Here is a 72089-nt window from a genome sequence, read left to right as displayed (position 1 = left end):
CTCTTTGACCAGCTTCAGGGAGCGTCTTGGTTTTCCAAGATCAATTTGCGTTCGGGATACCATCAGATGAGGGTCAGGGAGGAGGATACGCAGAAGACCGTGTTTCGGATGCGCTATGGACATTATGAGTTCGTGGTGATGTCGTTTGGGCTCACCAATGCTCCTGCCGTGTTCATGGACCTCATGAACCGCGTATGCAGACCGATGTTGGATCGGTCTGTGATAGTCTTTATCGATGACATCTTGGTTTATTCCAAGACTCTGGAGGAGCATGAGGAACATCTGAGGGAGGTGTTGGAGACCCTGAGGAGGGAGAGCTTGTATGCCAAGTTCTCCAAGTGTGAGTTCTGGTTGCGCGAGGTGCAATTTCTTGGACACCTCGTCAACCAGAACGGGATTTTGGTCGATCCGACCAAGGTCGAGGCCGTGATGAGATGGGAGGTTCCGAAGTCTCCATCTGAGATTCGGAGTTTCCTGGGATTAGCAGGCTACTATCGGAGATTTATTCAGGATTTTTCCAAGATAGTCGTACCCCTGACGCAGCTGACGAAGAAAGTCGTGGTCTTTCGGTGGGGACCCGAGCAGCAGGCTGCATTTGAGACACTGAGACGGAGATTGTGCGAGGTGTCGATCTTAGCCTTGCCATAGGACGTAGAGGATTTTGTGGTTTATTATGACGCGTCCATTTTAGGGTTGGGCGCGGTATTGATGCAGAGGGGGCATGTCATTGCCTACGCCTCGAGGCAGCTCAAGCCTCACGAGGCTAACTACCCGACGCATGATTTGGAGTTGGGGGCGGTGGTTTTTGCCCTCAAGATTTGGCGACATTACCTCTACGAGGTTCGATGTACCATTTACACGGACCACAAGAGTTTGAGGTACCTCATGGATCAGCCGAATCTGAACATGAGGCAGCGTCGGTGGTTGGACGTGGTGAAGGATTATGATTGCGAGATCCTCTACCACCCGGGGAAGGCCAACGTGGTGGCCGACGCGCTTAGCCGCAAGGCGGCACCGATCAGGGATATGTGCATGAGGATGACCGTAGTGACTCCCTTGTTGGAGCAGATTCGGGAGGCCCAACAGGAGGCTATCAAGGAGGAACATCAGAAGAGTGAGCGTGTGGTGGGTCAGGTTTCCTCCTTTGATTATGATAGCCGAGGACTATTGACACTACACCGTAGGGTGTGGGTGCCATATCACAGAGGCGTGCGCCAGATTTTGATGGAGGAGGCGCACAAGTCCCGATTCTCTATTCATCCAGGGGCGACGAAGATGTATAGGGATCTTCGTCTAGACTATTGGTGGCCCTGCATGAAGCGGTATGTGGCTTGGTACGTCGAGCGGTGCTTGACCTGCAGGAAGGTCAAGGCCGAACATCAGAGACCGCATGGCAAGATGCAGCCGTTGGACATCCCGTTGTGGAAATGGGAAGATATCACGATGGATTTTATCACGAAGCTTCCCAAGACCGCGCATGGAGTGGATTCGATTTGGGTCATCGTGGATCGATTGACCAATAGTGCTCACTTTATCCCGATTCAGAAGAGCATATCGGCCGAGAAATTGGCCGACATCTATATTAGGGAGATCGTGGCGCCGCACGGGGTGCCAGTTTCGGTTATCTCAGACAGGGATGTGCGTTTTACTTCCAGGTTTTGGAAGAGATTTCATGACGAGTTGGGCACTCTTTTGCATTTTAGCACCGCCTTTCACCCGCAGACGGATGGTCAAAGCGAGCGGACCATCCAGACTTTGGAGGATATGTTGCGGGCATGCGTGTTGGATTTCGGTGGTAGATGGGATACTTATCTTCCCCTGGCCGAGTTCTCATACAACAACAACTACCACGCGAGTATTGACCGTCCCCCATTTGAGATGTTGTACGGTCGGAGGTGTAGGAACCCGATATGTTGGGGTGAGGTTGGCCAGAGAGTCATGGGGAGCACCGAAATGGTGCTCAAGACGACCGAGAGGGTCCAGCAGGTCCGGAGCAGGCTTCAGTCTGCTCAGAGTCGGCAGAAAAGTTATGTCGACAAGCGTCGATCCGACTTGGAATTCCAAGTCGGGGATATGGTTCTCCTGAAGGTGTCGCCTTGGAAAGACGTCATTCGATTCAGGAAGCGAGGCAAGTTGGGCCCGAGATTCATCGGACCGTTCAGGGTTGTAGCCCGGGTGGGCAAGGTGGCGTATAGACTGGATCTGCCAGTCGAGCTCAGCCAAATCCACAGCACTTTCCATGTTTCCCAGCTGCGGAAATGCCTAGTGGACGATTCAGCAGTAATGCCTTTGGAGGATATTCAGGTTGATGACAGCCTGAATTACATTGAGCGTCCAGTCGCAATCCTTAACAGGAAGTCGAAGGATTTGAGGAACAAGAGGGTGGAGCTAGTGAAGGTGCAATGGCAGCACCGCAAGGTTTCGGAATGGACTTGGGAGCCGGTGGACGAGATGTTGGAGCATTATCCCGAGCTGTTTCAGGATCGCACAGCAGACTTCGAGGACGAAGTCTAAAATAAGTGGGGGAGATTTGTAGCACCTGGTTCCTGGTATGTAAATCTTATTGAGAATTTTCCTTCTTTTTAGCCTTGGACTCGGCGAGTCATAGGTCCAACTCGCCGAGTAAGGACGGGACCCGGGACATGTTTAAGTTGGCGACTCGGCGAGTCCATATTCCGGACTCGGCGAGTCACCGCTGTTGGATGAAACCCTAATTTTCAGGGGTTGCACCCTATTTAAACGACGTTTTGTGGCTCATATCAGCCCCCATTGCGTCCAGAACACTCCCTCTCGAAGCTCTAACCCCTCTTTTAGTAATTTGGGTGATTTTGGTGCATTTCTTTGAAGTTTTGGAGAGAAGAAGAAGGTAGATCAAGAGGAGAGGAAGAAGATCCAGAATCTTTGTGCCATTTCAGAACTTCTAGAGGTATTGGACTCGAAACCCTCTCTGTCCCTTCATTATTATCTTGTTGAGAGCTTGTGATAGCCATTTCAAGGCTTCTTCTAGTCTTGACCTTTGTATTAGGAGCTTATAGTGTTGAGAGACTTCGGATCTAGGCATGTTTGGGCTCTAAGGACTCGGATCTGTAGCCTTTATGGACCCTCATTGCTTGAAGTCCTTGGATCTACCATTTTAAGTACATTTTGAACCCTAAAATCCGTATGGGTGAATATCTACACGTAAAGTTGGAAACTTTACGTGTGATTCGTGTTCTAGGAGTCCAGATCTGTGAATGGCATGGACTGGAATCGAACAAATCTGTGTATTTAGTGGGTGCATGGCAAAGACTCGGCGAGTCGTTCATGTGACTCGGCGAGTCTGTTCGCGAGTCTCCGAGTTTGTCCCCTTTTCGTAGTGTCGAGTGAGCAGTGAGTCACGGGGTGTGACTCAGTGAGTCGGAAGCTGAACTCATCTATGGAGGAACTCGGCGAGTCCATGCCCTGACTCGGCGAGTTCAAGCCAATCTCCTTAGATCAAGAACAGACTCGGCGAGTTGTTCATACAACTCGGCGAGTCACAGCATAAAGTGTTCTTCGGATGAAGATGGACTCGGCGAGTTGTTCATACAACTCGACGAGTAGGATGAAGGACTTGAACCTCAGCTAAGAAGAAGAACTCGTTGAGGCAACGCCTAACTCGACGAGTTGGGTCGGGATCCAGGACAGTCGTTTGGTTAGGGACTCGGCGAGTTGGAGAGCCAACTCGGCGAGTCGGGTCAACTGAAAGTTGACTCTGACTTTGACTTATGACATGATCAGATGGTCATTTTACCCAATGGACAGTTAGCAGTGATTGACTGAGTATGTTGTGGGATTTGCAGTCGGAGGATTTCCGGAGCAGCAGTAGGCAGTCAGTTCTCGACCAGATTAGCAGCTATTTCGAGGTGAGTTTCCTTTTCAGTAGAAACGAGTCTAAGGCACCAAGGCCGACCCGTGTAGACGAGATGTTAGTACGAGAGTGTGGGTCGAGCCCGTATCTCTGGGTTTAGTTGAGTATGATATATGTGTCAATATGATAGAGTTGCTTGTACTTGTTGTCTGTGTGATACTTGTATATTATGGGTTAGCGGTTGAGTGTGGGCAGGGCCCATATCTCTCCGAGGTTGGAGTGTGGGCTAGGCCTGTATCTCCCAGATAGTAGAGTGTGGGCGAGGCCCGTATCTCCCGGCTAGCGAAGTGTGGGCAGGGCCCGTATCTTCACAAGTGTGGGCGAGGCCCGTATCTCCCGGCTAGCGAAGTGTGGGCAGGGCCCGTATCTTCACAAGTGTGGGCGAGGCCCGTATCTCCCGGCTAGCGAAGTGTGGGCAGGGCCCATATCTTCCCGAGTGTGGGCGAGGCCCGTAACCCCTACCTCAACGTTGTTTGTTATATGCTTGCATGGTATGAGGTATTATGCGGGGGGGGGGGGGGGGACTCACTAAGCTTCGTGCTTACGGTTTTCAGTTTTGGTTTCAGGTACCTCCTCAGCTAGGGGAAAGGAGCCGGCGCGGTAGCAGCATGTCACACACACTCTCTTGGTTCCGCAGTTGCGAGTTTATTCTGGGATTGATACTCTGATATTTTGATCGATCGAATGTTGTGGTTTTTAATTTGGTTTTCGATGTGAAGTGGTTCAACTAAACAATGTTTTAATTGTTAACGTTTTCTATGTAATGTTTTATAAATGAAATTTTTGGACGTGAAATTTTGGGTCATTACACATTGGTTGGTCAAATTGGCACTAGTGTGGTTACACTAAGAGGGCTAGCCGATTTCACTAGATAGAACCAAGTATCCATATTATCTAAAGTCTTCCAAGGTGTTTTGGTGATTTGTGATTCCACTTGAGGCTTCCACACTATTGGGGCTAAGCTCTTAAAGCTTGAAGACATCAAGCTACATCAAAAGGTATGTCATCTAACTAGTACTTTGTAATATAAGAAGTTCATATCATGCTAGTTAGGATTTAAGCCTTGGAAAGTTCTTATTTGCATGTATAATAGAGAAAACATAGATCCAAGGTTTATAGGGTTGCATGTACACCATAGGAGTGTTAGAATGCTCAAAACCCAATAGTGGTATCAGAGCACAGACTTGTTTTCATGTTATACTCGCAAAAGTAGCTGAAAATCGAGTTTTGATGCTGTATGCCCAGCAGACTCGCCGAGTCCAAGGTAAAATGCATCCAACTCGCCGAGTTGGTTCGTGCACTCGACGAGTTGGAGCCCCATACAGCATATATTCGACTTTTTTGGTTGGAATTGGACTAGGAACATTACCCTAAGATGTTTTTGGACTTATAAACTTGTTTTTGATGTTGTAATGTTCATGCTAATCCAATTTTAAAGATAATTGTCAATAGATTAATGTTTTGTATTAGTTTAAGGGTTAGGCTAATTACATGAAAAAGTTTGATTTGAATTATCTTGTTCTTATGAGTTGCTTAGATTAATAGAAAGTTATGAGAAATTATTGTTTTCAATCCAAATTAATCTAAGAGTTGATTCTAAAATGTGTTTTTGTAACTTGTCCTCAAGTTATATGAAAAATCACATTTAAGTTTCATAAAACTCATAAAAGTTGGCAAAGGTTACAAAAATGAAGAGTCTTGTCCTCAAGTTATGGATGTTCAAGAGTCACTTTATTAAGTAATAAAATATGTAACCTTAATTAATTCCATAAGTTACAAAATAAAGAAAAGTTACATTCTTTAATAATTTAAAGTTTTCCATAACTTGTCTTCAAGTTATGGAACTTGAAGAGTTTTTGGATTAAAACTACTTTAAACACATAAGTTATGGAATTAATTAGTTTTGAATAGTTTCAAAACTTGCCCTCAAGTTTTGGAATTTGAAAAGTTTTCACTTATGAATACTTTAATTCCAAGTTAGCCCTTAGAATTTTAAAAGTTAAAATTCAACCCTTATACTTTATAATATTATAAGTTAATAATATTTATATATATATATGTATAAGAGTAAAGTCAGTCTTACCGTTAGTAGGCCTCATTCACGAAGCCGGTCTATAAGGGGGTATAAGCTTACTGCCTATAAAATGGCAGTTTAATGGGTGTCCACTCTCACCCACCGCTTCCCTGACTGGTGGAGGGTCGTTAGCCGAACGGGTTTGATAGGACTGTAATTCTCCCTTCATTAAAAGTATTAATGATAAATACTAAGTAACTAAACTCTTAATAATACCCAATCTTAGTTACTTAGGAAAATGTGAATAAGGTGTTAATCCATGAAATTACACTTTGCACTTTGTTTAAGTCGGTTAGTGGAGCGTGTGTGGTTAACCGGCACACTAACTCATATTTAACAAGGTAGGCAAAGGGTAATTTAATGTTTATTATAGTATCGATGGAGTATGTGTGGTTAACCGGCACATCGATTGAGGGGTAAACACTTAAGGGTACCAAGTAATTTGCATGGTTACTTCACACCTTGTTTTGTGATCCTCGACATCCCAGTCACAAAACCTGAAGGGCACACTCGAGATTGAAACATGTCATTGAATAGTTCAATGAATCTCAAAGATCTAGGAGTTTCAAAACCAATTAAAAGCTAATAATACATTTCGTTTATCTTGGTGGAAATTGGTGAATCGTCATTCACCTACCTCCAAATATTTTATATCTTGGATTACGGCATCCCTCTTCTAAGTTATAAAATAGTTTGTTGGGTCCTAGCCTTAATATTTCATATTGGGTGTTATATTAAGGACTTTAGATCAACTATCTTGAATATCTCCCAAAAGATGTCTGGTTTAGACATATATGATCTTCCCAAATCTCTTGAAACAAGCTTTGCTAAATGAAGATGATGTCCCATGGAAATCATACTTCTTTCACCTCCTCCAATTATTCTCCCTAACCCACAAGTTCTTGAAAAGTTTAAGGTCACTCAAGCCCTATTGGCAAGGCAATGTTTAGGTGTGATCACATCGTGGAGATGTAGTCACATATTGACAAGCCGGGAGAGTTGGGTGTCAAAGTCTTGAGAAAGTTAGTGGCTCAACTACTTTCTAAGTCACATAGTGAGTTTCTTTGGAACTCCTATGAAATAGACTATGACAAGACCCTTAATGATCTTATCTATTTGCTAAGATCAACTTCCTAAAACTTTATGGACATTGACAATGATGACATTAGATATCCAGTAAAGCTCTCTCTTCCCAATGGAAAAGGGATCGGCCATAGTCAACTCGGTTGACTAAATGGTAAAGTGAAAATCTAAGTCTGTGATAGTCCTGTGTACCATTACCAAAGGGTCCATATTTTTATATTGCCAAAGGAAGGGGCATTGGTGGCGAAGCTGCCAATTTACCTAAGGGTGTTAAAGTCCACTATCTAATTCTGCTAAGTTTCTATTCTGAGATTCTTGATACATGATGTGACTGGGTCACATGTTGATATTTTAAGAATCAAAGAAAAGTAAAGAAACTTAAAGAAAGAATATGCTGAATCTGATCGCGTAGATGGATTTCTATCGCATAGTTTGAAGATTGGATTCTTGAGCTACTTCTTAGGAGTTATGAGATATTTCTTAGGAATAGATAACAACAAGTTTTCATATGGATTGTAAGGATAAGTTTTTCCGCAAAGTTTTAAAATAAAAGGAAATTTTTGATTTTATTTATTTTATGTATCCTTACAATGGCATTTGTGAAAATCTGTGTTGCTTATAAGATTCCCTTAATAGCAAGAGTGGAAATATGAAATTGATTCTTTCATTTGTGGTAATGTCTAAATTTACCAAATAAGGAAAGATTCTCATCACCCAAGTTTCAATTGGACCGGAACTTGGAATCATGCAAGTTTTATAGCATGATGAATGAGAACTTTCAAGTATTGGAAAATTAAGACTAATTACTTATTCACATGGATGTGTGAGTCATGTAAAGGACTAAGGGATCGAGTACACATTCTTGTGCACTGGCTAAGTCCACCACAAAATATAGATAAGATTATTCGTAATAATTTACTAAAGCTTAGTAAATATGATTATACGTACAAGCTTAAGTGTAATTCTGAGACATTGAAAAAGGTTCCAATGTAAAGCAGATCGAATAAGAAGAATCAAATTAGGCAGAAAGATAAAAGTTTCTCAAATATGAAAAGATGGGAGAGTACTTTAGTATCAGTTTTGTGATCATCTTAATGATTAAGAAACCATATCACAATTAGTTCTCCAAGGAAGAGGAATCTTGAATGGTTGAAATGGTTAAATCAAGAAGATGAGTCATACTTCGTTCCAATACAAGTCTTAGAGTCCTACTCCAAGATTGTAACTTGAGTGACATGTCTTAAAGAAGGTTTAAAACACTTTTCAAATGTAAGAGTAAAATTTTTCTACTCTTGTACATTTGAAATTGGTAAGTTGTGATGTTTTGGATAAAACAAAGACCAACTAAGGCCAATTGTGTGAAGTGTTTGTCTTGATTAGAATCTACACTATCTCTTGGATGTTTGACAAGGGAGTCTTATAGGTCAAGAGGACAGTGGGAGTCTTAAAAGTCTTGAAAGTCTCAAGAACTAATCAAGGATAAAACCTAAAGTTCTTCACTAGCACACGACTTGAGGTTTATAACCTATCGTGTTGACATATTCTGTGCCCATTCCAATTAAAGTACGTTGGCTTTGCATATGAGTTCTTAGAGTTCTCAATTGGTTGCACAACAACTTGGAAGCAATGGCAGGCCCTTGAGCTGCCAGGTGGCAAGAAATTAAGATTGAGTTCAGTCCATATGAGTTTGGATTTGTCATTATCCTTGTCTTGTGACTATGGTTTTGACAATTCACATGGATAAGAACACATACACCATTAAATCTAAGTGTCATAAGTTTTCTCTTCGATTCTTGAAAATGATGGTGAGGAAACACTTTCACTAAGTAGATTTTAGCTAGATAGCAATTGTGATATTTGCATTCTCAATGTCATTAGTGGAGCGTGTGTGGTTAACCGACACACTAACATGGACTTGTGAGAAGTGGCAAAGGTCTAAACAATCAAGACTATGATTACGGCATCCCGTTTCATAGTTCTTAAAATTGTTTAGACACACCTGTGAGCTATCTAAGATAAGGTGTATGATTATGATAAAGTTTTATCAAAGCAATCTAGTATCAGAAATCTGAACTTTGGTAAGAAAGTCAATAAAGTATTGATTTCTAGAAGTCCAGATGATTTCTGAGTACATGTCAAAGCTAGTGGGAGCATAAGTGTTATGCTAATAATCATCATGTTAGTGGGATCATGATAATTATGATAAGTATTGCAAGTTAGCAATGCTAATTATAGAAAACAAAAAGTTTCAATTGGGAAAGAGTTGTTTTGCTATAATTAAGGGAGAGGAAATTATACTTCATCTCAAATCTAAAAGCTTAGATTGAGGTTTTAATCGTATTTAGTCAAGGATATATATATATATATATATATATATATATATATATATATATATATATATATATATGAATTTCATGTTGGAATGACTCAACATAAGGAAATTCTGTATATGGGTCCATTATTTGCGTTCTAAAATTCGATTATGATTACGGCATCCCTTTTCATAATCTGATTTATGAGAACTTGGCAAATTGAAATGGAAATACTATAGCAAAAGACTGGTTTAGTCTTTATGTGAGACATCATGAATCGTGTTCCATATGCTTCGGATATAGGATCGATTACATGTGCTATATTCATCCTTTCTAAAATTTTCCAAATGCCTAGGGCATTAAGAAGGGAAAAGGTCTAGAATTGGATGTGACTAAAAGGATTAAACAATTGTCGAGGACAATCTAAGGTTTACCAAAGATTGGTTGCTCAAGGACAGTTGGAAGTATAGTGATAATTCTGGAAGGACATATTGACATAATCTGTAAGGAGGCAACTCTTGTTCAGAAGTGATAGTCAAAATGAATCTGGAAATGTTTCAAAGTTAGAATTTTGTAACACCCCGTTTATAAAATAAATAAATAAATGTATAGAAGCCCTAAAATGAATAATAATTGAGCGAGGTGATAGTTTTGAGGAGTTAAAAGTCATAATTACAGAAGTCAGGATGCGTTTGGTAATTAATGGACTTAAATTGAAAAGATTTGAAGGCTTAAGGGTTTATTGGTGATTTATGGATCTGTTATGAAAGAAATTTATGGGTTCAGGGTTTAAAAGGTAAGTTTTGGATGCAATCTGTAAAGATTTCTGTGGGCAAGGTCTATTTGGTATGTTTTGGACTTTGATTGAAAACAAACTAGGGTGGAGGGGCTGAAGTTGAATAATATGATCATATGTTTGAAATGAGATACGGGATATACCCGTATCCCTTCCCCACGTCATTTCCTTCAACCCTAAAACTAAGAGACCATGCGATTTTCCTCCAGCCGCCACCGCCGATCTCGGGTCCGATTGCCATCCCTCCACCTGCAACCCTACCGTTGGACGCCACCCAACAGCCCATGGTGCCGATGTCATTGTGTGCAACTGTAAGAGTCGACGAAAACCAAAGATGGAGGCCGAGAACGTCGTCGAATGGTCCAGGAGCGATTTGGAACTTCTCGGTATGCCAACAACACTTGATTTCTTCATTCTCCTCTTCGATTTCGATGTCGAGATCATTGTTGTCGCCGACAACGACTTTTGGTCGCTACCCCCTGCTTGTTTTAGCGTCGCTAGCCGCTTAGTCGGTGGTGGGAGCGGTGGTCTCGTGTCACGCAAAGATACATGTTGCTGTCGAACCAGGAAGTGTTGTGAGATTGTTGCTAGCCGGAAATCGAGGAAAAGAACCACCATGGCCGCCTGTCATGGTGGTCGTCGCTACTGCCGCCTCCCGGTGATGCTGCCGCCGCCGTGAGCCACCAAGCAGGTGACTGGGGTGCACATCACAAATCAGAAGCTTGTATGTGTGGGTTTATTCAATAGAGAAGTGTGTGAAAGTTTATTTGGCCGGAAAAGCCATCACCACCACCGTGAGGTGGTGGCTGCCGCCACGAGCCGCCGCCGGCCACCATGGTGTGGCTGTGTGTGTATGATAGTTAGCTAGTGGTGTGTGTTCATTTTGATTAAAGCATTGTAACTATAATTGCCAAAAGAATAATGAAAAGAAATGTAAAACCACCACCGTAAGGTGGTGGCCGCCGCCGTGAGCCGCCATGGACCACCACTACCAGAGGTGGTAGTGGGTGGTGTCCCACAAGCAAAACCCTAATGGGCTTAGAGATTTATTTTGGGCCTATTGGGCCACGTTTGGATGAGGAACCCTAATTAGGGTTTAGAAAACCCTAATTATGAGTGTTTGGGCCTTAGACTTATTGGACCTACTTTTGGGCCATTGAGATGGGATTATGTATTAAGCCCAATCACTCCATCTCATTTATCCAGTAGAGTAAAGGACTTAATGGACTAAGTCCTTAATGGGCTAATTGAGAAGATACTAATATTTGAGAGATTATCACCACACACACGAGAATTATTTAATAAGTGAATATTAAATAATAATCATTGGCAGAAATTAATCTAAGCAATAATGGACTTAATGGATTAAGTCCCTAGTGTGTTAAGTCCTTAGTGGGTTAAGTAAGAAACACTTAACCCTAGTTATCATTTGATGTGAAACCCTAATTTCACTTGAGCTTTGTGTTGGGCCATCCGAGAATAATCAAATGGACTAGAGTAATTAGTTGGGCTTTAGGGTAAGGCCCATATGAAGGATTGGGCCCAATTTGGAAAATTGGGCCATAGTTGGGGCCTTGATGGTTGTATGATATTGGGCCCTAGAATGATACATGTTGGACTAGACTGATCAATTGGGCCTTAAGGGAAGTCCATGTAGAGGTTTGGGCCCAATTTGGAAAATTGGGCCATATGTTGGGCTTTGATCCCTAGTTGACTTTGGGCCTATGGATTGGGCCTTGGGCTTGGGTAAGCCAAGCTAGGGGTAATGTAGTAATTATCCAAAGCATTTATTTTTAGTTATGTGTTAGAACCCAATTATTAATTGGGTGTTATTTGGTGTTGACAGTTCGGGAACCTGTCAGCTAGCAGCTGGGGTGGAGTCTGCGGGACTTCAGCAGTGTGGGATTGTGTCTACGGGACTTCAGCAGTGTGAGGTGAGTTTCCTTCCAGTAGGAACGGGTCTACGGCCACAATGCTGGCCCGTTTGGTTAGCAGTTAGTAGTAGTTCCGAACTTCAGTCCGATGCAGTAGTTCAGTATGCTTGGTGTCTTTGTGATACAGACATAGTATGAGTTATGTGTTCCGGACTATGGTCCGATGCAGTATGCAGTATATGTGTTTATATTATATGCTATGATTATATTATGCTATGTTCAGTTAGTTCCGGACCTCGGTCCGATGCAGTAGTTAGAGTGCTTGGTGTCTTTGTGATTCAAGCATGTTTGTGTTATGTGTTCCAGACTCTGTTCCGATGCAGTATGCAGTATATGTATTCATGCGAGTTGATATGTTTATGCTATGTTATGTTCAGTCAGTTCCGGACTTCGGTCCGATGCAGGGGACAAGGTCCCAATCAGTTCTGGACTTCGGTCCGATGCAGTTAGTTCCGGACTTCGGTCCGATGCAGAGGGCAAGGCCCTGGTTAGTTCCGGACTCCGGTCCGATGCAGAGGGCAAGGCCCTGGTTAGTTTCTGGACTTCGGTCTGATGTAGTGGGCAAGGCCCAGTAGATGCTTTATATGTTATTGTATGGTATGTGGTAGTTTGGAGGAGCTCACTAAGCTTCGTGTTTACGGTTTTCAGTTTTGGTTTCAGGTACTCAGTTTTCAAAAGAGGAGTTCGGGAAGATTGCAGTGCACACACCATTTGTTTAGCCTGGGATGTTTATACTATGATATATTTGACAGTTGTTAAGATATTATGAGATACATTCTCTATGATTCTTATATGACGATTGATGAATATGGTTTTATTACTAATTTAAAACGAAATTTTCAGACTGTATTTTTGGGATGTTACAAATTTTCAATCTGTGTAAGATTAAGGAAACTTAATGCAAGAAGGAGGTTTCCAAGGAGTTGATCTCCTTTAGAATACTTTGTAATGTTTGTTGTCAAGTCCTTGTGACTTTGTGCATAATCATTACAAGAGGATCAATGCATATAAGTTTAGAATCTAACAGATTTTAGTAAATCGCATGAATTTGGAATTCTTGCATTTGTAGTAAGGATTTGGGACTGTGAAAAGAGGATCATTGGAGTTATGTTCAGTTGATCTATTTCACAAAGTAAAGATCATAGACAAACATAGTATGCATACTTGGTGTATGGCATGACTAGTGTTTAGAAATCATAGTGTACATGCTTGGAGCATGGGACAACTATTGTTTTAAATTCAAGAATAAAGTTGATAGCTGAAACAGTATACAATGAATAATGTGTAATCATATGGTGATAAATAAAAGGTGTTTTATTTATGTTCATAGGTTTTGATACCAAATTGGATTCAATTATTATTGTGTTTCACTTTGCATGTTTTGACTTCCCGAATAAACTAGGTTATTCTTCCGGAATGACTAAGTTATTCAAACCATCCACAGTCGGTCATATGTTGGAAGTAGATATGAATTAAGACTGTCATAGGTTGGCTTGTAGAGGTCTAAGGTGTTGGACAAAGGGCTACAACACTCATGAGTGCTCATAAGTTCTGAGTATTGGATTCAACCCGTGCTCATTGGAATCACTTCATGGATTTTATCACGAGTGATCATGAGACGATAATATATTATATTCTTCAAACCTAGAGATATGAGTTGTTACTATGAGTTGGTTGTACATTGATTGCACGAAAACGCATTCGACAACTCGGTGTTATAAAACGTGCCTTTGTGTATGATTCAATGAGTAGTAGAACAAGCCATATGAGTCAAAGTTTATCCATTCCTTTTACCTTCGGGATAAAAGCGATATCTGTGGGCCCGTCGATGATTTGATGATGACAAATGGAAGTGCTCAGTCGGGCCAGGACTGATTTGATTTGTTCAATTAGTCAGTCGTCATAAATAGGAAATCGGGAAACAACAAATGGACAGAGAGAATGATTATAATCCATGTCTCAGTCCATATGATATCTAGAATGGAGGAATATATGATCCCTTATCTAATGGACAAGTTCGTTGACAAAGATCAAGAGTTCGACAGCGGCTTTAAGAGCTACGATTGCCAGTTAGGTTTTGAAGTCATACTCAATAATAGTTTTAGACTTATCCAAGTGGGAGACTGTTGGATTAATGTCTAAGTCCATAACTATATTTGGTATGTACTTGACCCGACCCGACATGGTCCATTTGGGTTGCACTTCACCGACACAATTTATATGGATAGTCTTTTGAGAATAGTATATCTATGGTTTATATTAATATATTATAAGTTCTAATATATTAATATATAATCATATTATTTAATTAGTATTGATCAAGACCTAATTTAGAATTAATTATGTGATCAAAATGAACTAATTAAATATGGACTCTTATATATATGGAATGGGCCAAGTTCATTTAGGTTGGGCTAAACTTTCATGGATAGTCCATGGAGTGTTTAACCCATGGATCATATGAAATGAAAGGTCATGGGTTTAACCCTAGTCTCCATACTGTATAAAGATGTCATTGGTTGGTCAAATTGGCACTAGTGTGGTTACACTAAGAGGGCTAGCCGATTTCACTAGATAGAACCAAGTATCCATATTCTCTAAAGTCTTCCAAGGTGTTTTGGTGATTTGTGATTCCACTTGAGGCTTCCACACTATTGGGGCTAAGCTCTTAAAGCTTGAAGACATCAAAATACATCAAAAGGTATGTCATCTAACTAGTACTTTGTAATATAAGAACTTCATATTATGCTAGTTAGTATTTAAGCCTTGGAAAGTTCTTATTTGCATGTATAATAGAGAAAACAAAGATCCAAGGTTTATAGGGTTGCATGTACACCATAGGAGTGTTAGAATGCTCAAAACCCAACAATGTCTGCGTTCTAAAGTCAGACTGCCAGAGAAACCGAGCCTTCGATATTATAAAATGTTCCACTAGAACTTGTTACTCGGAACAATTCTATGGTAATGAAGTCTCAATTCAAGGTACACTCCTTGGACACGTCTCGTGCATTAAGGTTTCCAACTCACATGTAGATTTTACAACCATCTCCCATAATGGAAACATTTCCATATTTTCATATGACCATCAATTTTGACCAAGAATCATCTCAATCTTAAACATATCACTGTGATCCCTCTTAGATGATATCATACTTCCAACTGTCCACAAGCAACCAATATTTGGTAAAACCTTAGAATGTTCTTGGCAGTCGTTTAACAATTTTAGTCACATAAAATTCTAATCTTTTTCATACAATGCTCAAGGCTATTGAAAAATTAGAATAAGTGAATTTAATAGCATATATGATCGATCCTATATCTTAACCATATGAGACTCGACTCATTATGTCTTATTCAAAGATTCAATATATGTTGATTTTTTTGCTTTAATATTTCCATATAGAATCTCCTATGTTGAAACATTTCAACATGTTATTCATATATGTTTTTACTAAGTTCTATTAAACTATACGATCTAAACCCTTATATTTGAAGTGAAGTGTGAGTGCCCTCTCCCCAAAGTCTACCATAGCGAAACATTTCCCAAGCTTTGCATGTAACGTTCCGAAAATCACAAGGTAAAAAATTTCATTTTCAATACTGTAAACTAGAAAATAGATTTAGGGTGAAAATAACCTTGTTAATTGTGCACTTATTACAAGAAGATGTCAGAGTATATAAAGAGGCAGGATCCCTAGACATATGAAACCCTACGGGCCCATGGGCTAAAACTAGGTTAATGCATATGTACAATATTTACATTCCAATACTCCCCCTCAAGCTGGATCATAAATGTTATACATTCCCAGCTTGTTACAAATTGCAGATATCCGCAAACCAGGAAAAGCATTGGTAAAGATATCAGCTAGTTGGCTTCCTGTTCGAACATGAGGAGTAGAGATGGTTCCATCTTCTAGCTTTTCACGAGTGAAATGACAATCTACTTCGATATGTTTAGTCCTTTCGTGAAACACGGGATTGTTTGCAATATGGATAGCCGCCTCATTATCACAATACAGGTTCATTGGTTTTGATTGAGCAAACCTAATTTCACCTAACAAATTATGTACCCATATCAGCTCACATGTAGTCTGAGCCATAGCCCTATATTCAGATTCGGCACTTGATCGTGAAACGACATTTTGCTTTTTACTTTTCCACGAAACTAGGTTCCCTCCGACAAATACACAATAACCTGTGGTAGACCGTCTGTTTGTAGGATCTCCATTGTAATCAGCATCTGTGAACCCTTCAATGACATGATGACCATGATTTTGATATAGGATGCCATGACCAGGATCACCCTTTAGGTACTTTAGAATATGAGTAACCACATCCCAATGAGAAGTTCGAGGTGACGACATAAACTGACTTACAACACTCACTGGAAAAGCAATGTCTGGACGTGTAATCGTCAAATAGTTAAGTTTTCCCACAACTCTTCTGTATTTCTCTGGGTTCTCAAGTGAATCTCCATCATCTGCTTTCAATTTCATATTCGGAACCATTGATGACTCACAAGGCTTTGTTTCAATCATCCTAGAATCTCTTAGAATATCCAAGCAATATTTCCGTCGAGACAAATAGATCCCTTTTCGAGTACGAGAGACCTCAATTCCCAAAAAATATTTTAAAGGACCTAGGTCCTTGGTTTGAAATCGAGATGCAAGAAAATCTTTCAGTTTCTTGATTCCAGTTCCATCACTCCCAGTAATCACAATATCATCAACATACACCACTAGCAGAATGCATCCAGAAGAAGATGAAGCAAAGAACACAGAATGATCATAAGAGCTTCTTCGTAAGCCAAACTCTGTTACCACAACATTAAACTGTCCAAACCAAGCCCGAGGGGATTGCTTTAAACCATACAATGATTTACACAACTTACAAACCCTGCTATACTCCCCCTGAGCAACAAACCCAGGTGGTTGCTCCATATAAACTTCCTCATGTAAATCACCATGTAGGAAGGCATTCTTCACATCTAGTTGGTGAAGGGCCCAGTCATAAGTAGCAACTAATGAAATGAACAAGCGGATGGAAGATACCTTAGCCACAGGAGAGAAAGTCTCTGAGTAGTCAACCCCATAAGTTTGAGCATATCCTTTAGCAACCAACCGTGCCTTCAGACGAGCCACAGATCCATCCGGGTTGACTTTCACCGTGAATACCCATTTACAACCGATCGCCTTTTTACCTGCAGGTAATTCTACCAACTCCCATGTATTATTATGATCAAGAGCATTGATCTCATCAATCATAGCATCCCGCCATCTAGAATGGTTCAAGGCTTCACCAATCGTTTTAGGAACATGTATAGTATCAAGTGTAGAGATCATAGAGCGTGAAGCTGCAGACAGTTTACCATAGGATACAGAAGAGGCTATAGGGTATGTACATGAACGCTTACCTTTCCTTAGGGCAATAGGAACATCAAGATCAGGTTCCAGTGTATCGGAAGATGATGAATCGCTCATAGCAGGAGTCTCATCGGTACTTGGATCTGCAGAAGAAGATGGTATTCGATCGGGATTTGATGTAGGTCGTTGGCGTCTATATACGTGAATAATTGGTGGCTTAGTATGCTCTTCACGTTGTGTAGAGTTACATGGGCTAGGAGACTCTGGAGCAGGTATGGTATATACCAACAGATCATCAGACACTCCTGGGTTGGAACAATTGGTCATAGGAAAGAAGGGTATATTTTCATGAAATGTAACATCTCGAGATACAATGTACCGACTGAGTGTAGGAGAGAAACACTTGTAGCCTTTCTGAAGTCTAGAGTAACCAAGAAAGACACATTTCAAGGACTTCAGATCCAACTTGGTTAGGTGTGGTCGGGTATCACGAACAAAACACATACTACCGAAGATCTTTGGTTCGACAGGAAACAATCACTTTGTAGGAAATAGAACCGAGAGTGGACTCATACCATCCAAGATAACAGAAGGCATTCTATTAATGAGAAAACAAGCAGTAGAAAGTGCATCGGCCCAATAAGTTTTAGGAACAGACATGTGAAATAGAAGAGCCCGAGCCACCTCTAAAAGATGACGATTTTTTCGTTCTGCGACCCCATTTTGGGCTAGTGTGTCAACACAGGAAGACTCATGAAGAATACCATTTTGAAGCATGTAAGACTGAAATGTTTGAGAAAAATATTCTTTTGCGTTATCACTACGAAGGGTTTGGATGGTGGTTTTAAATTGTGTTTTAATCTCAACATAGAATGAACAAAAATGTGTAAACACTTCAGATCGATTTTTCATAAAATAAAGCCAGGTAGTACGTGAATAATCATCAACAAACGTAACAAAATATTTAAACCCAGGTTTTGAAGTAGCAGGGCATGGTCCCCAAACATCAGAATGGACTAACTCAAATGGGGATGACACCCGCTTATTGACTCTTGGACTTAAATGAATACGTTGGTGTTTAGCAAACTGACAAGACTCACACTGTAAAGACGTTAAATAAGAAAACTCAAGACACAACTTCTTTAGATTCTGCATAGACGGATGGCCTAATCGACAATGAAATTCAAAAGGGGATGAAGTGGATGACGCCAAAGAGTAAGGTGTTGGATGTTCGAATATGTATAGGCCATCAGATTCCCGTCCTCTACCAATAATCTTCTTCGTCGACAGATCCTGAAAGACACAATAATCAGGAAAGAATGAGACACAACACTTTAAGGCACGGGTAATTTTGCTGACTGATAACAAATTGAACGAGAAATTTGGTAGACTCAATACAGAGGATAAGGAAACAGATGGCGTAAGTTCAATAGTGCCAGAACCAAGAACATGTGGGGTAGACCCATCAGCGATCGTGACATGAGATGAAGATGTGTGTTTATCAAGACTAGAGAAGAGGGTAGGATTACATGTCATGTGATCTGAGGCACCTGAATCAATTACCCATTTTGAGGCAGGAGATAATAGGCATGTATTAGGGTTACCTTTTTCAGCAAATGCAGCAGTTGGACCAGTGGAGTTCTCAGTCTTTAAAAGGCGTGCATATTCTTCTGCGGGTATGGTAATAGTGTTGTCTGATGCAGAAGCAACATGTGCTGATGAGCTTTTCTGATTTCTAGACAAGAGCTTCTTACAAGTGCGTTTGGTGTGAACCAAATCATGACAATAATAACACTCAACGTCATCAGAAGTGGAGATAGCAACCCGTGATTCTGTAGTTCGGTCACTATGACCACCTCTAGAACCCCCTCTGTGACCCCCACGAGATCCTCCTCGGGAGCCACCATGAAATCCTACTCGACTAACCAAAGCACTATTATGATCAGAAAGTTGTGGAGACTGAATATTCTCATTTCGAAGAACACGAGCAAATGTTTCTTGAAGGGAAGGAATGGCGGATTCATTCAAAAACTGAGATCTGATAGAGTCGAATTCTGGTCGCAAACCAGTCAAGAAACTGGTTACAGCCACTTGTTCTCTCCGAGTCTGCATAGCTTGGACATCAACACTCAAGGGAAGAAGAGAGTTGACCTCCTCATATACTTTCTTAAATTCCATGACATAAGTGGTGAGTGGTCGATCTTGTTGTTCCCCTCGATGAAAGGACTTACAAACACTATAGATTCGTGAGATGTTGCGATGTTGCTTTGTCCAGAATATAAGAAGTTAAGATAGTCCATAAGTTCTTTCACATATTCACAGTGGCTAACCAGAGAAGAGAAAAAAGGCTCGATAGTATTGACAATCTGCAAATACAAACGAGCATCACTTTGTAGCCACAAATCAGAATCATCGCCTTTGGGGGGATCATATGTCAGATGAGAAACCATTCCCATGCTTCGGAGGTAGATCCGAATAGTTTTGTTCCACTCAAAGAAATTGGAGCCATTAAGTTTGTTGTCGGTGAGTCTAGCAATTAACGGAAGCAACTCAGGTACTCGTGGACCACTACTACTAGATGATTTGTCTCCTCCGGACATCTTTACGAACTAGAAACAAATAAGAAAAGAGAACGACACTCACCGGATGCCCTAATCAGAAAACGGTGCACTCACAAGGTGCTGGAACACTAAAGAACAGTACCGATGAACAGTACCGGAATAGTGCTCGATGAACAGTACTCTCAATGCAAAAAACCCTCCAACCCTAAACCTCGCTCTGATACCATGTAAACTAGAAAATAGATTTAAGGTGAAAATAACCTTGTTAATTGTGCACTAATTACAATAAGATGTCAGAGTATATAAAGAGGCAGGATCCCTAGACATATGAAACCCTACGGGCCCATGGGCTAAAACTAGGTTAATGCATATGTACAATATTTACATTCCAATAAATACAATCAAAACACCCATTTATCTTTTACTCAAGCATTTATAAGTAGTTTATAATAAAATAGTTATCAGAGTACAACCCCAAAATCATAAAGTTGCAGAAAAACATGGGTGTATGCGCTGCGATCAAGCCGAGCCCTTCCCTTTTGAACCGAAAGTACCTGAAACCATAAACAAACTTAAAGCACAATCTTAGTGAGTTCCCCTAAATACCACATACCATACATACAATTGCCATGGGCTACCCCTGTGGTCTTTTCCCTAAAATGCCATGGGATACCCCCATGGTCTGATATTAGGGGTGGCAAATCAAGCAATCGGGTTGTGTTTTTTTCTGACACGATACGACACAACACAACAAGGTTTTATGCAACACGAACACGACACGACACGGTGTCATGTTTTTTCTAACTAACACGAAAACGAACCAATTAAAAAATGATAAACACGACATGACACGACAAAAATAACATAATATAATAATTAGTTTATTTAATTAATATTTAATCATACATAACACGACAAATAAATGCCAAATCGTGTCAATTTCGTGTCGAATTTTGAACACGAACACGACACGAGCATGAATCCGGATTTCAGTTTCGTCCTAATTTCGTTTCGTGTCGTGTATTTTTGTCGTGTCATGTCAACAATTTCCACCCCTATCTGATATCCAAGTGTCATGGGCTACATCCATGGTCTTCTATGCAATTGCCATGGGCTACCCCCATGGTCTTCCATGCAAGTGTTGCGGGCTACCTCTGAGGTCTTTTAGACAAGCAACACATAGACAACTATCCTTCCACATGACAAGTAATGGGTCGGCATTGGTGCCTTCGACCCATGGATATAGTGAGAAGACTCACATCTGAATCCGAGCGATAGTTGAGTAGGTCCCGACTCCAAATATCAGCTCAACCTGCCAACTACTCATCAAACAGTGACCAATCCTTAGATACAACTCAAAATACCTCAAATACCCCTTAGTTCAAACTTGGTCAAAGTAAAAAGTCCATGTTGACTCCAACACGTCGTATCTCACCTTGGCCACGACGTGCTCCTCCTGCATCCAAACAGTCGGGAAAATCCCAACTAGCACGCCGTGTTGACTTAGAAACACGCTGTATTTGCCGAAGTTCCAACAACTTAATACATTAAGTTGTTTTCTTTGATTCCAAGAGCTCCAAAGTTCGGATCTCGTCCAAAATGTGATCCAGAAGGTTAAAGTTTTCAACTTTATCCATTAGGACTACCCTAAAAGGTCCAAAACCCAATCCATAAACCTTATTAAGGCAAGGGTTTAACCAATAAGCACTTAATCCTTAAAGTCCGAAGTTTATCCTTTCCAGAAGTGATTCTAACACCAAAACCATCCCAAAGGTTGGTGCTTTATAAACATACATGTCCAATCCATGTCTTGTACCCATATTATGTCAAAATGAGGATTTGTGACATAATCTCTATGCATGACATCAAGACTTGATTATAATCCAGATCCATGACACTACTAGATCACCTTGACCTGGAGATTCATAAAGTTGTAAACTTTATGGGGTCTAACCATTCCAACATTCAAGGAAAATAAACTAAAGGGACAAAACTTAAGATCTAACAACTTGGAATGATAAAAATCGAGTCTTGGACACTTACAACGGTCCAAAAGAGTGCCAAACTGAAAAATGGGGGCTTGCTTGCTTGATCTTTGCTTCCTTCCTCCACCTTCTTCCGTCTTTAGCTTCAAAAAGCACCAAACTGGCTCAAAAATGGGGGAAAGATGATTAGGGTTGCACGGAACGATTTGGGGGAATGGAGGCTGATCAAGAGGCTAGCTCGTGGGAGTTAAGGAGCTTATATAGGGTGCAACACCCTAAAAATTAGGGTTTTCTCCACCAGTCGCCACCACGTCGTGGTGGTCCATTAAACTTCGCGACCTAAAGGCTTATCTCCACGCCGTGGTGAGGCTTCACCGCACAGTGGCCAAAAGGAATCATGCACAATTTGGAATTAATTGCATTGCAATTTGCATCCTTGAGACATAGTTTCCTATGAAAATATTGTCACCATACAATATCAACAAAATCATGCTCCCACTAGCTTTGACATGTAACTGGACTTCCATAAGTCATGACTCTTTGACTTTCTTATATTTTAAACTATTTTTTTCAACTAAAATCAATTTTTAAATTAAATAATTGTATTTTTTTCATTTATTCTGATTTTGTAATTTTAGCATATTTACCGGTAATTTTTTCAGTTGTAAACAATATTTTCTCCAGAAAAATCCTTAAATTTTGACATTTTTTCCAAAAAAAAACCTTCAATTTTTTGTCAGATTTTTCTCAAATGTGAAGGTTTTTTTTGGCTTTTCCAAAAAAAATTAATTATTTTTTGAAAAAAATATTTAAAATTAAAAGGTAAATATGTCAAATGGGTCAAAAGAGTTGTGTTTTTCTGTTGTAATCTTTCGTCACCGGATATCAGAAACTCGTCGCATCATTGCGTACATATTTTCATTTGACGAATTAAGAGGGTGTTTGGCTTAGCTTTTTAAACCCCAAAAGTTATTTTTGGAAAAGTTACAAAAAGTCAGGATTTCCTGACTTTTCAAAAAAGTTCTTTTTGCTTATGTAAAAACTTCAAAAGAAACCATTTTGCCAAACATCTTTTGCTTTTTTTTTTCTTTTTCAAAAAGTACTTTTGGCTTTGAAAAGCCAAGCCAAACACCCCCTAATTCCCCCCTCTAAATCGGTATGTCGTCGGAGATCAAGGTCGAAGACAATACAGATAATGCTGCTGCCGGAAAGGCACTCGATTAGCTGGAAAAAACGCTCTTATTTCCATTTTATGTGATTCATTGTCTGCTGTGCAGAAGCTTCCTTCCTGCACCTGCATGCGTGCTTCCCCAGAAGGAGGCACACATTGTAACAATTCATCGCGATAGCTGCCTTTGGCTCTACTCGTACCTCCTTTAGATAAAGCCCCCCTACTCCTAATGTAGAGCTAGAACTACTACTATCGTGGAATCCGCGGTCACACATAAGTATCTCGCCTTCCAAAAAAAGCGGCTGCTAATTAGCACTAATGCTAATGGGGACCAGCCCCCAACAAAGGGAGAGGGCAATCCTTCCCAAGTAATGCATAAGCAAGACAGTCGACTGCTCCCTGAGATGACTCTCTGCCGAGGCAACATTGGAACCTTCAGGCTGGGGCATAGGTGTAAAGACCCTATATTTGTGTTTTTTGAAGAGCAGAGAAAGCGAACTTCTTTTGAATCTGAGAGAGCTGCTCTTCCGACTGCTCGTATTCATCCCTTCCCCATGAGGGCAATCAGCCCCTTGCTTTCATTTGAATATTGGCCCTCGCGCATCACGGCTAGATTTGAGTCAGTCATAGCTAGGGCTTTCTATTTCCTCAGGACGGCTTCTCCTCTACTGAGCTCATCGCCCCTTTCTATCAGCTTCCGCTACCTGTCTGATTAGGTTTTACGGAGGCTCCTTTGACCGGTCTGAGGCTTTACTTCACCCTATCTCGCTTACTCGTTGTGGTTTACCACAGAATAAACCTGCTTTTCATCGTAAGATGATGAGGGGTCGCTCCTGGAGTTGCTAGTGAGTCCGAGTGAAAGAGTCAACTGCTTGCCCCTCGCGCTTTACCGGTTTGGAATGAGAGCCTTCATGTCAGCCTTCTCACCCATGGAATCCCTCTTATCTTATAGTTCTCTATCTTTCGAGACTGTAACTCTCTCTCCTGCGCTAGTTAATCATATGTCATCTTTAGAGTGCAGCAGGGACACCTTCATGGACTGAGACCGTGGAAGCTCCGTTAGCACCTTAAGGCTGTCTTTATCTTGAGAACCCTCAGGAATATTCAGAGACTCGGCTAAGAAAAAGAAAAGATAAAACTAAAGTCATTTTGAAACACAAAACATATGCCCTAGCACTAATGAATCTCTTTGGAAAGAAAGGAATGCAGGGAACAAGTCTTTCCTTTCCACTGGTTCTTGAAAGCTCTCAATCCCCACGATTGTTGCTAGAATGAATAGCCAAATCAAGGGAATGAATCAAAGTTTTTTCCCAGCATACCAAAATGAACCACAATGGAATTGGCTATTGAACAGCCAAACAACGCCCTTACGAGGTAGTGATGAGTTTCACGCGCTCTAAGCCCGGCCCGCGTGTGGTTAGGAAGATTGGTCGCAATCTGAGCGGTACCACCCACCCTACCCTACCACCTATAGGCGTCCGTCCATCCTACAGCCGCCCGAAAAGGAACTCCCTTTTCAGGGATCTCTTGCCGGTGGGTAGAACCAAGACTCATTTTAGCCAGGAGCTTACTTTCACTACTTACCAATATCAAGCTACTTTCCTTTAGTAGATCTGTCATCCCCCTCATTATAGTCCTCCAAGTGATTTTCTATTCTCGGAACATGGGTGAAGGTGATCTCCTTAAAGCGCTTGATCAGGTCAATGGCGCGCTCCTGTCCCTTTCCCGAGAGGATGGCTCCCCCCTTGGGCTAACTCAATGACCCCACCCACCAGAAACATCCGTTTGCCTACTTCTACTCTGGCCGGGGGTAACAGTCTTTTTGAGAACCAAGTGGCCCTTGAGGAAGACCTTCAGAAAGTCTCAGTCCCAATTCGTTCTCGAGAGTCCCTGAAGCAAGGAAGCGTTATTTGAAGATAAAATTTCCACAAGATTGAGATAGATATGTTTGAATTTCAATAAAAAAAGTAATGAAATAAGACCTCGTCATGTTCATCCTTACTAGCATCCCATAAAAAAAGATTTTATTTTTTGTATTTTTATGGTCTGGATTTTTTTAATCCACCTTTCTCAAGGTTGAGCTTGTTTAATTGAAGCTAATGTTATGTTGCCCTTCCCTTGTTCAAGAGAAAGCGAGGACTTTCTTTTAGCTACCGGCCCAAACAAAAGAGATTAGCCTCTTGATCGATCGATTGATTGGATCGAAGTACGAAGGGCTTGATTGAAGTGTGAGATCAGCCCAAGACTAAGGCCGAACAACTAGCTGTTGCAGGATTGGACGTCTATCTATCTCACCATGCTCCCCTACTCCTATAAAGGCCGGCAGAAGGAAAGCTCGTTACCGCAGCGCTCGTTCACCCCTTCGGCTTCTTCCATTCAGGTAGTTTTTTTCTTATTGGCAAATAGCATCTTGAAGTGAAACGAAGGCATTATTGAAGGAAAGAGATGGCGGGTCGGTCAAGTGCTTTCGCTATTCGATTCCATCCTCGATCCCACCAAATTTAGATTCAAAAGTTTGTATCTCTTCTTTACTTTTAAGTGAGAAGGGGTGACTTCTCTATGTCACCGTCTCATCAATGAGCGTAGATTGATAGAGATGGCTTTTGTGCCGGTCAATCTGTATCCCATTCTTCAGTTATAGTTTTCTTTGATCACAGATCGACAGTCCTTTCTCCCCCTTTCATCATAAAGCATGGTCTGACTCTGAACCATTCCTGTGTTTAGGTCCCTACTAAGCATAATAAACTATGCAATGGTTATTTGAAAACTTTTTAAAAAGTTTCTCGCAAAGCAAAAAAAATTGAAAACGACCTTACAAGGTAATGCTGAGTTAAACTACTCGTGTTAGCATGGAAGTCAGCCCGCTGATTCCATTCTGCTACTAGGGTTCCAAACCTTCCCCTTAGCTCTATAAAGACCTTTCCAACTCAAGAGATGCTAAAGCTATTGTTAGTTGGTCTTTCTAAGTCGGAAAGAGGGCTTTGGGCAAAGAGCAACTCGAAAGTACTTGACTTCAGTCCCAATACTGAAAGACGTGACTTTAGGAGTGGATTTCGGAAGGAAAGACTTCGTTTACTTCCTGCAAATTGCTTATGTAAGAACTAGTAGAAAGAAAGTAACTTTGAACTAAATAAGGCAGCATTGATAGACCGTTGAATGAGAATGCTTGAGTGGGAATCGTCTTAGCAACTGGCTATAGACATGACTAAAAGCCGCCGGGAGAGGAGAGACAATCTTTCATGAAAGAGGGACGAGCGAGTGAGAGATTGGGAAAAAAAGAGGAAGGGATTTGATAAGAAAGAGTTTGGGGTGTCCCGCTTAGTTAACAAACATCGAGTTTAAATTAAAGTCGAGGCAGCATGGATACGAGACTCTTTAAGTGAAGTTTGGAAAGCCCATACCCATTCTTCTGGATCTACATTAGTCCTATTCCGGGTGCAAAGCCTCTTCAATAAATACCTCTTTCTTTCTTCTCGAGCCTACAACAATAGCTTATGCTTACCAAGCCTCAAAATAGGGCTACAGCAAGCAAAGCAAGCTTTCCCCTTCGTTTGTTGTGGGTCGCGCCTCACCGCAGGCACTGAATGAATGAAATGAGTGGAGATCTTCCTTCCCCCTTGCTAATTACCAAGAACTTTATTGCCACTAGTGGCGAAGAATAATTTCACCATAAAAAAAAAAGAACTCGGAGCCTAAAGTAAGTCTACAAGAAGCTGGCAGAGCTTTAGCCATTGGACCACATCGATCTATCCTACCTAAACAGTAAGCCTTTTCTTGTTCATTCTTCGAATGAGGCTAGTGGGGACTAATTCCTTCCAGCTAATGAAGAGACCACTCCAGTCTTCCCATTCATTCCCATCCTTCTTCTCCCTAAGAATTGAACGAACCAAGTTCACCTATTCGAGAGTGAGGAAGAAAAACCAACAAGAAACTTCCCACTTTTTATGTCCTGCGATTCTGCTAGTTTAGAAACTAAGGAGAAGGACAGGGGGCGCTAGGTCAGAAAAGCGAGAACTCTAAATTCTCCCCAAGTAGGATTTGAACCTACGACCAGTCAGTTAACAGCCGACCGCTCTACCACTAAGCTACTGAGGAACAACGGACTTAAGGAAGCCGACTCTCGTTCTTTGGACCAACCTATGACCGAACATAAAGGAGTTCGTCACACTCACATACACCGGGAAAAAGGTTACGATAGCAAGCCCCTCCCCGGCCGGAGAGCCTCCAGGACAAGGAGGCGGCGATCAACCATCCACTCTCGAGATTCGTATGGATCAATCGATCTTCGCGTCCTGCCAGTTCACTAAGTAGACTCACTCTACTCAGGGGCAGCAAAGGCTGAAACTCTTCCTGCCAAAAACAAGGGACCCACTTCTCATCCTAGGAGTTAGCAGGTATGAAATAGTCCCATCTCCGTCTCTCCGAGTTTCTACTACTAAGTAGCACTTCTGCTATTCAATCATAAAATTGATTCCTGAAAAAGCCCTATCTTATTACTAAAGCACTATCTATAGGCATTCTTGCTCGTTAGCGCTTTAGTTTGATTGCAGCTAGCGCGCCCCTTTTCTTTCCACTTTCTCTTAGTCAAGCTTTGAAGCCCCTACTGGGATGGGATCCTTGAAGAAGCGCAGGTTTGGAACCCTATATACAAGGGGCTGGTCTCGATCCCGCTTGGTGGTGCCCCTCTGGATTATTGTTGACTCAACATTGATTTCGTGCTTGAGTTGGAGGGCTCTACCTCCATCCATCGAGTCAAGTAATTCGCTATCGGAAATTCTTCCGCCGCCTATCTCATGCTTTTTCTTTCTCCGAATCGGTTCCTAGTGTCAATCAATCAAGATTCGCCATCAAGGGGGGGGGGGGGGGGAGGACCCACTTTAGGTTAGGCCGGTCTCGTCCTTCCTTATAGTAGGAATTTCTCTCTCGAACCCTAGAACCTTTGGGCTAGGAACCCGAGAAAAGCGAATGTTCAAAGCTTTCAGCGGGCTAGATTCGTCTTCTTGCTGTTGTTGAATATGAAGTTGTGATCAGCTTAGCAGTAAAGAGTTCTTGTTTAGCGAGAGTCGTATTCGGATTCTGCTTGAGCGGCCTTCTCTCTCTGAGTTACGGCAAAGGTAGTTCGGTAAGCCTCGTCATCTAGTATGACCAAAGCATTAGCCATGTCTCTATCCTTGGGCTAAGGGCGCACAGACTGGACTTAGTGAGGTGAGGTAGCTTAGGATGATGAAACCGTACCTTCTCACTTTCGGACTTTCTTGCTGGCTTGACTTCTTGACTTAGAGCTTTCACGTGGCAATCATTGATGGAAAAAAGAGTGATCAAAATCTAAAATAAAGAGGTAGTTGACAGAGGTAGAATCGGCATCTGTCTCGCCTGCTGGAAAGCTTGACTTGGCTATTGAAATCAGCAACAACAAATCAACTTAATTAAGATTAAGAAGAATTCGTTCTTGGAAGAAGTCCTCACTTACCTTATAGTAAAATATCTGACAACAGATGCGGATTATGTAGCAAATGTTGCTAATGCGTAACACATTGAGTTGGGCAGCTTTCCTTGAGCAGATAGGACACTGCGCCATCAACAGACATACTCGCGAAGAAAGAACCTACCCTGGTGGAACTTAACTGCCTCGATCCTCATCTCGTTCACTCACAGAAGACCTTGCCTAGCTCTACTTTCTTTCTTATACCGGGAAGCCTTTCGCTTGTCCCTTCGCACGTGAATCTTGATATCCCGGCTAGAGAGCTTTGATTTCTTCTTTCCTTGGGGTTCCTTCCCTCACTTGTTACTAGCAGCTCTTCCTTTACACCTGAGAACAACCTATTTTTTTCACAGCGAAAGAGTCCAAACGAACACCGCAGAAAGCATAGTCAAAAGCCGCATCGGCAGTTCGTGTTGACGACGTTAACAGAATCGGAGAATAAGAGCTTAACGCAGCTCGACCCTAGGGAACAGATTCATAGGAGACTCTTGCTTCTGTCTTCCTCTTTCTGGAATCTGGTGGAAAGGAATTCAATCGTATATGGTATTGTACAAATACAGTATGGTAGGATTGACTAGCGGGATGGTTTCAAAAGAAGGATTTCTTGCGGTATCGGTACTCAATAGGGAACTTAAGGGATATGAATGTACTTTGAGATCTCAATTCTATTGCATTAGAAAGTAGGGAATTCAATCGGTATGGTCGAAGGCAATCAACTGCCTGACTTCTGTAGATTCGTAGTGAGATTGACTGAATTCAGTTTGACTGAGAGTGAGCAAAAGCATCTTGTCAATTGAAACTGCGATTAGTAAATTGATTTCCAGAATCTAGTTGGACTTAGAGTCCGATGCCTATCTTGTAAGTCTTTACAGAATGGACTTTGACTTTTCTCATAGAATTCCTCGTGCATCAAAAAACTTCTAGTAAAGTGAAGGAGACCCTCCTCGCCCCATTCAATAGAAAGTTGACTTACACGCCTTACTTGATAGGAGGCTTCAGGGAAAGAGATCCGAGAGTTTTGACAGTAGTGGGAAGAGTTTGAAGACTTTCCGCTCATCTCCCGCCTTCGACTTGAAAGCGAGAGGCTTTTCGCTCCTCTCCTGCTAAACTAGAGCTCTCTTCAACCTGCTCATGGCTAGATCGATCGGTTTCGGGTCAAACAGGAAGAACTAGAAGATTCCACCTCTGGAAAGCGCCTACACTGTTCAATAGTTCACTTCAATTTTGATTAGGGGATTTCACCGGTTACTAATCCAGTATCGGTATAGTAGGCCTCCTTGGCCACTCCACTAGTGGCTCGGCTTCGTCCTAGAAGCTACTACTTCCGCCTCTCTAGGCTTCGCTATCGCTCATGACTGGTATATGGATCTCTCTATGTAGTGGTCGGCCTTCTAGAAGCTTCGCCAGAAGCGACTAGTCGCTTCCCGAATGCCCCTTTCCTTGCCGCCAAACCACTAGGAGAGTCAGCAAGCTAGCTTGCTCGCATTCTAGAAACGGTAGCTTTCGTACCCTTCCTGCCTACTGAAATGGATGTGAATGATCGTGACAGCTCTTAAAATCCTATTCAGTCTGATTAGATATGTCACTGAAAGAAAGTGATTATGTTCCCTCTTTTTTTTTTTTAGGATTCCGAGAATGGGCCGGCCTATCCTAACATCATTTATGAGGAGCCGGATGACGAAGCCTCCTCCTCAGATAAAGATGTCTCCGACGCAACTCTCCCGACAATCAAAACTTTATCTATTTATTTGTTTTTTGGAGGGTTCGGTCAGGAGGGACAAAAGAGAGATTCTATCAGTCAAAACCAGATACCGCCCCCCCATGCTCCTACGGTCCGCTTACCGAGGAACAGAAAGGAAGGACCCGGGGCCAGAGCAAGTTGGGTTGGGGTATAGAGCCGTAAGCGCTATGTTCGGATCTGACAATACCATACCATAATCAAAAGGTACAACGGCCCGAGCGACCAGACTTAACATAAATGTAGCCACTGGAGCCATTCTAAAAAGGGAGAAATTTGAAGAAGGGAGGGGATTCTCGAACGCGGTCTCTGGGTTTACATACAACTACGTTGATCTTAGTAAAAGGTGCATTAGATGCGCGTGGTTCCAAGTTAATGCCAGATAAAAAGGATTTCGGTTATAGTTTTCCATGCGATGGCCCAGGACGAGGCGGTACTTGTGATATTTCGGCTTGGGACGCATTTTATTTGGCAGTTTTTTGGATGTTAAATACCATTGGATGGGTTACTTTTTATTGGCATTGGAAGCACATTACATTATGGCAGGGTAATGTTTCGCAGTTTAATGAATCTTCCACTTATTTGATGGGCTGGTTAAGAGATTATTTATGGTTAAACTCTTCACAACTTATTAATGGATATAACCCTTTTGGTATGAATAGTTTATCAGTCTGGGCATGGATGTTTTTATTTGGACATCTGGTTTGGGCTACTGGATTTATGTTTTTAATTTCCTGGCGTGGATATTGGCAGGAATTGATTGAAACTTTAGCATGGGCTCATGAACGCACACCTTTGGCCAATTTGATTTGTTGGAGAGATAAACCGGTGGCACTTTCCATTGTACAAGCAAGATTGAAACTTTGATATTGATATTGAAGGATTTGGAAAATTTGGTTGTTTTGGTGAAAATTTCTTTTTGGCTTGAGTTGAGTTCTTCAAACTTGATGAAACATTCGTGAATTTGCCAACATTTTGAAACTTTTGATTATTTGCAGATTTTTGCGAATTCTCAAATTTTCGATTGTTGTCATATTTGCGAATATATGGAACATTGTCAACAGAGTTTATTTGTTTATGAAAACTTGATGATGTTTTTGAAATTTGTTTTTTTTCATCTCTTGATTTTTCATTAGACACAATTTGCCAGAATATTGCTTTTCTTGCTTTTCTTTTTGAAACATTATTTTCTGTTGAATAGTTTCCAACCATCAATTTGAATTTATGAGAATTTAATTTCACTTCAACCTTTGGATTTTCATCTTTTTCAAAAATTTTGTTTGATTTTTCACCTTTAACCACCCATTTTTGTGCTGATTTTTGTTTTTGAAACACATAAGAATTTTGGGTTAAATTGTTTTCTTCTGTGCTTTGATTTGCGAAAAAACCTTCAGTTGTGGACTTTTGGTTATCTTTTTCAATCATTTTATTAAACTCAGGATGAACTTTCTCAGCATTTCCAATAGTGACAAAAATTTGATTTGGAAAAATGATTTTATCAGTACATACAAAATTTGGAAATACCACAGTGTTAGTTTCCGAATAATGTGCGCCTTTATCATTTAAAATTTTGTCAAATTCTTTTGTATCTTCAAACACTTGATCAACCACAACCCTTTGAGGTGTTTCTGTTGAAATTTTCTTTTCTTCTTTATTTACATCTGTGTCATCAGATTTCCAGCTTTCAACTTCCACATTATCAAACTTACAATGTTGCGAAGTTGAAGGTTTATCAATTTCATCCTCTATTATTGAATCAACTATTATTTCTTTACCTTTGATCTTAGATGTGATATTAATGATTGACAATTGAGAACAATCAACCTCTTCTTCCTCTTCTATCTCACTGATTTCACTTATATTATCAGAATTTTCATCAATATCAGCATAATTCAACTGTGAGGAAAGAGTTGAATTTTCAGTCTTCTTTATGATTTTCACTTGTTCACTCTTTGTCAAACTTTCATTGACAATGTTAACCAACTCATCAGCATTCATAAATTCATCAATTTTGACAATACCATAAGTATATCTATCATCAGGTATTTTGTCAAATTGAGCAATTGTGCTTTCGCAATCATAAGAAACAACATCAACTTTTTCACATTCATACTCAAGAAAAGGCAAAAGTTTCCTATGTTGTTCTTGCTAATATCAGAAGAATGATGTAAAGCTGTTAATTTTGCATACAGTCTTTTTGCAGAATTACAATATATGTTTCTTTGTGCTAGTAATAACCTAACATCGTTAGTAAGATTATTCCTATCACAATCTATATTTTTGACTTGCAATTCCAATTTCTCAACTCTGCTCTTCTTTATTTCGAAATCTCTTCGTGTCTCACTAAGTTGCACATTTAATTTCTAAGCTTCATTACTAGCAGACACAATAACAGAATCAAAATAAGCCACAGTATCATCAAATGAAACAATTTCAGCATCATAAGCAGATAAAGGAATATTAAAAGATTCAAGAATTGTGCGTACCTTGGTTGTCATGGGTGACTTGTCAGTAGATTTAGACACAAAACATCTCCCTGAAATGTTTTCTTCGCAATCCTCAAAACTTGCGAACATTGCTCCATGTGTGGGATGCCTCATTTCCTCATCATCAGATCCTGAAGACCAGATCTGATAAGTTCCAGTTTCTTCTTCAGCAATTTCTCCCTTCGCAACCAATGACACTCCTTTGGTCTTAGCACGTAACTCTTCAATCTTCTCGGAGTAGTATGCTTCATCTTTAACTTTTTCTTTCTTCTCCTCTTTCTTTCGCAACATGCAATCAGCTGTGAAATGATTCGCACCATTGCAATAATGACAATAAATTCCTGAATCACCTTTCAACTTTTTCTCTTCATTCGCATTTTTCTGTTTTTCATCAATTTTCTCCATTTTCTTCCTTTCTTCTCCTCCAGTCTTTGTGACAACATTTTTCGCATCATTCATCTTTCCTTTTGGATTAAACGGCTTTTTGAAAAACTTTTTAACTCTGTTGTTTGAATAGAATGCTACAGCTTCATCATCGGAGTTCATCAAAAATCCTTCTTCATCTGAACCATATTTTTCATCAGTTTCTGATACCTTTGAAACAAGATCCAAAGGACCACCAATCGCTAGTTTTGATTCTTCATACATTTCTGAGACCTCACATTCATGTGTTTTCAGTTGATTGTAGAGATCATTCAATGTAGTTGTCTCAAAACTTTGTTGATTCTTAATCATCATGCTCACACTTCGCCATTCCTTGCGAAGACCCATAATGAAAGTTAAATTGAATTCCATGAGAGATCTAGTGATACCATACCTATTACAGCGAAACATAAGCTCATTCAGACGATCATAGTAACTTTCGAGAGTTTCTGCATCCTTTTGTCTGAATTCCTTCAGTTCAACCAGACATTGCTTCACAGAATTGATCTTCGTCTTTTCGCTACCTTGATACTTTTCTTTTAGAGTATTCCAGATGTCTTTTGCTGTTTTACAACTACGAATGTAATTTTAAAACACAGGAGGTAGAGCACCTCTTAGTTCCCCCATGCACCTCTTCTCATTATTCTTCAGTCGTTTTCGTTGTTCTTCAACATCAGGAGATGCAGTGGATGATCCAAGTTGTTGAACATTAGCAGGAGTTTGTACTGTTCCATCGATACAATTCCAAAGTTCTTCATCAATTCCATTTAAGTAATCTTCCATTCTATCAGCCCACTGATCATAGTATTCTGGAATCAACATCGGAATTTTAGTTGAGGAACCAAGCAAGTGAGAGAAAGAAGTCATTGTATTCATGTTGAAGTTCGCCATTGATGAACACAGAAAATATCTGAAGACTTTGAAAACTTGATGAATTTCAGAATTCGATCAAATGAATTGATCAAAAATCACTAATCGATTACTCGACTTAACAATTCAAATACAGAATCGATTCAAATCTGAAGATCAAAAATGATTTTCAAAATCAAAAATGCGCGGAAAATTTTGAGTTAATTTTGCAACTCAAAAAGCAAATGATTCTTATACGAAAATCAGATCTAAGCAGTTTGAATCCTGCTCTGATACCAATTGAAGAGAATTGTTATCGAGAATTAAGAAAAGAAACAATAGATTTTAATGATGAAAGATGATGAACAAACGAAGTAAATATTAATCAGATCTCGTTTTATTATGACTGATTACAAAGTAAGCTGAAGAGAAATATTGTGTTTCGATATAGTTACTCTACTTCAAGCCTAAGTCCCTATTTATAGGGAACATACAAAAAGTATACTAAGTCTAAACATTTACGCTTCGCATTCTACACTTCGCATACAAAATTGACTTAGTAAAATAACATATAAATGCGAATCATTACAATACAAACTATTCGACTTTTACAACATACATCTACATTAGCCCACTTTTCTGTGGGTTATATATTTACTTATGCGGTTTGTCTTGCCTCTATCTTCCCGGGACTCCTGCGGGCTAGAGAGATGGAACTACTGAAGCAGCTCCCTCTGCTTCTGGAACTGTAAAAGGGTTGGGGGCAATCACTTTTTAGATCATGGCTTGTAATCCCGGAGCCTTTCCCTTAACTTTTAGCTTACCTAAGGTAATTTATTAAGATAAAAAGTCTAGGATTGAGATCCGAGCAGTCATTTTTCCCCGGCTACGTTTTAGGGTGGTAATTGGTTGCTTGGTCGAGCAGCTGCCCTTGGCAAGGAAGGAAAGGTTTTCCACAGCATCTATGGTTTTTACCTGTTCAGGTTACTACAATTAGCGTAGTTATTTGAAGGACTTCGGAGAGTACCGCTGCTCTTGTTTGAGTAGAATCTTGGTATCTTTCTATAATCGTCTTTGTGGCTCCTGTTGCTGCAGAGCCTCTGTGATGTTGGTTTGACCCTGCCGGGTAACTGAATATTCTCATGTTCCGATTGTCAACAAAAAACCATAATGATAGTAGGGTCGGCGGAGCAGTCCCCACCGGAAGCTTCTCCAGATCCGCGATCGAAGCAGTTGATGGATTCAGAGACCGTGTGACTAGATGGAATAAGGAAGTGTTTGGAAATATGAAATAGAAGAAGGAAATTTTGTACCGAAGATTGGATGGCATTAACCAAAAGCTTGCAGCTGGCGCTTACTACCCTGAAATTGACAGACTGAGAAATGATCTCTGGCTTTAATTGGAGGGATTGCTGGCTCAGGAAGAAGTAATGTGGGTTTATAATTCTCGTTGCAATTGGTATAAACATGGAGATCGTAATACCCGATATTTCCACTCTTTAGCTAGTGCAAGACGGAAGAGAAATAGGATTGAAGCTATAAAGCTTGATAATGGGGAATGGTCATATGATGCCAAGGAAATCGTGGAGATGGGTACAAAGTGATTCGAGACTCTTTACACGGATGAAAGCGATCGGGATGTGAACTTCTCTTTTGGATGCACCTATCCCTCTATTGATCAGCACTTGTTAGTTGGCGTTGGGAGGGGAAATCAAGCAAGCTCTTTTCTCAAAGCCCCGATTGAATCCTTTTTTTCAAAGCCAGTGGAACCATGGTGAAATCCGTCTTTCTTGATCCTAGTGTTGTAAGACAGGTAAATGCCACGCAAATTGTTCTTATTCCTAAGGCTCCGACCATCAGAGATTTTCCATCAGTCTTTGCAACGTCATCTATAAGGCAAAATCATTACTAACAGGTTGAAGAGCATTATGCCCCTCGTTATAGCTCCGAATCAATGCAGCTTTGTTAGGGAGTACAGATAATATTCTTTTTGCGTAGGAGATCATTCACTCCATGAAAACATCTAAAGGGAAGAGAGGGTACATGGCCATGAAGATTTATTGAGAAAAAGCTTATGATCGCACCAAATGGAGTTTGATCTTCCATTGCTTGAAGGAGTTGCAGCTCCCTGAACACATACAATATGTCATTCGTGAATGTATTTCCTCCCCGCGGATGAATCTCTTGTGGAATGGTCTTAGAGCTAATGATTTTGTTCCTTCACGTGGTGTCAGACAAGGGGACCCGTTATCACCATACCTCTTTGTACTGGCTGTTGAGCGGTTGGGTCATCTGATACAAAGTGAGGTTGATCTGGGTAGTTGGCTACCTTTTAGGTTACATAAAAAAGGTACGGCCATATCCCATCTGTTTTTTGCTGATGACTTCATCTTATTTGCTGAAGCAGACATGGAACAAGCGGGTACTGTGAAAGCTATACTAGATGACTTTTGTGAAGCGTCGGGGGGCCTCCAAATCCAGGATTTTATTCTCACGGAATGTGCACCAAAAGGAGATCAACGATTTTCTTTAGTTCCAACAAGGGATGCAAGCAAAGCAAGGAAATAAGTCCCTCGCCCGAGAGGCTACTTTGTCTTGCCGATAGCCTAGAAAGAAGAGGCATCACGAATTAAGAGCTTCCGACTAGAGGAAACACTTGTACTAGCAGAAGATACATTCGCTTTGTTCGCTATGATTGGATTTTTGATCTGGTGATACATGGCGCCAGAACCATTACTACTGGCACCACGCGCGCTTAGCGCACCAGACCTTCCAACGGTTCCTTCAGTAGGGGAATAAAGTTGTCTTATCCCCCTTTGTCCGGTAAACTACTAGGGGCTCCCTATGGTTTAGTAAAAGGGAGGGGAGATTTGCTCCTCATCGTCTCGGATTTAAAATTCCTAGCACGTAGGTCTCTACGCATTTGAAGGAGCTCCCCCAAGGACTCCAATGAACGACTGACCAGACGACCTATCTAAGATTAAGGGGGAGATCCTCAATAGTGATGACCCTTTCACTCTTCCACGGACTGATACATGTACTGAATGCTTCTCAAGCATCAACATCAAAGTGCTCCAATGCCCTTACTTGAATCTAATGGAGGTCGGTCGGTGCTCCGCGTTCTATCTAGGTTCCGCTCTTATGTACGCCCGGGTCTTCAATAGAAGAACTGCCACTAACCCATATGCTTAAAACATCTCATTGGAGGTGGGATAGAGCTAATTCTGGGATCGAGTTCCAGAACACGAGGGAATGTACTTTCATCCCCAGGACCGCCCCGTCTATGTACTCGGGGCCTCCCCCGATTGCTGGAAGATGCGCGCGATACGATAAAGGCCCCTGGGAGAAACCAATGAAAAGCCAGGGTAGAGCCTCGGAGCCGGCCCAAGCGAAGATCGGCACTCGCAGGCTTGAGGAGCAGCCCGAAAAAGGGAAAGCCGTGGAGACGGCAGACTCGCCATTCAGGCACACCGTGAGGCTGACTACAGCAGACCAAGAGGTTACAATTCCTGTTTTCCTGTTTCGGCCTTCGGGGTCAACCCGGCGGCTTCTATTAGGAAGACGGCGCAAAGGTGCGAAGCGGATTGCTTCATTTTTTTTTCAGTCACAACACTAGAACCAAGTTAGGTGAGCTTGAGAAGGAAGAACCCCTTTACATTGGTACTTGAATCTCTTCATTGTATTACAAACTCCAACTTTGATAGAGTCTCTAAACTGTCTTTCAATTCTCCACTCTGTAGATTCATCATCGGACAAAGGACAGTTTTTATCTTTTGTAGTTGCTGCCCTTTGCTCTATGGAGTATTTATTGACTATATTGCCCCTTTATTCAAGGCTTTGTTTTTGGGAAATTGTAGATGGTGACTTGTAGGGCTGCATATAAAGGTTTTGCAGATATTGTACGTCTTCTTCTCTTTCTGGATGCAAATGGAAAGCACCAAGACAAAGAAGGTATTATATTATCATATACAAGATTTTTGTTTGTGAGTATCCATTGCTTACATTACATATCCTTTAATTTTAGGTTTTATACCTTTACATTGGGCTGCTATCAGGGGAAATTTAACAGCATGCAGAATATTAGTGCAAGCAGGAAAGAAAGATGATTTAATGATGACTGATAATAGTGGCCTTACACCACAACAACATGCTTCTGATAGAAATCATCAACAAGTTACAAATTTCCTTGTAGGTATTAATTCATCAGCTCAAAATAGTTTGGTTATATTTATATCTTTTCATTCAACAAGTTAAAACATTTATATTCTACAGGGTAATGCTAGGAAGTTGCATTATGAGGGGGGTATATTTGGGAAGCTATCAAAACTAAGGCTAGCAGCAGCACTTGTGTGTGTAATATTTATGCTACTTTTGACCTATATCAATTCAGTCATCATGGGTATTTATATTTTTCAAACCTCTCAAATAAAATTATATTATAATATCTAATTCAGAGTTGTGTGTTTCTTATTATGTGCAGCTTCAAATTTTCCAACATTAACAGATGTTTCTGCATTTTTTGCATGGATTGGTGTAATATTAGCAACTACAGGATTAATTCTTTTCTATCGGTGTAGCTGGTAAACTCTCAATAACCATTATAGTTTTATCTTCTAAAAAATTAATACATATTTTTTTTTAATTATAATCTTATTTTGTTTTTGTAGCAAAGATCCAGGTTACATCAAATCCAACAGAAATGATTCAAAAGATACAAGAGATGATGTAAGTTGTTTATTAATGTTATAAATCCCTCACCTTTTTGTATAAAGATAATATTTTTTTTTCTTTCCCAATAAAAAGAAAAAGTACATTGTGTATAAAATCATATGTTTTGTTTGTAATTTGTATTGAGTAGGAGCCTTTACTTAAGCTTGAGTTGCGGGACCCAGCGATCCTAGCTGGCAAATGGACTCGACTCTGTGCAGCTTGTAAGGTAATGCCATTGCCAGCACACATGCTAATTTTTCTCCTTTTTTTAATAACTTATTATTTATTAATTATTGTTTACAAATTTTGATAATTAGATTATTCAACCTCTTGAAGCAGAGCATTGTGACACATGTGAGCGTTGTGTGGAACAATTAGACCATCACTGCCCTTTGATATCTAATTGCATCGCAAAGGTTTGTAATTTTTTTATATATAAAAAAAAAGAAATTAGAAATTTGAATCGTTTAATAAATATTTTGTTGACAGAAAAACAAATGGGATTTTTTGGGTTTTCTTGTTCTTGAAGTTTTTGCCATGATGATAACGGGTATCGTTTCCCTTACAAGTATGTTTCTCTTCTCTAATTGGTTTAAACTTTAAATACAAGAAATATTAACATACTTTCATTTATTTATTTATTATTAATATTAATAAGGGTATCGATTTTGATTTTGATGAAGGAATTGTGAGGGATCCATGGGCTCCATCTTCTATTGGGGGGTGGTTGCTACATGTTGGTTATCAACATGTTGGTGTTGTATTATTTTTAGTTTCAGATATTTTTCTCTTGATTTGTGTCTCGATTTTTACTTATGTGCAAATTTCTCAGGTATTTCTTTTTTCCACTTGTTTATTATAAAATCTACTTCCATTAATTGTAGTACAATGTTGATGATATTCAGGACAAATATATTTGGAAAGCAAGCACTATTGCACGGGTATCGTCTGTATGGTCTTGCAGACAATATGCATAATAATACTTTGTATGTATGGTCTGGAAAAACTTTTATATAGTTTGTATGAGATTGGGTGATGTATATATTATATTCATACGATTTCTTGTATAACTCACACCCTTAAAATCAAAAGGGATATATTCATACTATTTTGCTATATCATATTATCCTTTGATTTTTAAACAAATTTTATTTTGTTAAAAAGTTTTAGATATTTAAAACTTATATGGTTAATTATTGGAGTATTACATAAATCGTAATGATTAATGGTCCATGTACAATAAGAAAAAAAAACATCTCTAAATGTCGAATCATCAACAAATTTACATAAAGCAAATTCACGCAATTGTATTGTACCACAATCACTCCTTGAGGTACAACCAAGAATAGAGTCAACATGAATGTACACCATGATTACAAAACAAAATGTTTAAGAAAAACTCGTTTTTTTTTTTACTTGATATATTCTCCAAAAAAAAATAAGATACAGACAAAATATGATTATGCAACAAAAAAGAGGAAAATCATGAGAAATGCAATCAATACAAAAAATATTTTAATCATGAGCCACCGATTGGATGATATACTATTGAGGTACCTCATTAGTTGTCCTTGTGCCCCTTCTACATTTGCCAAAGTATCCTCCATGTTTTCATCAATCCTATCAACCACAAATAAATATTACTTTAGTTTTTTATACTATTACTAATAAGAAAAAACAATAGGTGCATGTACTATTATTAATTTAGATAAAACTAACCTTATTGCAAGCTCCCCTTGTTGAGAAACCATGGTTGCCAATTGTGTAAAAATGTTCCCCAACTCATGAATAGTTGACTCAACATTATGAAGAGCCTCTGCTCTACTCTGCATGTAGCTATCTTGTAATGGAACCATTTGTTGTTGCTGCTGATTTTGTTGTTGTATTAATGGTTGAGATTCACTATCTCCATGCTTCCTGAAAACCAACATCATCACCACAATCAAACACAAGAAATAACAACCTAATTTTCATTGCTATTATAGTAAGAAAAATAATTGAATGAAAGTATTTTGCTATTTCTTGAGTTTACCTTTGAAACAAAGGAGATGAAGTTGAAGATTCATTAGCCCATGGAGGAGGAGAATTTGATGGACTGGGACCCGCAGTTGATTTGTTGGATAAAGGACGTTGGCGAACAAATGGATTAGCAGTTTCTTTTGAACTAGTTGCAGAAAATAACTGTCTTCTATTCTCATGAACCTTTAAGTTCTGCATCCATAAAGACCAAAAAAGTTTGATGTATTGTATGAGGGAAGATGTTAGAGATAAGTATGGGTTTTAGTGAAGGCGAACCTCTGTGCGCATTGTAAGAACTTCTTTGAACTCCTTTGTGGCGCTCATCAAACGGTTCTTGAGATTGTCAACAACAGTGGTTGAATGGGTGGTTGTATCACTTGAAACATTTTCACTTTGGTTTTGGGAATTACAAACAAGCTGCAAATCCACCACGGCTGAATTAAGGGCGGTAATGTCCTGCTTTATGACAGCAGTCAGTTCTTGGATCTCCATTGTTGGATCATCAAAGACAGATGTCCTCTTTGCCACTAGAAGGATAGAAGTGAAATCATGTTAGTACTTAGCATTAAGGCCCTTAGGGAGCTCAATTTCCTTGACATTTCAAGGATCACAGTTAAATGTATGCTCAGATCCACTTTAGTGTTTTACAATATTCGATTTCCTAAGAATTCTCACGAGTCGGTAATAGTTAACTAGTTATCCAATATTCTACGAAATCGTAATCAGAGTAACTCACGTTTTGCAAGCTTGGCTAGCTTCTGCGATGTGTGGTGAATGCCATACCCGATTTTGGAAGCCCTCTTGTTAAACTCGGATTGGAATGCGACTGTTGATCGAGATCCCTCAATCTTGGTGGAACCACCAGCACCACCTCCACTGCTATTAATCCCTGCTACCGCATTTGATGGCGATATCGACTTTCTAAGCCTCTCCGATATGCTCGAAAACTCATGTGTACGATCTCTATAAGACGACGCTTGCGCCGATTTCAAATTCATCGTATCCACTATATATAAAAAGTGTCTCTTTTTGCAGGATTCAAGGAAAAGCCCAATTTATCCCCGAACCCCTAAACGAACAAATCGTTTTCAGGTGAATAAAATCAAAGCAATCAGTTGCTTAGAGGAAAATTTTCGATGTGTGAATGTCTATGGACTCGGATAATAACTGAAGATGGGTGATTTCAAAACCCTAAGGGATTATTGTGTCGGTTTGTAGGAGAGTAAAGGAGGTGATTGAAGTTGTAAGAAAACCTAGATCTGGGGAGATGAAAGACGAGGGAGATACAGATTACAGCGTAGATGTTTTGCGGGGTTTTTTCGACCCGGGATATTACCTGGTCCGAAAACCGGTTACTTGATTACTTAATTTGATCAGTTTTTGGCTCAAATTGATCCGTTTTGAACCGAGTTACATTATTATTATTTTTTTATTTGGGCCATTGTAAAAGAAAGAGTAAACTACAAAATCGGTCCAGTTTGCAAAAAATAAAAATAAATAGATGGGTCCAAAACCAAAACCTTTTCAATTTGTATTCACCGCAAATATTTTATGGTTTTGTACCGAAAAACCTGTACTTAATCTCAATGTTTATCTCTTTGCATCTATGCAGTTATCGCGGTCAGAATTTCAATAGCGGTCACATGCCGTTATTTGAGATCGCGGTGGTATAGTGGTTTTTTAATATTACGTATAATTTATAATTTTATATTATATTTATATAGAATTTATATATTTGAGTATTAATACTATAAGTCTATATAGAATTAATATCATCAAACCTAACAAGTCATATAAAAACATAACATAATATTCTATTATATTAATATGGAAACTAGGTAGTGTAAAAGTGTTAAATCGAGTTTAATTGGATTGCACGGATTCAATATCGTATTAGTAGGTCATGGTTGATTTAAGGAATTAAGTCTCAAGTCGTGGCCTCATAGGCGTGGGTCGATTTACAAAAAGCATTAATGGAGTGTGACCATGGCAATTCAAGTTGGCGTGAGTACAAAAAGAGATGAGTAAAAGAGTTGTCGATAGACGTAGTTACTTTGAATGCTTTTAATTATGTTATTTGTTCGGGCTTTTTAAAATGAAAGTGTAGTGAAATCATTAAGACTAGTTTTTCATTGAAAAAAGTAACCAAATGGCCAAAAATGTGAACAAAAATGGAATAGCGCCCGTAGCGCCGCTATAGCGGTAAATAGCGGTGAATAGCGCCGCTAATAGCGGTACCGCGAAATGAAAACGCTAAACTAGAAATAGCGGTTCTTGACCTCCGCAAAACGCTATAGCGCCGCTATAGCGTGCAATTGATAGCTTAGCTTTGCATGACTGATTGATCTCGAATTCCACAATCGTTCTTTTCTTTTTCCATGCCTCATTTGGGTTAGAGGACTCCAGGAGGAGTATAAGGCTTATTAAGATATAAAGGAAAAAGGCTTGGATTTCCTCTATTGGGCCTTTTTTCATGCAAATAGATCCCGTTTTGACAACTTTGGTTCGCGTAGGTAGGTTGATTTATAACATAATAAGGTCTTGTTTGATGCGTATCTTTCCAGATCCAAACAGATCTTTCTGGCTTAATGGACCAGAAAGACTGTTTGATTTGCACAAAAGAAGAGGTCTTTCCTGGTAAGATATGTATTTCCCAGAAAGCCACAAAATCATATATTTCTGGCTGAATGAGCTGGAAAGACAATTATACACCAAATCCCGCCTTTTTCTTGCTTTATTGGATTATTAATTTTTTTAAATAACTTTTTAAAATTTTTTTTTATTGAATTATTACTTTTTTTCATCATTCAGCACAGTCAATCAGATGTACAATCAAACACCATAGTTTCTTTCCCAATCAAAAAACTTTCTCATACGACACTTTACCAGACAATACTTTCTCAGACAGAAACTATCAAACGGGACCTAAGTCTTTTATCTCTAAGACTATAACTCTAGGAGCCTTCTTGTCCCATTCGAGTCTCTCATAAAGATTTTGTCCCTTGTAATTCTACTTGTATAAAAATTTGTTATTTATTTTATATATTAAAATAACGTAAATAATTAAATTACTAGTTTAAGAAAAAAAACGAGGGTGTTATAACTTCTTAAGGTGGGTAGCTATATGCATCTGATCTCACATCGGGCGGAAAAGAGAGCTAAGCATTCCTTATAAAGGATGTAGACACCTTCTGTCATAACAAGTTTTAAAGTTGTGAGGGCAATATATCTCATAAAAATTTTATAGATAAATGTGTCCAAGCGAGAACAATTACAAGACGGATGACCTACTGACAAATTTTCGTTTTCAGTAAACAAAGTGGACAATATTGTGATATGTTCCATGAGGGGATGTTGAAAATGGTAGCAAAGCTAGAGCACAGGTCGTTGTGTTCGACATGAACGTCAAACCTTGTAAAAAGGGGTGAAGGTTAGTGGATATTTGCACCTGATTCCCATATCGGGGGTGAATGAGAACTAATCATTCCTTATATGGCATGAGGATACATTCGTTGTCACAACGGGCTTTAAAACATTTAGGGAAACTTATCTCATAAGAACTTTGTGGTTAAATGTGTCCACTTGAGAGCAATTCCAAGATGGGTAACCCACTAGGAAGCTTTCGTTTCGGGTGACCCAAAGCAGACAATATTATGATACGTGGCATGGTGGATGTTACATTAAATCAACAAGTCAAATAGGAACTAATTAGACGGTGATTTAGGCTTATAAAATGTTTGAAGTTAAATTGAATCTAAATCAAGCTTTTGGAGCAGGTACGGTGTAATCAGGGGCGGTTCTCTTTGGGTGCCCACAATGGCACCAACAACCATGGCTTTTTGTGTACGCAGTGGAAATTTTTCGAAATTTTTTGATCTTTTCCTTATTTTTACTATAAAATGTGTCACCGACAACACCTACTATGGACTGACAACACCTACTACCGAATCCTGCGTCCGCCCCTGAGTGTAATACCCATTTTTAATAACATATATCATTATGAAAGAATGGACGGGAGTTGGTAGAAGAAAGTGATAGATTACTCTAAAATGATTTCGTGGATACAAACATCGCCAAAAACAGAGTTCATATAAAGACGTTATGACTGTTTGAAGTTATGATGAAAGTGCATTACTATTTTGAGAAAGTAAACATAGGTCAATGTCAAACGGTCAACTCTCGGGTCACCACGAAGTGGTGGTATATGCACCACGACATGGTAATAGGCAGAGTCATTGGACGTTTGTCGATCGTGCGAGAGATGCAGCGAATTAGTGTGATACATGGTTGTTTTAGGAGATAGACTGTGGACATGGCGTGTCCATTTGACCACCACGGCATGGTGTTGCGCAACATATATATATATATATATATATATATATATATATGTGTGTGTGTGTGTGTGTGTGTGTGTGTGTTGTGTTGTTTGAGGAGTTTTGACGCATATGGTCGGGGAAGTAGCTTGGGAGGTGTTTCCGAGATATTGTTACCATTGAATTGTACTAATGTACGTGGATACGTAAGTCGAATTACGAGATTAGCGAAGGTATATTTTTATTCGTTTTACGTAAATATGTTTATGTAATAATTATTAGAGGGTTTTTATATCCGAAGTATATGTAACATGATTTCATGATATGGTGGCTATTACGAACTCATTGAGTAGTTGAATATTTAATGTGAGTGGTAAGGGTTATATACCCTAGATTACCGAGAATTTGTAGACTAGGCTAACGACTTATGGGGTTAAGTCATTAGGTAATTTAAATTGAAAACTTGATTAGTTTGATAACAAATAGTTACTGGGTTTAGATAATGATCAAGTAATTGATCGTTTGTTGATATTGCCGTAAGTTTAGATAAGTTCTGATGAACTTGATATATTGTCCAAATAGGTTTGGACAAGTGATGGATTGGGAAGCAGTAAAAAGTTTGCGATTGGAATCATTGTTAGTCCTCACCCACTAATCGGGTGAGTAACCTCACTTCTTTTCTAGATATATATTGTCTATATGTATGTTAATATTGTATTGCGTTGATTACGTGTTTAATACAATAATATGATTATTTTGTATTGTTATGTTTAGCATTGGAACTCGTAGGGTCATACTTGTATTTTGGTATGGGAGAATTATATGTCAATGGCGGACTTATTGTCTTAATGTTATGCTTGTAAATTGATATTGATTAATGTAAGTCAATGGTGGACTTAGTGTCTGAACATTATACTTGTATATTGTTAAAAATATGAACCGGTAATGGGTATTTAGAAGTTTTAGAGTAGTATAATTATGGAAATGAGTAGAATTATTATTCTATGATAGTAGCCTTTGTGGTTGTAATATCATCAGTAGAGGGCATGCAAATTTATAACAAACTTCCGAAGTGCTATATTTGAAGGATTATTACAGAAGAGTGATGGTAGTCTTGGTGATTTTAATACCATTAAAGGATGAATTAGTAATTTATGTAATATTAATTACTATCAAGAGATATTATATAAATTAATAGTAATTAACGTGACTGTAAGTCTACTATGCCTATTTAGTAATGGAATGTTTGATAGCATTGTTAGTGACATTGTGTGTCTATTAGGTAGCAAGATGAAGGTGTACCGTTAGTGTACATATGTGTTATACTAAAGAAGTTTTGTTGGTTGTAAGGTAATGTGACAAGGTTATATATATATATATATATATATATATATATATATATATATATATATATATATCATTGATGGAATTATAGCAAGACGATATTATATCTTAAGTTTATAGTAATGGAACTGATTGTAGTCTGACTGACTGTAATCTTATTATTCGAGGAATGCAAGTCAAAGGCGGATTTAGTATATGTAACACTATACTTATAAATTATTTAAAAAAGAATTAGTGGTATGCTTGATACTATAATTACCATTGTGTGAATCAGTTGTTAACGGTATGCTCAACGTTGTAATTACCATTGTTTATCTCTGATACAAATAATGGTTATTATGGTATGCTTAGTGTTGTAAATATCATTGTGATGGAAATAATGTTAGTCATGATAATCTTAGTGACTGTAATATCATGGACTAACATTAGTGGTGGTCTTGCCGTATTGGTGACTGTAACACCGTTGTATTGAGAATAAGTTATTCTGGGTGGTCTTGGTGAATATAACACCATGGTATTGGGATCAGTTATTTGTAGTAATCTTGGTAACTATAACACCATGTATTGGTAATTTTTATTAGTGGTGGTCTTGGTGACTGTAACATCACGAGGTTATGAGAATGTATAAATGCTTATATGTTAACAGTATATTATGAAAATAGCCTTGGTAGCTGTAATATTATCATTTGGAGAATTGTAAAATTATAGTAACCTTGGTGGTTGAAATTATATACTTGCAAAAGAATATGTTGTTGTGAAATTTTAGACGGCTTCAATGCCTGGATGAGAAATGTTGTTTGGAGGAGTTGTAATATATGTAGTATTGATTACTACTGAGGTGATGTTGAGTGGAATTGATGGTGGCTTGCTTGACTATAAGTCCAGTATGAATGATAAATGCCAGACTTGGTGTCAGTAATGTCGTACTATGTATTGAATAATTGGAAGACACTCGGGAATATATGATTGAGAATATGATGATATATCTAGTTATGTAACTAATTTATATTGTGATATGCAGGTTGCTCACTAAGCTCTTTGTAGCTTACATGTTTGTTGTTTGTGTGTATTTCAGGCTCAAGTATATGTGTAGAAGGAAGTGGAGTTAGTAGCTCCCGACTTGGATTATTACACTAGATACTTATAAGATCCTATTGATAACTACTTGTACTGATTTGTGATACGAACATACACCAAATTTGTAATGATTAATTTTTTATAAATGGAAATTTTTGGGTGTACTTTGTGTTAAAAAAATTGGGCGTTACAAGTTGATATTAGAGTCGTGCTTTAATTGAATTAGGCATTTGGTAATAGATTCCTAGTTTTAAACTAGAAAGGTAGAAAGAAAATGTGAATTGGCTAGACTTAGTAGATATAAGTTAGTCAAATTATTGCAAACAATTATGGAATATTATGGTATGGGTGTGATTTTTTTTATCCTGTAAATTGTATGATTATATGTTTTGGTATGGTGGTGGCGAGATCAATGTTGCGGCACTTTAAGCCACACAGTCATTTTTGAGTGATGGCGAGATCTGTATTACGACACTATGAGCCAAATAGTCCCGTATGGGTGATAGAAAGATTGGTGTTGTGCACCGTGAGCTAAACATACCCAATAATAACATTATTGTTATGTTTTTTTTTTATGGGATGAAGACAAGATCGGCGTTACGACGCCGTGAGTCTAGTACTTTTATTTGGGGTGATAGGGAGGACAATGCAGTGTTTTGAGCTAAACAGACTCGATGGATGACGACGAAAGCTCACACACCCGATATTGACATTAGTATCGCATTTAAGGATCGTTGTTGGAGAATTACAAGTCACTAGCAAAGTTTGTGTCTACAGTGCCATACTTGTATGTTATAGTAGAAAAGGGTTTAGAAAGTTAATCTTATAATATTGTGTTGAAATTTATTTTTTTGATATTGGTTGGTGTTTTGAGTAATGAGAAGGGATTTATGAATTAGATAGACTCACAGCAAATAAGGGGATTTTTGTAAAAGTGATGAAGAAAAATATAGCTTGGAAACCAATGTTATGAACCTAGAATGTATAGTTTGTAAATGTAGTCACAGTGCGGTGATCTATGTATGGTGACGCGGAGGTAAGAATAGTTTGATGAAAAATGAATAGTGAAGGCAACGTACTTTGGGAATCACACGACACAACAAGAATAACCGTGACACGGTTTGAAGGTAGATTGTTATAATTTTTCTTAAGGAAATTTTAGTGATGAATGAGAACTATCAGGAATACTACGAGACCACGATGCAACCACAGTAGTATCCACAACACGGAAAAGTAGATTGCGTATGTTGATTAATGAGATAACATTGTTGTGTTTGAAATTCAGTTATTCGAATACGAGATACATTGAGGTATTTTATGAGGTACATTGTATTATGAATAAGGCTAAGACTTAGGAATTGTTACTTATTGCTCAGAGTCATGGAGTGGAGATTGTGGATCGAAGAATTGTGTAAGTTAAGAGAAAAAGAAAGATTAAAGACTTAATTAGAATATAATCCATCGACTTATCAGTGTTAAAGTCTAGTATATTGGAAAGGTTGGAGATAACCGGGAGGAATCTTGATGTTGTGAGATAGAAAGGTTTTACAAGGTGATTGTAACAACGTAATTTTTCAAAACAATTTTTTATTTTTAAAACACACTTTCATTCACACGCTAATCATAAAAACATAATGTGTTCACTGTAACATAACAAAACATGTCCCAAGATCTCAATATCATAAACTCTATAAGTGTGTACGGATCATGTCGGCGCCTTCCCGCGATCCTCGCTCGTACCTGAAACACATAACATAACAACTGTAAGCATAAATGCTTAGTGAGTTCCCCCAAATTACCACATACCCCACATACGCCTTTCCAGGCCATAACTCTGTAGGATCTTCCGATCCATGTGTCTCAGGGGACTTCCATCCCAAATCCCGATAGACCTCCCGGTCCCACCCATATCGACCTTCCGGTCCGTACCCTCTTGACCTTCCGGTCCATATCATCTTGACCTTCCGGTCCTTACCATACGTAACATACATAGCACATACATAAATATCTTCTTAACCTTTCGGTCCTTATCATGCATAACGTACATAGCACATACATATCACATAACCACATATAGCACATACATCATATCATTCAAGACCTCCCAGTCACACATAAGTACCCTTCCAGGTACAGTATAGTGAGAAGACTCACCTCAATGAAGTCAGATAAACTCTCGTGCTCAACGTCCCTACCTAGCCTCCTCTTATTATTCAAATAACATTCCCGATCAATACTCTCCCATGATCTCATCTCTACAAATTGGGTAGAAGGCCATTCTACCCTACCTTGAACTCTCCTGAATTAGTCTTGACCATAACCCTAAAGTCAACGAAAGTCAACGGTCAAACTTTGACCCGACTCGTCGAGTGCACAATAGCGACTCGGCGAGTCCATACAGGTCCTCTGAATCCTTTCGGACTCTCTTGGCTCGTTGGGTCATTCTTCTACTCGACGAGCTACACCTGACACGAATCGCGGGTCAACCCCGACTCGACTCGTCGAGTCCGCTCATGGACTCAGCGAGTTCATTCCATGCTCACACTCAAATGACCTTCTGAGGACAGATATGTTCCTCTAATCCATAGATCTGGCCTTCCCAAGCTCAATAAACACGTAAAGGTTCGAACTTGATACTCATGCAACGTCCAAATGACTCTACTTGATGATTTAGCCCCAAATACAACATCCTAAGTCCAATCCTTTCATAACTCACCATAAAGCAAGATGGATAAGGTCCTCTGGACCACTATGTGTCCAGATCTGAAGCCTAAACATGATAAGGGACCATATCTCTAACAAATCATCCCAATAAAGGGTATAGAAAACCCTAGATCCATGGATTCTTTAACAAAACAGAAAAAGGATCGATATGCTACCTCAAATATGATGCCCTCTGCTTGAAATCCACAAATATGCAACCTCCTTGGCCTCCTCTAAGCTGGAATCAACTTCTTCTTGCAAAAACCAACCCACAAAGGTCAAATAATGGCTTCTTCTCTCTCACAAACGCTCAAGCACTATTAGGGTTTCTCTCAAGGGTCTGGTAGCCGCAAATGGTGGCTATAAAGGTCCTTAAATAGGTCCCAAACCCGAGAAATTAGGTTTTCATTAAACACCGTGGACTCGCCGAGTCCACGTATGGACTCGCAGAGTCTTTCATTAAACCAAACCAGAACATGCGCGCTCCCACTCGGCGAGTCTCAGCGTCCACTCGCCGAGTCCCTCTCTAAAATTCAATATAAATACATAAAATAAGATACCTAGGAATCTGGATGTTACAGTGATATCCTTAGTAATAAGACTACTTGGAGAGCCATAGTAACACACTGGAAGTGTGTGAGTTTGTAACTCATTAGTAGATAGTAGTATATAATCCTGTATCGGGATGAGAAGATTTTATTGAGGCGAGGTTCTATGTAGAAAGTAAGTATTAATTAAAGGATCAATGTAAATTGATTATTGTTTGATTTTTTAATGGTTTATCAATATGGACTATCTAATGATTAAATCCAAGATAGAATGTTATCGATTACTGGATAGGTATCTTTTGAATACATGGAGAAATTAACCACTTTGTTGGTATGGAATGAATTAGTGTGATTCGGAACCATGAATTGATTTTCTAAAGGATGACATGAAAAGAGGGAAGATAGTTTTCTCTAGTTACAAAAGAGAAAGGTCAGATACGTGACATGTAAAGTAGGATGAGTAGTTTGCCCAAGTTTATTATGGAACCTCTAAAATGGATGGTTAAAATCATATAGATGAAAATGTGAAGTAGTGAACTCTATAGGAGTACAAGAACAGGTAGAGTTACCTGAATAGGTATGGAAGTGATTGAATTATACTGAACTTTAAGGTTAGTACTCATAATAATCTTATTGTAAGTCGAGAATATAGAATATCAAGATGAAATATTGAAGAAAGAAATAACAGGTATGCCACATAGTGTGGACTGTATAAATTATTTATTTGTGGCTAGTTGTAAGACGTAAGTAGAATACCAATATTAGTTAGGAATGATTGATTGTTATGAATGAGATTGGTTATAAATTGTAATATGACCTAAGTATGATTACTTGGATATGAATTTGGTTGATAAGATACATATGATGAACCAAGATGGAGGATAAAATCTAGCAGTCTGTTTGATTTTAATGCTAAGTTTCATTTTGGTTTCGTATTTTGGGGTAGTCATAGTGACCATAATATCCCAGATATGAACTATTGGATTGTGTGGTAGTCATTGTGGTTGAAATACCACTATGGTGGAAACTGTTAACCATGGTAGTCTTAGCGCCTGCAATACCATTGATTAACATGTATGATAGTAAAGTAAGAATAATGAAAAGTATGTTGGATGTTGTAAGCATGTTAGGAGATGTCACACCCCGAAAACCGAAGACGGAAACATTTTCGGGGTTGACTTCACGTTGAGTATCAAATCCAATGTACATAGTAAGTAAAGTAAATCAACCATTACATTACATATATGAAAGTTTTACATTCGTTTCAAAAGCATAAGTTATACAAGTGATACATATCATATATAAACAACACGAAACGAGTCTTCTACGCACTTCTTCTTCACCAAAAGAGATCGTCGGGTACCTGTCTAATGTGAACCTGAGAATACAAGCGGTTTGAAAATCAACATAAAGCTGGTGAGTTCATAAGCGGTTTTGTTTTTCTGAAAATGTACGAGTTCCCTTAGTTTTCTGAAAACGTGGTTATCCAAGAAAATCCCATATTTTCTTATGTAAAGTTAGTTTCCAAATCCGAAAAGTAAAGTAAACGATGTACAATGAAAACATGATTGTTCTTGTGAATTGTAGTTCAGTTATTTAACTTGTTATACTTTTCTAGTTACGTACTACTGTTACTCAGGAAAATCCTATATTTTCCTACATGTGTGTGTGAACTATTACTGGTTCTGTGTGAGCTAACTGATACTGATTCCGATTATGTTCATTATTATCCATAGGAAAACCCCATGTTTTCCTGAATGAGTGAGGGTGTGCTATTACCAATTCTATGTATACTAACTGTTACTGATTCTGATTATGTTCATTGTTGTCCATAGGAAAACCCCATGTTTTCCTGAATGTGTGTGTGTGTGTGCATCATTACCGATTCTCGTTATGTTCAGTGTTCTCCCCAGGAAAACCCTATGTTTTCCTGAATGTGTGTATGTGTGTGTCTGTCATCCTTGAACGTACATTAGCTTTACTACGTACATAAAGCTAGTAAATGAGTCTAAAGCGTTAATAATCTAGATTGCGAGTCCTTAACAATACTCAGACTAGATATGACTCGAGTCGTGGCCAGTATCCTTTTTATGACTTTCGTCACCCTTGAAGCTTTCGGTTCGGCTGTAGCTAGCAGCCAGGTGCGGGATTGTCAGTCCCGTATAGATCTATACACTCAAGTCACGCTCTCCTACGTTCGGAGATTCTGGTTACAGGGGCAGTCCTCCACTATCTCGTGCCGAGGAAGTGTTACAAGGACGTGTCTCCAATCTTTAAGATTACTCATCAATTCTCGCCTAGAGAAGTAGTATCTACGACTAACTAAGTTCTAACGTGTCTGTCCTTTACACTCAAGCCTAGGTGTTTTATTAAGGACATTACACTCGAGCCTAGGTGTTATCTAAATGATGATTGTCCTTTACACTCTATCCTAGGTGTATTATTAAGGACGTTACAATTGATTTGTGTGTTACGATGGTATTTATCTATCACACTCGAGCCTAGGTGTATTGTTAAGGACATACATATGTTTTATGTTTTCTAATGGTGTCTGACTTTTACACTCGAACCTTAGTGTTTTGTTACAGACATTACAATGGTTTATGTGTTCTATCAGTTTAAATGTGAACAATCAAATATAAAATATACAATACATCAATGTATAATAAGAATTGAAAATCGGGTTAAAACAAATAACTCTTGCAAGTTAAAACAGTTTATTTAAAGGTTTTCAATTCTTAAAAATGTATAATTATGAAACCATTTAACTGAAATCATGTGATTAAGTACAAGATATTCTTGTACTTTTGCTTGTATTCCCCCTGAAAACATTGAAAAACCATTGAAAAAGGGTAGGGGTATGAACTCACCGGACGCGGAAATGTGTTGGTTTCGGATGCTAAACGTTGAATCGAGGCCTGATAACACATGAGGTTCCTATGTAAAATGAAATGGCATACAAATACATCTAATTAGATTCATAAAATCTAATTAGATATGAAGTTACACTCCAACGAACGAAAACACCTCAAAACGGGTGTTTGGAGTGACCCGGGTGACATCTACGGACGGGAATTGAAGCGAGGGACTTGGGATTTGAGTTTACTCCCCAAGAGTAAACTCCCTAATGAAGTTTGCGGCCATATACCCCTATATACATGAGTTCACGGCCGTGAACTCATGTTTGGGTGGTTTTGAGTGCTAAAATGGCTTAAATGGACAAGGGAATGTTGGAATGGATTTTTCTAATGCCATGGATTTAATTGAAGCAACATATACATCACATTTGAGAGTTCACGGCTGTAAAATTGGAGTTTACGGCCGTAAACTCTCCCATGCTCAAACCATACTTAATTTGTGATGCTTAGGACAATCACATGTGATTCTAGTTAATTTTCCAAGGCTTAGGGTGAATTTAGGGCATCAAACAACATATTCATAGGAGTTTACGGCCTTGGAGCATGTTTTATGGCCGTAAACTCTCAAATGAAGAGTTTTGTTATGTTTAAGGTCCTTAAACTAATTTTGGTTGGTTCTATGATTTATTCCAATGCTTTTGGTGGTGTTGGATGGCTTTCTAACACCTTAGAAGTGAGTTTACACCCATGTTTGAGGAGTTTACAGCCCAAGCACATGCCTTGGCCGTAAACTCATACATGTTTGAAGTGTTCTAAGTCCATTACCAAGTTCCTAAAAGTCATAACTAGGTCTAGATTGGGTCATGGAAGGGTTTAAGGGCTTAAAAACCCTTTAAATATGGGTTTACGGCCTAAGCACCTTCTTGGGCCGTAAAATCATATACAAGCCTCTAAATCATGAATTAATCTCAAATTTGAAGGCCCAATATGATGCAAAATGAGTATAGGAAGGTACCTTGAAGATTTGAGACCTTAAACTTGAGATTTGAACCTTTAAATCTAGTTTGAGGAGAGAGGTTGGAGTGAAAGTTGTAGAATGGAGCAAAAGCTTCAAAATGAAGACTTGGATCACTTTAAATAGTGTCCAAGTTCGGGACACGGTAGAATTCTACTCGATACCGGCGTTAGACGGGGCTTTTGGTCGCACCCAACTAATTTGCCGTAACCCGATATGGTTGATTCTAGAAGTGTTCCGATCATTAATATGAGATGTTAGAATGAGTTCTAAGGGTATTAAGACACTTATTAAGTCATAAAATAAAACCCACATCAACGACTTAATAAAAGGTCGGAAACGGAAACGAAATCGGAAACGAAATCGGAAACGGCGATTGGATGATCGGAACGAGTCGCGAGAAGGGTTACATTTAGGGATATGAATTTCGGGTTGTTACATTACCCCCCCGTTAGAGGGAATTTCGTCTTGAAATTCATAGATTCGAACACAGATCACGAAGTGAAAAGAGATATGATGATGAATCTACTGCTTCGGGTCTTCAAGCTCCTAAGTGGAATCGGGTCTCCGCTTGACATTCCAGCGAACCCTCATTGTCAGGATATGGCTTTGTTACGCATGGTTAACCTCTCAATCTACGATCTCAATTGATTCGTACATGAAGGTTCGGATTTTCATTGGTTTTGATCTCATCAAAGGGCGACTAGGGTTTTCATCAGGTTAGCACTTCTCACAAACAACGTTGTGGAATACCGGATGCTCGCTGCTAAGTTCCTGAAGATAGCTCGGAGAGGGCTATGGAATTGGTTCCTAACGAGGATCTCGAAGAGTCTAAGGTTCCACAAGTTAAGTTTTCCGCACTTCCCAAGGCGTACTATGTCTTTCCAGGGTAAAACTTCCAACAAGTGGGTACATTTTCACATGGTAGAGTAACTAAGGGTCCGATGGTTCTAAGGGAAACTTCTACATGAGTCTACGATTATAGTCGGCGGAACCCAAGAATCGACAGGTTTCCATGGGTGTTCCCGGTGTCGACTAATTCTTTATTGACTTTGCTTTTGGAAGGGTTTACGAGTATGACTGCTTTGCTTAACTACATGACCAAGAAAATGGTTCGACCGAAGGGCGCCACTACTACCTCTTAGTGATCGTATCATGCCTCGATTGCTGCCTTGCACATATCGTGCTCTTTGAGGTTTGGCTACGAGGAAATTCCTGGGATTAGGTCGATGCGAGGCTTGACTACACGTTCAGAAAGAATTATCAAGAATTCTTTGGAAACAGTATCGGGGAAAGAATCGTAGACTTCTCGTTTCTCGATGATTACTCGGACGAGGGATACACGGGAAAAATTTTTAAGCTTTGATGCACGAAGATCATGAGAGTCGGGTCGGAGGAAAGTTAGAACAAACGGCTTTCTCGAAACCAGGAATAACAGCATGAATGAGGCTCGGTCATTACATGCTAAGGGTGACATCAAAGCATCTCATAAAAAGTTTGCCACTAGGTCGAATGGAAAAAGAATATCGCTCGGATTGAGAATACAATCTACAGATACGACACAAGCGTTCTCGTTCTCACGTGATAACCATCTCGAAGATATACATATTCGGTTACTCGCAAACGACGGGGTTAGAAGATGTTAAAATGGATGGTTAACGAATTTCTTCCGGTGCTAGAATCAAAAAGAATCACAGACATATAAATTTAACAAGGGGAAATATACCTGTGGCAACGGTGGGATCGGTGGCTGTCTCCTCTTGTCCTATCGCTAAAACTCTTCTGGTGTTGCCAGGTGTTACGGCCTTGGGACAGTTTCGCTTAAGATGTCCAACTTCTCCACAACCATAGCAGGCCCGACCAATGCCCGCTCCGGAAGTTTGACTCGTTGATTGGGTTGGTGTCTTACAGTTTTTTGCCATGTGACCCTTTATGCCACATTTGTTGCAAATTATCTCTATATATGGACCGGAAGGAAGATGATGATAGTTGCACTTGTCACAACTAGGAAGGGTTCCAGCATACTTACTGGCAGGTTTTCGAGTTGAGGATCCAACAACAGAGACAGCTGCAGGGGAAGTGGCAGCGTGAACTGCCACCGTTTGCTGTCTCTTCGAAGACTCGTGCGATGCCTGAATTTTCTCTTTCTTCCCAAGTTTTCTTTTCTCACCACTCCTCACTGTCGGCACAGGAGTGGTAGCTGCCTCCTCAAGGTCTTCACTATGATCTATTAGGATATGTGCTAAGCGTTTGGCGCTGTCGTATGTGTCCGGCCTCGCAGCTATGACGTTCCCTTTCGTTGGCTGGGTCAGACCCCGGATGAATCTCTCTATCTTCTTACTCTCCGGGGTAACCATTCTCGGGCAGAGTAGTGCCAAGTCGTCGAACCTGGAAGTATAAGCAGTGATGTCGGAACCTTTCATCTTCAGGTTCCAAAGTTCATGTTCTAACTTCTGCATTTCGCCCCGATGGCAGTACTCAGCCAACAGAAGTTCCTTCATGGCTTCCCAACCCATGGCATTGGCTACAGGTAAGGTTAGGGATTTGACTCGGCCATTCCACCAAGTCAAGGCTTTGTCGATAAAGGTGCAGGCGACAAACTTCACCTTGTCTGAATCTGAACAGGCGCAAATTTCAAAGATGGATTCGATCTTCTCGAACCATTGAGTGAGGGAAATGACACCTCCAGTGCCATCAAAGGACGTGGGTTTGGCGTTCATGAAATCCTTATAGGAACCCTCTTTCCGTCGTCCCTGACTGCTTTCTTGGTTTTGGGTTTGGGTATCACCTCCCGAACCACCGGAACCGTCGGAGTTCCGTTGAGACATGGCAGCTGCCACCGCGGCTGTAACAACTGCCTGGAATACTACAGGGTCGATTTGAGGAGGAGGTGGTGGCGGAGGGTTGTTGGTCTTGGAGTTGGGTCTCTTTCTTGGAGGCATCTTGATCTAATAAGATCAAGAAAGAGAGGATGATAAGTCCTCTGAATTGAATCAAGAAATATGACGGTTATATGCTGAATAAGCGATAAAGCAGGATAGAGTTATCAAGACAAGAAAATTATCGCTAAGAGAATGATCAAAGAACAATGTATGAACGAGGATTTCTACCAAGGATTGGCTCGAGAAATACTCCCATAGTATTTCATGATTCGTTACGACGCTGGTTCGATGTTTGTGGTATTAGGGTAAGTTTTAGGCAAGTCGCATACCACAGTCACTCCCAAGCACATGTTGGCCGTGTCTCGAATGAATATAGTTGGCCAGGCTATATTGATCCTAGACACGACTACATAACTGCCCAGGTTTAACCGCAGCGTACAACACCCATTTACTTATGTTCTGTTCTATTTGTAGTTACGGATCTCGACGGGTCGGTATACTTTTATACTTTCGAAAATACTTATATTTTGAAGGATACTTTTAGTTCAGAGCACTTAGGCCCCTTAATGTTTATAGTTTTATACCATGTAAGGTTTGGTATACTTCATTCACTATAAACAAGGGCTCTGATACCAATCTGTCACACCCCGAAAACCGAAGGCGGAAACATTTCCAGGGTTTGACTCCACGTTGAGTATCAAATCCAATGTACATAGTAAGTAAAGTAAATCAACCATTACATTACATATATGAAAGTTTTACATTCGTTTCAAAAGCATAAGTTATACAAGTGATACATATCATATATAAACAACACGAAACGAGTCTTCCACGCACTTCTTCTTCACCAAAAGAGATCGTCGGGTACCTGTCTAATGTGAACCTGAGAATACAAGCGGTTTGAAAATCAGCATAAAGCTGGTGAGTTCATAAGCGGTTTTGTTTTTCTGAAAATGTACGAGTTCCCTTAGTTTTCTGAAAACGTGGTTATCCAAGAAAATCCCATATTTTCTTATGTAAAGTTAGTTTCCAAATCTGAAAAGTAAAGTAAACGATGTACAATGAAAACATGATTGTTCTTGTGAATTGTAGTTCAGTTATTTAACTTGTTATACTTTTCTAGTTACGTACTACTGTTACTCAGGAAAATCCTATATTTTCCTACATGTGTGTGTGTGAACTATTATTGGTTCTGTGTGAGCTAACTGATACTGATTCCGATTATGTTCATTATTATCCATAGGAAAACCCCATGTTTTCCTGAATGAGTGAGGGTGTGCTATTACCAATTCTATGTATACTAACTGTTACTGATTCTGATTATGTTCATTGTTGTCCATAGGAAAACCCCATGTTTTCCTGAATGTGTGTGTGTGTGTGCATCATTACCGATTCTGGTTATGTTCAGTTTTCTCCCCAGGAAAACCCCATGTTTTCCTGAATGTATGTATGTGTGTGCCTGTCATCCTTGAACGTACATTAGCTTTACTACGTACATAAAGCTAGTAAATGAGTCTAAAGCGTTAATAATCTAGATTGCGAGTCCTTAACCATACTCAAACTAGATATGACTCGAGTTGTGGCCAGTATCCTTTTTATGACTTTCGTCGCCCTTGAACCTTTTGGTTCGGCTGTAGCTAGCAGCCAGGTGCGGGATTGTCAGTCCCGTATAGATCTATACACTCAAGTCACGCTCTCCTACGTTCGGAGATTCTGGTTACAGGGGCAGTCCTCCACTATCTCGTGTCGAGGAAGTGTTACAAGGACGTGTCTCCAATATTTAAGATTACTCATCACTTCTCGCCTAGAGAAGTAGTATCTACGACTAACTAAGTTCTAACGTGCCTGTCCTTTACACTCGAGCCTAGGTGTTTTATTAAGGACATTACATTCGAGCCTAGCTGTTATCTAAATGATGACTGTCCTTTACACTCGAGCCTAGGTGTTATCTAAATGATGACTGTCCTTTACACTCGATCCTAGGTGTATTATTAAGGACGTTACAGTTGATTTGTGTGTTACGATGGTATTTATCTATCACACTCGAGTCTAGGTGTATTGTTAAGGACATACATATGTTTTATGTTTTCTAATGGTGTCTGACTTTTACACTCGAACCTTAGTGTTTTGTTACAGACATTACAATGGTTTATGTGTTCTATCAGTTTAAATGTGAACAATCAAATATAAAGTATACAATACATCAATGTATAATAAGAATTGAAAATCGGGTTAAAACAAATAACTCTTGCAAGTTAAAACAGTTTATTTAAAGGTTTTCAATTCTTAAAAATGTATAATTATGAAACCATTCAACTGAAATCATGTGATTAAGTACAAGATATTCTTATACTTTTTCTTGTATTTCCCCCCTAAAAACATTGAAAAACCATTGAAAAAGGGTAGGGGTATGAACTCACCGGACGCGGAAATGTGTCGGTTTCGGATGCTAAACGTTGAATCGAGGCCTGATAACATGCGAGGTTCCTATGTAAAATGAAATGGCATACAAATATATCTAATTAGATTCATAAACTCTAATTAGATATGAAGTTACACTCCAAAGAACGAAAACACCTCAAAACGGGTGTTTGGAGTGACCCGGGTGACATCTACGGACGGGAATTGAAGCGAGGGACTTGGGATTTGAGTTTACTCCCTAAGAGTAAACTCCCTAATGAAGTTTGCGGCCATATACCCCTATATACATGAGTTCACGGCCGTGAACTCATGTTTGGGTGGTTTTGAGTGCTAAAATGGCTTAAATGGACAAGGGAATGTTGGAATGGATTTTTCTAATGCCATGGATTTAATTGAAGCAAAATATACATCACATTTGAGAGTTCACGGCTGTAAACTTGGAGTTTACGGCCGTAAACTCTCCCATGCTCAAACCATATTTAATGTGTGATGCTTAGGACAATCACATGTGATTCTAGTTAATTTTCCAAGGCTTAGGGTGAATTTAGGGCATCAAACAACATACTTATAGGATTTTACGGCGTTGGAGCATGTTCTATGGCCGTAAACTCTCAAATGAAGAGTTTTGTTATGTTTAAGGTCCTTAAACTATTTTTGGTTGGTTCTATGATTTATTCCAAGGCTTTTGGTGGTGTTGGATGGCTTTCTAACACCTTAGAAGTGAGTTTACACCCATGTTTGAGGAGTTTACGGACCAAGCACATGCCTTGGCCATAAACTCATACAAATCCCCCAAAATTCATGTTTGAAGTGTTCTAAGTCCATTACTAAGTTCCTAAAAGTCATAACTAGGTCTAGATTGGGTCATGGAAGGGTTTAAGGGCTTAAAAACCCTTTAAATATGGGTTTACGGCCTATGCACCTTCCTGGGCCGTAAAATCATATACAAGCCTCTAAATCATGAATTAATCTCGAATTTGAAGGCCCAATATGATGCAAAATGAGTATAGGAAGGTACCTTGAAGATTTGAGACCTTAAACTTGAGATTTGGACCTTTAAATCTAGTTTGAGGAGAGAGGTTGGAGTGAAAGTTGTAGAATGGAGAAAAAGCTTCAAAATGAAGACTTGGATCACTTTAAATAGTGTCCAAGTTCGGGACACGGTAGAATTCTACCCGATACTGGCGTTAGACGGGACTTTTGGTCGCAGCCGACTAATTTGCCGTAACCCGATATCGTTGATTCTAGAAATGTTCCGATCATTAATACGAGACGTTAGAATGAGTTCTAAGGGTATTAAGACACTTATTAAGTCATAAAATAAAACCCACATCAACGACTTAATAAAAGGTCGAAAACGGAAACGAAATCGGAAACGGCGATTGGATGATCGGAACGAGTCGCGAGAAGGGTTACATTTAGGGATATGAATTTCGGGTTGTTACAGGAGATATAAAAGTTATTGGTATAGAAGTTATTATACTTACATGTGAATGTAAGGGAATGATAAAGTAGGCTGGTATAACTTAGTCGTAGCCTAGTGACGAGATTCCGAGGACATAATATTCTTAAGGAGGATGGAGCTTGTAATACCCCTTTTTCGTAACGGGTGTTATTATGAAATAATGGACAGGAGTTAGTAGAATAAAAGTGATATATTACTCTGAGATGATTTCGTAGATATAAAGATCGTTGAAAATGGAGTTCTTATGAAGAAGTTATTACCGTTAGAAGTTAGGATGAAAGTACATTGTTATTTTAAGAAAGTTAACGAAATTCAAACTCAAACGGTCAACTCTGTCACACCCCCAAACCAGAATGGCGGAAACATTCGGGGGTGGATGACTTCACGTAGTATCACAACCATTGAATATTGTAAAGAAAGTAACACAACCATCACATATATAATGAAAACGTATGTTGTTGCGTTATACATAATAGCAAAAGAATATTACAATGAGATGATAAATGTTCAATAATAAAACATCTTTAGTGTTCCTTCTCCAAAAGCTGGTGGTTACCTGTATTACTGATTCCCTGAGAAATACAAGTGGTTTCGAAAAAGTGTCAACAATTAAGTTGGTGAGTTCATAAGCGTTTTGTATTGAAAAAGTATGTCCTTTTTGATAGTAAACCGATGAACGAGGTTTTCAGAAAATCCAATATTTTCTGTAAATGATTTGAAAAGTTTCCCGTGTTGGAGTGTGTTTGTGTTTTCCATACTTGAATAACAGTGATAAAATTTGTGTTAACGATAAAATGGAAAACTGAAATGCATATATGAATCTCGTAAATCAAACTTATTTTTATACTTTTATGTGAGTTTTATAACCATGCTAACGACATTGTTGGCCTGTAACAACGTTCTTCAGGCGTTGGAACTGTTATGACATTTGTTACCCCAGGCCTGCCGGCCTAGCTGTAGCTAACAGCTTAGGTGTGGGATTGTCAATCCCGTATAGATCTATACACAAGTATCACGCTCCCCCTACAAGGGATTATGGTATATAATACAGGACTTAATAATGCATACTCGAACGTACGTGAAGCTGTCTCACATTACTTGGTATAAACAGATTTACGATAATAAAGACTTTACTTCTTTTGAAAGCATTTCATTTGTCGAGATGTATATGTAAAACGTATGAATCACTTGAATACTACACTCATTACAGTTTCTCAAAAGTATTTCCCATTTGGTAATAACAACTTTGTGATATAATAGCCCTTTAAACATAAAGTTATTTTTGTATCAAAACTTTATAAGAACGATATTATAAAAATGATACTTTGATTTGTAATGTACTTGTATTCCCCCCCCCCCCCCCTAAAACATGAAAAGAATTGAAAAGTAGGGGTATGAACTCACTCGTTTCGAAGAGAGAGGCTAGGGTTGGGCAGAACTTCGTCCGCGGATGGTTGCGTCGTCGGGCTCTTCGGGGATCTCTGCAGCGTAAATCTTTCGTCGGGGCTCGAGTGCGGAAACCGGGGTGAGGGAATGGTCTCTGGTGCTTGGAAGGGTGTGAGAGTGACTGAAGAATTGAGAAAGGTGTGCAAAGACTCGAGCTCATGCCTTCTATTTATAGGGCTGGAAAACCCCGTACGCGGCGCGTAATCTTGGAGTACGCGGGGCGTAATATGGCGTCATGGCTTACGACTCGGGTCTAGCTAAGCGTAGCTTGGGCGGGCCGATGGGACTCGACTCTGGGTCTAGTACGCGGGGCGTACTCCCAGAGTACGCGGGGCGTAATCCCTGCTTCCGACTTCTAAATTCCGTAACTTTCGCGTACGAGCTCCGTTTTTCGCGTTCTTTATATCCACGCGTAGGTGAGATTATGCTCTACAACTTTCATTTAGACTTCGTCGGCTAGTTTTGACTTTATTTTTAATGATATATTTTTAATAGGCCGGGCCACCTAAAGTTCGTTAAAATTTCATAGGTTCTTTATTCGACGTCGGTTTTCGTTTGTCTTTTTATTGTGTTATTACTACTGAGGAGATCTTCAACTTTCGTTTAGGTTGCGTTAGCTAAATAACACTCGATCTTCAATCCGAGTTTTTATCCATCTACTACCGTTACGAAACTTTGAAAATTCGTAACTTCTTCATACGAGGTCCAATTTGGGCGATCTTTTTATGCACGTTCACCTTTCAACGAGATCTACGACTTTTGTTTAGATACTTAAGGCTTAAAATGCATTTTATTGAGATTCTACTTTTTACGTCAAATAATGTTTTAACGTCGCGTCGTAAATATACGAGTGGTTATAATTTCTTCAATATAACTCGGTTTTGAGCGTTCTTTATGTTTTTGGAAGCCTTGGCATGATATCTAATATTTGATGCATCCCAACTTAGATACTTGAACACTTTATTTTTGAGGTTAATTTCGTTGTACTTAGCTTTCGAGCGTTACAATGCTTTTGGAAAAATATAGGGTTGTCACATCATCCCCCTGTTAAGGGAATTTCGTCCCGAAATTTACTCTAAGATAGCGTTTACAGCTTTGGAAAAAGATGCGGGTACTTTTGTTTCATCTGATCCTCGCGTTCCCAGGTGTATTCAGGTCCCCGCTTGGCGTTCCAGCGGACCTTTACAATGGGTATGCGGCTTTGTTTAGTCCTTTTGATTTCCCGATCCATGATCTCTACTGGTTCCTCCACAAATTGAAGGTTTTCATTTATTGCAATTTCGTCTAGAGGGACGACAAGGGTCTCATCAGATAAGCACTTCTTCAGATTCGATACGTGAAAGGTAGGGTGTACGTTGTGGAGTTCCTGAGGTAGTCTAAGTTTGTAGGCCACCGGACCGATCCTGGCAAGGATCTCGAATGGTCCGATGTATCTAGGGTTCAGTTTTCCACGTTTTCCGAAGCGTATTAAACCTTTCCAAGGTGAGACTTTGAGTAGGACATGGTCTCCAACTTGGAATTCTAAGGGTTTGCGTCTCTTATCTGCGTAACTCTTTTGTCTATCTCTTGATGCTTTTAGACGTTCTCGGATTTGAACAATCTTCTCCGTAGTTTCCCTTATGATTTCTGGTCCCGTGAGTGTGTTGTCAGTTGCTTGTCCTTTTGCTAGTTGCGTGTCCCCCACTTCGGCCCAGCACAAAGGTGACCTGCATTTGCGTCCATAGAGGGCTTCGAACGGGGCAGCCTTGATACTGGTGTGGTAGCTATTGTTATACGAGAACTCGACCAATGGTAGATGTGTGTCCCATGCTTTGCCAAAATCGATTACGCAAGCTCTCAGCATGTCTTCTAGGGTTTGTATAGTTCTCTCGCTCTGGCCGTCGGTTTGTGGGTGATAAGCGGTACTCATGTCTAACCTTGTCCCCAAAGCTTTTTGTAGCGACTGCCAGAACCTTGAGGTGAATCTACTATCTCGGTCCGAGATAATGGATATGGGCACACCATGCAGTCGTACAATTTCTCTGAGGTATGTCCTTGTTAACTTCTCCAATTTATCCGTCTCTTTGATCGGCAGGAAATGTGCTGACTTAGTTAACCTGTCGACAATTACCCAAATGGTGTCGAGTCCGCTTGCTGTTTTGGGTAATTTTGTTATGAAATCCATGGTTATCCGCTCCCACTTCCATTCGGGTATTTCTGGTTGTTGTAATAAACCCGAGGGCTTCTGATATTCCACCTTGACTTTGGCACATGTCAGGCATTTGCTCACGTAGGTAGCAATTTCGGCTTTCATGTTTTGCCACCAGTACAACTTCTTGAGATCGAGATACATCTTACCGGAGCCGGGATGTACGGAGTATCGTGTTTTATGGGCTTCATCCATAACGATTTCTCTGAATCCACCAAACTTCGGTATCCAAATTCGATCCATGAAATAACGAATTCCGTTGTTCTTGGTCTCGAGGTTTTTATCCATTCCCCTTAGGGCTTCTCCTGTCACGTTTTCAGATTTCAAGGCTTCTATTTGGGCTTCCTTGATTTGCGTGGACAGGTGTGAATGGATCGTCATAGTTAGGGATTTTACTCGGCGACCTGAGTACTCCTTCCGACTGAGTGCATCAGCCACTACATTAGCCTTTCCAGGGTGATACCGAATTTCGCACTCATAATCACTTAGTAGTTCTACCCATCGTCTCTGTCTCATGTTGAGTTCCTTCTGATTGAGGATATGTTGGAGGCTTTTATGATCAGTGAAGATGGTACATTTTGTGTCGTAGAGATAGTGTCTCCATATTTTCAGAGCGAAGACGACTGCTCCTAGCTCAAGATCGTGCGTTGTGTAGTTTACTTCGTGCGTCTTTAGTTGTCTTGAGGCGTAGGCGATGACCTTCCCTCTTTGCATTAAGACACACCCAAGTCCTTGGTTTGATGCATCACAATAGACTACGAAGTCCTCCGTTCCTTCTGGCAAGGTTAGGATGGGCGCACTACATAAGGCTTGCTTTAGTGTCTGAAATGCGCTGTCTTGTTTTTCTCCCCAGTCGAAGGTCACATTCTTCTGGGTTAGGGTGGTAAGTGGCTTGGCAATCTTTGAAAAATTCGGTATGAATCTTCGGTAATACCCGGCGAGTCCCAAAAATTGCCGGATTTCTGTAGGGGTTCTTGGAGTAGTCCAATTATCTATTGCCTTTATTTTGGAAGGGTCCACGTGTATTCCTTCTTTGCTTACAACATGTCCTAGGAAATCCACTTCCCGAATCCAAAATTCGCATTTGGAAAATTTTGCGTAAAGTTTCTCTGCCCTTAATGTTTCCAGTACTTGGCGGAGATGTTTGCTGTGTTCTTCCTGGCTTCTTGAATAGATGAGTATATCATCTATGAAGACGATCACGAATTTATCCAGGAAGGGTCGACATACTCGGTTCATCAAGTCCATGAACACTGCTGGAGCATTCGTCAATCCGAAGGGCATTACTACAAATTCGTAGTGACCATAACGTGTTCGGAAAGCCGTTTTGGGGATGTCTCCTTCCAGTACTCGCAGTTGGTGATAACCAGACCTTAGATCGATCTTTGAGAAGTAGCTTGCTCCCTGCAGTTGGTCGAATAGATCGTCTATGCGCGGTAAGGGAAATCGGTTCTTGATCGTCAGTTTGTTTAATTCCCGATAATCGATGCACATGCGAAAGGATCCGTCCTTCTTTTTCACGAATAGGACTGGCGCTCCCCATGGAGAGAAGCTCGGTCTGATGAATCCCTTGCTCAGCAGCTCGTTTAATTGACTGGATAGTTCCTGCATCTCGGCTGGGGCTAGACGGTAAGGTGACTTTGCTACAGGGGTAGCTCCGGGGATTAAGTCGATTCTGAACTCAACTTGACGTTCGGGTGGGATTCCTGGAAGATCTTCTGGAAAAATATCCGGGAAGTTGCAGACTTCCGGAATGTCTTTAATGTTTTTCGATTCTCGTTTCTTGTCTACTACGTGGGCTAGAAAGGCATGATATTCCTTACGAAGATACTTTTGTGCTTTAATACAGGAAATGATTTGTAAATTTGAACTAGGTTTGTCGCCATAAATAACAAGAGTTTCGCCGTTTGGCAGATTTAGGCGAACAGCTCTTTCGTGGCAAAGGATATCGGCATGGTGAAGGCTCAACCAGTCCATACCGATGATGACATCGAAACTTCTTATGGAAATAGGCATAAGATCGACTTGAAACAAACGCTCGTTTAAATTTAGTGTGCACCCTATGTATAAATCGTTTGCGTGTTCTGTTTTACCGTTTGCCATTTCTACAGTGAATATTTTATCGAGTAGTTGGGGTTTTTGATTAAGTAGGCGTTTGAATTTATGACTCACAAAACTTCTCTCCGCACCGCAGTCAAAAAGTATGCATGCATAAGTGTTGTTGAGTAGAAACACCTCAGATATTTGAAGAACATCAGCTACGATTACTTAGGGGGAGATTGTTGAACCCATAAGTGACCCTCCGCTAAGCTCAATACTTTAGATGCTGACCGAAGGATGTTATGACCGAAGGTGTGTAAGGATTCGGAAGGTGCTGATCTCAGAAGGACATGCGATGTTCAGAAGTTGTTGACTTTTGTTTTGTCTTTTAGATATGGTAGTTAATATCTCCTGAATTGTAATGATTGCTAGATAATGACTAGATTACTTAGTCATTTCACTATCTTTTATCAGAACTTATTTATCCTTTTGCCATCATATTGTGTCTATAAAAAAAGGGAACTGTGATGTGGTTCTCCTTACATCTTTCTTAGCAATCTTGCTAGATAATCTACTCAATATATGATTGTTCTTTATTAACTTACAATGTTCATTTACTTTCACTTTTGGTCTTTCTTTATTGTTCTTTATATCATTTGTTAAGTTACTACTTCCGCATTTACTTTAGTCATTTAACTTTGAGCATTTTCCTGGTTTTAACAATTAGGATTTCCAAGTTTCATGTTTGTATTTTGATGTGTTTAAATTAACATTTTAGGAGTAAAGTGGAAGAAAGATTATGGACATTTAAAACACATTAAATTGTAATGTTTATACGTACCTTTCTTTTGCAAAAAACACTAATTATTATTTTAGATTTTGGTACGTTATTTCCATATGATTAAATAGAGTTGATTCGTACACAATATTTTTTCTTCATATACGACGATTTGTGTTTTAAATTGTTGTAGTGCACAACTCTATGAAATATAAATTGTTGTGTAGGGAGAAAAATTGTTGTATATAAATTATTTTCCGTAATTAAATGTTTTATAATATTTAAAATTAAGATTTTATAAACTACTTTAAAATAGATCTTTCATTTAGTAGTGCTTTTTGGAATACATCTAATCTTTAACTATTATTTATTTAAAATATTTTCTTCATATCTTCATATCTGATTATATTCAAGAAGCGTCACATGCCATTAAGATACGATATGGCATAGACAATATCAACACAATTAAAGCAATTATCACATTCATTCCCCAACTTGTATATCTCGTGTTTGAGAACAAATTCGTTTTCTTTAAAGACTAGTTGTGCTATAACATGTACTTTATAATGAAAACATTTTGCAAAATTTAACAGTTGGTTTCGTCGTAAACGCCATTGAAGGATCTCTGCACGTGTACTCGTGTAGAATATAACTTTGTTAATATGATAAGAAACAACTTTATTCCTATTGACTAGTAAAAGACAACTTTAGTCCCTACAAAATTTAATCATATTTTAGCGTAGCAATGTCGATCCTAAAGAAAATTCATAAAAGAACTTTATAAAATAAATGTTAAATCGAACATTGATCAAATGATATCAACAACATGAAGGCAAAAACAAAAGCAAAATCAAACATACTCGTTATCTCTTAATGCAATATTTAAATTACTATATATGGCGTAAAATAAAATAAAAGTACGAAGAAAATAAATTGTATGTTTATTATTACAAATTGTATTTTCATACACAACACATATCTCTATATAATGGCGGACCAATAACAAAATCTCAGGATAAAACATCGGAAAAATTTCTCAAAAAATTTACAACGTGTAAGGAGAATTAGTGGAGTAGGTAGGAACCCCTAGGTCCAACCCTGTCTCTATGTATGTATGTATTAAATGCTTGGCCGACCTTGAGAAGGTGCGATGTGTGCGACTGCACATGATCTGTGTCATGAAATGGTTTTTTACGTACCAGAGCATAGGGATTAACAACAACTTTTTTTTTTGTTGGAAATCCATCACTAAGGGCCAACAGTAACAAATCAATGATGAACTTAGCAACGAAATCAGGGACTTAGCATCATATTAGGTTATATACTTTGGAATAGGGATGAGCATATGACCCGTTGGACCGGACCGGACCGGAAAAAAACCGGGACCGGACCCGAACCGGATCGGATATACATATTAATGGGCCGGTTTTCAAGTTTTGTTTTTACCACTAATCGGGTTTCGGGTTTGGACCGGACCGGACCGTACCCGGAATACGGGATTTAACCCGGACCGGACCGAAAAAAAATTTCTCCTTAAAATATATAGATAAGGATATTGAATTATTAGTTAATGTTATATATAACATTATGTATAAAACTTGATGTTTTTATTGTAACATTATTTATAAATCTTGATCAACGTTTGTTCCTATCACTTTACAAGAAAAAATGTATATAGCATGCTATTTTTTGTTCAAACATGCAAATTTTTTTTATAAAAACATGCAAATTTTTTTATAAAAACATGTAGTTTTTTTATAAATAATGCTGTTTTTTTGTTGTGTTTTACACAAAAAAGCTGTTAAAATGCAATTTTTTTTATTAACAATGTTGTTTCTTTTTTGTTAAAACATGCATTTTTTTATAAAAAGTGTAGTTTTTGTGCTAAATAGTGTAATTTTTATTTGTTCCAAATGTTAATAAGGTTTGTATTTTTTTGTAGACACCTCATTTGCACGTGATCTAAGTAAAGTCCTGCATTGTACCAATTTCAAAGTCTAGTTCGGTCCAACACCCGAAACCCGGTTTAGTACCCGAGACCGGACCGGACCGAACCCGAACCCGTACATCCAAAAACGGTCCAGCTTTCGGGTAAGAAAATTCACGATTTTCAGTCTTCGGGCCGGTCTGGTCCGGGTTTGGCCCGGGTCCGGTCCCAGTTTTTTTTCCGTCTTCGGGCCCTTCGTTCCTGTTTGACGAAGTGTACTGAAGCTTAGCTCATCACGTGTTTGAATTTGACAAGTGACGGATGCATAATTCACAAGCTCTACTAATAAGTTTTTTTTATGAATTGAAAATGTAGAATGATATGATTCTCATTGCATTCAAAAGTAACATACACAACATACATAGACAAGATAACGGCCACTTGGACTTAAGGCCTATATATAAAGGTACATGGGCTATTTAACATATATAAATTAAATATACACTAACATCCCCTCGCAATGAGATCGTGAGGAGACATCTAAATGTTCAACCTAGACCTGAAGTCTTGGGATAACTATGAAGGAAGGTCTTTGATGAAGATGTCTGCATACTGAGCCGATGAAGGGACAGACGGACACGAACAAAACCGCGAGCAACCTGATCATGTACAAAGTGAATGTCAATCTCTATGTGTTTGGTTCGCTGATGTTAAGCTGGATTCGATGACATGTAGACTGAGCTGATGTTATCACATTAGACAATGGTAGCTTTCATCGGTGGGCGTCGAAGCTCGCGAAGGAGATTTTGTACCCAACATGTCTCAGTAAAAGCCTTGGCCACGCCACAATATTTGGACTCTGCATATGACCGAAAGATGATTCCTTGTCTTTTAGATGACGAAGAGATGAGGTTATCCCCAAGAAATATGCAAAAATCGGAGGTGGACCGTCAGGAGACTGGGGACCAGCCCCAATCTGCATCAGAGTATGCAATAAGGTCGGAGGATGGAGATGCATGAAGCTGAACGCCATGGTCTAGGCTGCCTCTAACATAACGCAGAATGCGCTTGAGAGCGTGAAAGTGAGGCTCTCGGGGATCATGCATATAAAGACAAATCTGTTGAACTATAAAAGTAATGTCTGGTCTGGTGAATGTGAGGAACTGAAGTGCTCTAGCTAGGCTACAATATACCCAAAAGGGATCGGGTTTAATAATCTCAGCAGGAGTACGGGCTGGATTGCATTGGAGTACGGGGCATTGCATTGGAGCATGTGTTCACGTTCAATAATCTTCGTCGCATATCTCTTTTGAGAGAGAATTAGGCCCTAAGGGGATCGGGTGATAGATATACCCAAAAAAATAGTTCAGGGATCCAAGATTAGTCATGGCAAACTCCTAATTAAGCTGAGAAATGATCGACTAAAGAACAACAGTGGAGGCGGTAGTGAGCACAATGCCGTCAACATACAAGAGAATATATGATGTATTTATGCCATGATGATATGTAAAAAGAGAAGAGTCTGTCAGGCTGGCTGAAAAGCCATATGAAGTGCATTCTAAGCAAAGCATTGGTACTAGGCACGAGGAGCCTATTTAAGGCCATATAACGACCGCTGAAGGTGGCATACATAATATGGATGCTGGGGGTATCGAAAACATGGTGGCTAATGCATATAGACAATCTCTAGAAGATGACCATGAAGAAATGCATTCTTCACATCAAGCTAGTGAATAGGCCAATGTCGCGACACTACAAGGCTCAAAACAATACGAATGGTAGCTGGTTTAGCAATCGGGTTGAACGTCTCATCACAGTCAATACTAGGTTGTTGACTTCGACCCTTAGCAACTAAATGTGCTTTGTATCGGGAGAGGGATCCTTGAACATTAAACTTTTGATTAGATAAACACATGAAATGAACCACATTTACCCCGGGTGGACGAGGCACCGAAACCTAAGTTGCATTTTTAATGAGTGCATTATATTCCTCGTTCGTGGCTATATGCCAATTTGGATCTTTTAAATCCTGTAAGTGGGACCTCGGGATAGAGGACATGGTAGTGGAATGAAGGTTAAGGCGTTGTATGGGTTTAAATATTCCACTTTTAGAGAGAGTGTTCATGTGATGGCTAGGTTAAAGAGAAAGTGACAGAGATGAAGTATGAAGGTTATTCTCAATGTCAGGAATTGAGTTGTTTTTGGGTAG

At 39.5% G+C, this 72089-nt stretch overlaps 2 protein-coding genes and 1 non-coding gene across 3 annotated transcripts; 1 reads left to right on the top strand and 2 right to left on the bottom strand.

The window, feature by feature from the left end:
- Positions 1 to 27191: 27191 nt before the first annotated feature.
- TRNAN-GUU (transfer RNA asparagine (anticodon GUU)) lies at positions 27192 to 27263 on the bottom strand. Its single transcript has one exon. It is a non-coding gene; the product is annotated as a tRNA-Asn (tRNA).
- A 10235-nt stretch (positions 27264 to 37498) lies between these two features.
- Positions 37499 to 39833, top strand: LOC145064030 (protein S-acyltransferase 24-like). Its single transcript, XM_079011560.1, has 12 exons — positions 37499 to 37718; positions 37887 to 37947; positions 38018 to 38097; positions 38171 to 38334; positions 38419 to 38545; positions 38627 to 38726; positions 38814 to 38871; positions 39005 to 39082; positions 39174 to 39272; positions 39346 to 39424; positions 39540 to 39688; positions 39741 to 39833. Exons 1-12 carry the CDS (start codon positions 37499 to 37501, stop codon positions 39831 to 39833), a joined length of 1308 nt encoding a protein of 435 aa, XP_078867686.1.
- A 310-nt stretch (positions 39834 to 40143) lies between these two features.
- Positions 40144 to 42211, bottom strand: LOC145062983 (syntaxin-32-like). Its single transcript, XM_079010579.1, has 5 exons — positions 41612 to 42211; positions 41152 to 41402; positions 40889 to 41067; positions 40576 to 40773; positions 40144 to 40476 (listed from the first exon to the last, which is right to left on the bottom strand). Exons 1-5 carry the CDS (start codon positions 41871 to 41873, stop codon positions 40317 to 40319), a joined length of 1050 nt encoding a protein of 349 aa, XP_078866705.1. The 5' UTR covers positions 41874 to 42211; the 3' UTR covers positions 40144 to 40316.
- Positions 42212 to 72089: the final 29878 nt, after the last annotated feature.

This window comes from Lactuca serriola, chromosome 7 (genome assembly GCF_051521515.1).
Source record: "Lactuca serriola cultivar US96UC23 chromosome 7, Lser_US96UC23_V15, whole genome shotgun sequence".
NCBI lineage: Eukaryota > Viridiplantae > Streptophyta > Magnoliopsida > Asterales > Asteraceae > Lactuca > Lactuca serriola.
Note: the sequence above shows the minus strand (reverse complement) of the source record. Positions and strands in the feature narration are given on the sequence as shown.

Excerpts from the sequence above, each read along its gene's own strand:
- LOC145062983 (XM_079010579.1), bottom strand. The coding sequence starts at position 41,873 with ATGAATTTGAAATCGGCGCAAGCGTCGTCTTATAGAGATCGTACACAT. Across the intron at positions 41,403-41,611 it reads GCTAGCCAAGCTTGCAAAAC|TGGCAAAGAGGACATCTGTC; the intron begins GTGAGTTACTCT and ends CTATCCTTCTAG. Across the intron at positions 41,068-41,151 it reads TTCTTACAATGCGCACAGAG|AACTTAAAGGTTCATGAGAA; the intron begins GTTCGCCTTCAC and ends TTATGGATGCAG.
- LOC145064030 (XM_079011560.1), top strand. The coding sequence starts at position 37,499 with ATGAAAAGCCAGGGTAGAGCCTCGGAGCCGGCCCAAGCGAAGATCGGC. Across the intron at positions 37,719-37,886 it reads ATTAGGAAGACGGCGCAAAG|ATTCATCATCGGACAAAGGA; the intron begins GTGCGAAGCGGA and ends TCCACTCTGTAG. Across the intron at positions 37,948-38,017 it reads GCTGCCCTTTGCTCTATGGA|GGCTGCATATAAAGGTTTTG; the intron begins GTATTTATTGAC and ends GGTGACTTGTAG.